At 61.8% G+C, this 60,343-nt stretch overlaps 10 protein-coding genes across 11 annotated transcripts; 6 read left to right on the top strand and 4 right to left on the bottom strand.

Moving 5' to 3' along the window:
* Window positions 1-2,560: 2,560 nt before the first annotated feature.
* On the top strand, window positions 2,561-7,666 carry CACTIN (cactin, spliceosome C complex subunit; the record flags this gene model as incomplete). Its single annotated transcript, XM_079546617.1, has 10 exons — window positions 2,561-2,676; window positions 3,706-4,186; window positions 4,698-4,793; window positions 5,174-5,319; window positions 5,401-5,563; window positions 5,661-5,778; window positions 5,956-6,148; window positions 6,236-6,358; window positions 6,475-6,743; window positions 7,108-7,666. 10 exons carry the CDS (start codon window positions 2,561-2,563, stop codon window positions 7,596-7,598), a joined length of 2,196 nt encoding a protein of 731 aa, XP_079402743.1. The 3' UTR covers window positions 7,599-7,666.
* A 4,332-nt stretch (window positions 7,667-11,998) lies between these two features.
* TBXA2R (thromboxane A2 receptor) lies at window positions 11,999-13,910 on the top strand (the record flags this gene model as incomplete). The annotated part of the gene is made up of 2 exons (XM_079546830.1): window positions 11,999-12,823; window positions 13,641-13,910. 2 exons carry the CDS (start codon window positions 11,999-12,001, stop codon window positions 13,908-13,910), a joined length of 1,095 nt encoding a protein of 364 aa, XP_079402956.1.
* Window positions 13,911-14,275: 365 nt separating this feature from the next.
* GIPC3 (GIPC PDZ domain containing family member 3) lies at window positions 14,276-16,289 on the bottom strand (the record flags this gene model as incomplete). The annotated part of the gene is made up of 6 exons (XM_079546677.1): window positions 14,276-14,427; window positions 14,495-14,576; window positions 14,667-14,782; window positions 15,442-15,622; window positions 15,770-15,955; window positions 16,032-16,289. 6 exons carry the CDS (start codon window positions 16,287-16,289, stop codon window positions 14,276-14,278), a joined length of 975 nt encoding a protein of 324 aa, XP_079402803.1.
* Window positions 16,290-16,464: 175 nt separating this feature from the next.
* HMG20B (high mobility group 20B) lies at window positions 16,465-20,572 on the bottom strand (the record flags this gene model as incomplete). Its single annotated transcript, XM_079546733.1, has 9 exons — window positions 16,465-16,567; window positions 17,451-17,583; window positions 17,886-18,101; window positions 18,176-18,251; window positions 18,503-18,555; window positions 18,653-18,773; window positions 19,023-19,226; window positions 19,427-19,532; window positions 20,535-20,572. 9 exons carry the CDS (start codon window positions 20,570-20,572, stop codon window positions 16,465-16,467), a joined length of 1,050 nt encoding a protein of 349 aa, XP_079402859.1.
* A 3,020-nt stretch (window positions 20,573-23,592) lies between these two features.
* On the top strand, window positions 23,593-29,836 carry MFSD12 (major facilitator superfamily domain containing 12; the record flags this gene model as incomplete). Its single annotated transcript, XM_079546915.1, has 11 exons — window positions 23,593-23,866; window positions 25,840-26,050; window positions 26,682-26,805; window positions 27,048-27,245; window positions 27,329-27,421; window positions 27,528-27,620; window positions 28,311-28,481; window positions 28,646-28,740; window positions 29,097-29,227; window positions 29,340-29,381; window positions 29,742-29,836. The coding sequence occupies 11 exons, from the start codon at window positions 23,593-23,595 to the stop codon at window positions 29,834-29,836; spliced, it is 1,527 nt and encodes a 508-aa protein (XP_079403041.1).
* Window positions 29,837-32,408: 2,572 nt separating this feature from the next.
* On the top strand, window positions 32,409-34,276 carry LOC306955439 (uncharacterized protein; the record flags this gene model as incomplete). The annotated part of the gene is made up of 9 exons (XM_079546734.1): window positions 32,409-32,515; window positions 32,620-32,692; window positions 32,789-32,962; window positions 33,030-33,128; window positions 33,200-33,287; window positions 33,750-33,836; window positions 33,931-34,012; window positions 34,084-34,191; window positions 34,261-34,276. The coding sequence occupies 9 exons, from the start codon at window positions 32,409-32,411 to the stop codon at window positions 34,274-34,276; spliced, it is 834 nt and encodes a 277-aa protein (XP_079402860.1).
* Window positions 34,277-34,718: 442 nt separating this feature from the next.
* Window positions 34,719-35,602, bottom strand: TEKTIP1 (tektin bundle interacting protein 1; the record flags this gene model as incomplete). The annotated part of the gene is made up of 4 exons (XM_079546735.1): window positions 34,719-34,864; window positions 34,945-35,070; window positions 35,233-35,456; window positions 35,529-35,602. The coding sequence occupies 4 exons, from the start codon at window positions 35,600-35,602 to the stop codon at window positions 34,719-34,721; spliced, it is 570 nt and encodes a 189-aa protein (XP_079402861.1).
* A 2,168-nt stretch (window positions 35,603-37,770) lies between these two features.
* On the bottom strand, window positions 37,771-45,000 carry FZR1 (fizzy and cell division cycle 20 related 1; the record flags this gene model as incomplete). 2 transcript variants are annotated; one of them, XM_079546864.1, is made up of 13 exons in its annotated part: window positions 37,771-37,812; window positions 38,451-38,543; window positions 39,184-39,288; window positions 39,383-39,616; window positions 40,462-40,646; window positions 41,180-41,282; window positions 41,735-41,800; window positions 41,970-42,153; window positions 42,544-42,626; window positions 43,064-43,191; window positions 43,602-43,665; window positions 43,882-44,007; window positions 44,932-45,000. In XM_079546864.1, the coding sequence occupies 13 exons, from the start codon at window positions 44,998-45,000 to the stop codon at window positions 37,771-37,773; spliced, it is 1,482 nt and encodes a 493-aa protein (XP_079402990.1). The 2 variants fall into 2 exon arrangements, with proteins under 2 accessions (XP_079402990.1, XP_079402991.1); XM_079546865.1 differs by lacking the exons at window positions 41,970-42,153; window positions 42,544-42,626.
* A 4,984-nt stretch (window positions 45,001-49,984) lies between these two features.
* On the top strand, window positions 49,985-52,291 carry LOC306955441 (uncharacterized protein; the record flags this gene model as incomplete). Its single annotated transcript, XM_079546736.1, has 2 exons — window positions 49,985-50,065; window positions 51,173-52,291. 2 exons carry the CDS (start codon window positions 49,985-49,987, stop codon window positions 52,289-52,291), a joined length of 1,200 nt encoding a protein of 399 aa, XP_079402862.1.
* Window positions 52,292-54,136: 1,845 nt separating this feature from the next.
* DOHH (deoxyhypusine hydroxylase) lies at window positions 54,137-56,880 on the top strand (the record flags this gene model as incomplete). The annotated part of the gene is given in 5 exon segments (XM_079546639.1): window positions 54,137-54,410; window positions 55,281-55,357; window positions 55,552-55,654; window positions 55,657-55,788; window positions 56,440-56,880. Coding segments are annotated over 5 exon segments (897 nt in total). The 3' UTR covers window positions 56,751-56,880.
* Window positions 56,881-60,343: the final 3,463 nt, after the last annotated feature.

Below are 60,343 nucleotides of genomic sequence, written 5' to 3' on the forward strand. Positions count from 1 at the left end.
TTGGTTTGGTTGGTTTGGGTTCTTTTTTTTTTTTTTTTTGGTTGTCTTCTATCTGTGCATCAGAAAGGAGCGTGAGACCTCACTGGAGGATTGGTAGGAGCACAGTGCCGGGGAGGGCAGGGAGCGGAGTGGCTTCGCTGGAGGAAGCAGCAGCGTGGCCTGGCCTGCTGATGGGGTCAGGAGGTTTAAGGCCAGGCAGACTGCTGCAGTTTTGCTGAGCGACCGAAGGCGAGTCACCCAACCACTCTGTGCCTCGGTTCCCCCGTGCTGTGGGTGTGCAGTTCCCGCTTCGTTCGAGCACTTACACCCTGGGATGAAAGGTGCTATGTACATGCGACGTATTAAAGGCCGCTGAGTAGAATTGCTCCTATGTTACAGTAGTAGCCATGCCAATTCACTTGGATCCAAACATTGCTAGTGACTCCTCTTGATCCCTAACACCGAGTGGGGGAAGCAAGCGATTCCTGGCAATGCCGACGCGCTCACCTCGGCTCTCCGGACGTCACAGTGGCTTCTGCCTTCACCTGTTGCTGTCACCTGCTGCTGTCACCTGCTGCTGTCACCATTTCTCCGTGCTCAGAGCCCACATCTTGTCGTAGTGGCCGCTGGCAGACATGGACAGATGAGGACTGGGCTCCTCCAGGGGCTGCTTCATGGAGGGACATTCCCCGCTCTGCCCAGACCCCGCATCCCACTGGAGCTGCTTGGGACCTCACGGGTGTATCTGACTGAAGTTCCATATCTGGCTGAGTTTTGGGGGTTACCAAACGTTGGGTTCACGCACCTCCTCCGTACCTCAGGGCAGCTGGGGAGGTGCGCACGTGGATGGGTGCTGGAGGCAGGAATGTGGGTAGCACTGTGTGCACAGACTGTGGGACAAGAGGCTGGGTGACTCGGCTGCTGTTGGGAATGGCTGCTTGGGGTGTCTGAGACACGGACAGTTTGCTCTTCGTGGGCTGCAGGCTTTGGCCAAGAGTTGGTGTCACTTGGCAGCGCTCGGGTTGGGCTCGTCCTTCTGCCGGCTGAGCACCTCGTGAACTCCAGCAATTTCATCCTCCTCTCAGAGAAGTGAAACCCTTTAGCCAAGAGGGAGCCAAGTCTTGTGTGCTTTGCAAGTTTCCCTTGAGAGAGGGTCAAAATCTCTTTGTTCTCATTACAACCTTCAGCTGTCCGTAGGATTTGTCATTCAGGAGAACGGGGGGGAGCCCCTCCTCCTGGGGCTCGGTCCCCTTCCATCTGTCCCCACAGCAGCACTCAGGACTGGTTCACTGAGCTCCCAGAAGGTAAGGGGCTGGTGGGAAACTGCGAATCGATGACCTGGGAAGGGATCTGTGTGAATTATGGCCCCCCCCCAAGTGTGGGACCCAAACTTCCACCCTGGGGATGCTGAATGCTGTGCGGCGTGCTGCTCTCCGAGTGCAGGCTGGGGGTCCTGCAGGCTGCTGCCCTTAGGTGTATCCACGTAGTTACCAAGTAATCCGTCAGAAGTCCTTTCAAGGCTCTCCCCTTTCCATCGCTATGTGGCATCCTTCCGTGACAGGCTGGGGAACAAACAGCTCCTGAGCCCCCCCTCTCCTTGTGCCAGCCCCGGGGGCTCAGGGGCAGAGGGCAGCAGTGCAATATCCACAGACTGACGTGCCTCTGAGCTGAGAGCGGGAGGCTTCAGAACGCCCCAAACGCAGCTTGGCCAAGCCCTCCCTGCCCTGGCATCTTGGGGTGGGCCGGGCAGGGCTTTCCAAGCTGCCGCTTACAGGTGCTGTGAGCATCGCCGTGCTGAGGTGGAGGCTCTGCTCCTTCCCTGAGCAGCCCGCTGAGCGGGCCTTGCGGGCTGGAGTCAGCGTGAGCCCGGATGTGGGGAAGCCCAGAGGATCTCGGCACGTTCGTTCCAAGCGCTGTCCTCCGTCAGGGGCTCTGTGGGACAATCCTGGTGCGCGAAACCCTCGGGCTGGGGGTGAGCTGTGCCAACATGGGGGGCAGGAGGAGCCTTCCTGGGGGATCTGCCCATCGCTCACAGCCCCGGCAGTGCTGGGGGGCGGCGTGTGACCACGGGATGCAGCCGGGGCTGTTCTCACAGCTCTTTTTTGGGGGGTGAAGACCTCATGGGGGGTTTTGTTTTGTTTTGTTTTCATTTCCTCCTTTGTTGTTTGGGTTTTTTTGTTGTTGTTCCCCCGTGGGGGGGAAGCCGTTTGGGTTCTTTTTGTTTTGTTTTGTTCTGTTTTCCGGAGAACTGTGCGTCGGTGCGATGTGTCCTCGGCTCTGTGATAAAGCATTCTCTATGTGCTGTACACACCGCGAGCTGTCCGAGCCTTCCTGCCCGGCCCGCGCCGCAACTGGGGCGAGGAAAAAAGAAAAAGGAAAAAGAAAGAAAAAAAGAAAAAGGGGGGGGGGGGGGGGGGGGAAGAAAAAAGAAAGAAAAAAAAAAGGGGGGGGAAGAGAGAAAGAAAAAAAGGGGGGAGGGAAAAAACCGAAAGCAACCGGCCGTCTTTGGCCCGCCCCCGGCCCCGCCTCCACCCGCACCCACCGGGCACCGCGCGGCCCGAGAGCCCCGGCTGGCCGCGGAATGGGGTCGGGATCGCGGAGCCGCGACCGGAGGGACCGAGAGAGGAACCGGGAGCGGTCCGACAGTGAAGGAAAGCGGAGCCGGAGCAGGGGAAGGCGGAGGGAAGGGAGCTCAGGGTGAGCGGGGCGGGCGTTGGGGGGAGCGGGCCTGGAGGTGGGAACCGGGCACGGCTGGGCCTGGGCCTGGAGGGAGGCCGGGGCCGGGGCCCGGGGTGGGAAACGGGGCCCGGGGTGAACGGAGCCCGTGCGGCCTTGCGAGGATCCGGGCTCCGTGCGGCCTTGTGTGGGACCAGGCCCAGGGGAGGAGCGGAACTCGGCCTGTCAGAACCGGGCCCGGTGCGCTGGGGAAGCTGGGCCTTGCGTTTGTGCCGGGCTGCGGCTGCCGGGCCTCGGGCAGGCGGGGAGCCGGGCCCCGTGCTCGGGACCGGGCCTACAGAGTCTGGGGGGGAAGTTGGGCCTCGGTGCGGCCTGGCCTCGTCCCGGGGATCGGGCCTGGGCGGGGGTGGGACGCTGTGGGAGGGAATAGGCCGCAGCCGGGCAGAGCCAGGCCCGGCGTGTTGGGCGCTGTGGGGGAAACTGGGCTTTAAGTTGGGAACGGGGGCGATGCGGCGCGGCTGCGCTGGGGGGAGTTGGGCCTCGTTCTGGGGCAGGCGGGGAGCTGCGCCCTGTGCTTGGGAACTTGTGCAGCTTCGGTCAGGAGCTGGAGCCACTGCATCTGAGCCTCGTGTCAGCTGGAACTGGGCCCCAAGCTGGGCTCAGCCCCACCGGTCGGCACCATGCAGTGCTGAGGGGCTGAGCTGGATTGTACAGGATGAAGGGACACGGGGAGACCCAGCAGCTCTGGGTGGCTGGGATGCTGTCACACCGCTGTCACAGCCATCACAGAGCTCCTCAGGAGGGCTCAGCTCTGTTGTGCGCACAGTAACGCGGCAGCTTGGAGCAGTGCTGTGTGTGCCACTAACGCAGCTCGTGGGAATGGGGTGTGTTGCAGGCAGCGGGTGCTGAGCTGAATGCTCTGCTGTTGGTTCTTGCTGCGGCTCAGAACAGGTCGTGCCATTCTGTGCCTGGGGAAGCACTTCTCTCCTAAAGCGCTTCTTCGATGCAGAGCCCAAAACCAGCAACAAAAATGAGAATTTCCCCCCCTAGTTCTGATTCCGACGATGAAAGACAGAAACGGAAGAAGAAGAACAAAAGCAGAGAGCAGCACCATAAAAGCCAAAGGAAGCACCGCTCGCGGTCCCGGGGTCGTTCCTCTGACTCGAGTGCAGAGCGAGACAGGAGGCGAGCGCGGAGCAGGGACAGGCGGAGGAGGAGGGCCGGCTCCAAGTCCTCCGTGTCCTCGGTCAGCTCGCCCTCCCCGCCGCGCTCCCGGGGCCAGGAGGAGTCGGGGCAGCAGCCGAGCCTTCAGGAGCGCTTGAGGATGAAGGAGGAGAAGAAGAAACAAGCTGCGCTCATGAAGGCACTGGAGACACCTGAGGAGAAACGAGCCCGCCGGCTGGCCAAGAAGGAGGCCAAGGAGAGGAAGAAGCGGGAGAAGATGGGGTGGGGAGAGGAGTACATGGGTTACACCAACACGGACAATCCCTTTGGGGACAACAACCTGCTGGGCACGTTCATCTGGAGCAAGGTGAGCGCTCCAAGGTCTGCTTGTCCTAAGAGGCAGCTCTGCGTGTCAGCTCAGAGGGCACCTGGGGCTGCTGCGGGATGGGAGCACAGAGTGGGGCGTTAGGAGGGCCCTTTTCTTCAGGTGGGAAAACTGAAGGGAGCCACGTGAAAGCAGAGCTCTTGAAGGACATCAGCCGGGTGTTCCTGTAAAGCTCTGCGGGGTTTTTCCTCTGTTCTCTTAAAGACAAACATCCACCGTTGGATTCAGGGTGGGGAGTCAGGTCTCGGTGCAGGAGGGGTTCCCAGGTGGTGCTCAGTGCTCACGTTGCCGCTTGCCTGGTGGGGTGGGCTCACGGCCTGAGCTCAGGTGTTCCTGGGAGGCTGCAGGAGGAGCGTTTGAGGGAGCTGGGGATCTCAGGCAGGCCGAGAGCTTGCTGGAGCAGCAGAAGCGGGTGGATGCAATGTTTGCTGCCCCTTGAGAGGCTGAAGGAGGTGGCTTGGTTTCATGGCTTGTCTTGGCTGCTCTGCTTCAGGCACTGGAAAAGAAGGGGATCAGCCACCTGGATGAGAAGGACCTGAAGGAGAGGAACAAGCGAATCCAGGAGGACAATCGCCTGGAGCTGCAGAAGGTGGGATCAGCGTCCCTCTGTCCCTCCTACAATCTGACACGGACAGCCCAACTCTCCCAGCTGCTCCCAGCCCAAGCTGAAAGTTCCCTTGTTCTTTCTGTAACATGTGAGTGCTTCACTGTGCTCACTTCTGTTCTGGGCTGAGACTTTCTCCTTGGGGCTGAATCCAGCTTTAGGATGTGCTGACAAGGACAAAGTTACCAAAGCACTCAGTTGTACCCTGTGTCCCCTGTCCTCCAAAGGGCTGGCAGGCTCTCTGGGGAGCCTTGGGCTGATCTCAGGGGCTGAGGGGGGTCATGGAGTGTGGTGACAGCGGTGTCCTCAGGTGGGAACCCTGCAGGAGGCCCAGCAGCCTCACTTCTCTCTCTGCCCCTGAGCAGGTGAAGCAGCTGCGCCTGGAGAGAGAGCGGGAGAAGGCGATGCGTGAGCAGGAGCTGGAGATGCTGCAGAGGGAGAAAGAGGCAGAGCACTTCAAAACCTGGGAGGAGCAGGAGGACAACTTCCACCTGCAGCAGGCCAAGCTGCGGTGGGTGAGCGGTTCTGTGGGGACAGGCTGTGGGGAGCAGGGGTGGCAGGTGCTGCTCACAGCCTCTCTGCTCTCACCCAGGTCGAAGATCCGGATTCGGGATGGGAGGGCAAAACCCATTGACCTGCTGGCTAAATACATCAGCGCGGAGGATGACGACCTGGCTGTGGAGATGCACGAGCCCTACACCTTCCTGAACGGCCTGACTGTGTCCGACATGGAGGATCTGGTGGAGGACATCCAGGTACCAGGGCTGTCTGTAGGGTGGTGACTCAGGGCTTCCCTCCTTGAGCTTTAAGCATCAGCGAGCGGCTGAAGTCCTGGCTGTCCTCTGCCTGCAGGTTTACATGGAGCTGGAGCAGGGCAAGAACGTGGATTTCTGGAGGGACATGACCATCATCACGGAGGATGAGATAGCAAAGCTCCGCAAACTGGAGGCCTCTGGGAAAGGAGGACCAGGTAAGCACGAGTGGGCTTGAAGAGAGTGCGTACAACAGGCAGAGCACGGCGCAGGCCCCGTTTGCAGGGGTTTGCACTTTGCTTCTAGGATGGACTGTGAATGTGGTGGCTGTTTGGGGCAGCTGGGTGCAGGAGCGCTCGCAGGCTGGCAGCCCTTTCCCTTTCCCTCCTGTTCAGGGGAGCGGCGGGACGGCGTCAACGCCTCTGTCAGCTCGGACGTGCAGTCTGTGTTTAAGGGGAAGACCTACAACCAGCTGCAGGTGCTGTACCAGGGCATCGAGAGCAAGATCCGGGCGGGGGGGCCCAACCTCGACATCGGGTACTGGGAGAGCCTGCTGCAGCAGCTGAAGGCCTACATGGCTCGGGCCAGGTGAGAGCGGGGGGCTGCGGAAGGGGCCGGCTGTGGCGTCCCGGCCATGGCCGTGCTGGCTGTGACCTGGCTGCTCTCCCCTCGCAGGCTGCGGGAGCGGCACCAGGACGTGCTGCGCCAGAAGCTGTACAAGTTGAAGCAGGAGCAGGGCGTGGAGAGCGAACCGCTCTTCCCCATCATCAAGAGGGAGCCGGTGTCCCCCAGCGACAGGTGGGGAGCAGGACTGTGCAGGCGTCCCCTGTGGGCACGCTCCCGTCTGTCCCCAGGCAGACGTCAGGAAGCGCAGCTGCCACCACCATCCCGGTTCTTTTCTCTCTTCCCTGCAGGCTGGATGCGGAAGAGAACATCGTGGTGCAGCCGGGGCCGTCCTTAGAGCCAGAGGCTGAGCAGGACGTGGAGGTCAAAGAAGAAGCAGAGGGGGAAGCCGTGCTGATGGAGGAGGACCTGATCCAGCAGAGCCTGGACGACTACGACGCAGGGAAGTACAGCCCCCGGCTGCTGGGCACCAACGAGCTGCCCTTCGATGCCCACGTGCTGGAGGCGGAGGAGGACACGCATCGGCTGCTGCTGCTGCGCCAGCAGCTCCAGGTCACAGGTAGGAGAACCCGGCCGGGCTCGGGGGGGGCAGACGAGCCCTGGGATGCTGGGCTGCAGGGAGCGCCGCCCTCTGGGTGAGCAGGAGGCAGGGCTGGAGCTCGCGGCGGTGGCCGAGAGCCGGGCGGTGAGCGGGACGCAGCTCAGGGTGCTGCCGTGCCCTGCACAGCTGGGGCAGCTCCTTCCCAATCCCAGCTGTCATCGCACCGCTCGAGCCACAAACGAGTGGCAGGATATTTTGGATGCATTTCCCAACCCGGCACCCAGCGCTCACAGCTCGCAGTCCGGCTCTGCTCCCCTTCCCTCCGCATCCCCCGGCACCGGGCTGACGGCGCAGGGCCGCCCCTCACCTCTCCTCCTTGCAGGCAACGCCACCGAGAGCGCCGACGACATTTTCTTCCGCAAGGCCAAGGAGGGCATGGGAGCAGACGAGGCTCAGTTCAGCGTGGAGATGCCGCTGACAGGCAAGGCTTACCTGTGGGCAGACAAATACCGGCCCCGCAAACCGCGCTTCTTCAACCGCGTGCACACGGGCTTCGAGTGGAACAAATACAACCAAACGCACTACGACTTCGACAACCCCCCGCCCAAAATCGTGCAGGGCTACAAATTCAACATCTTCTACCCCGACCTCATCGACAAACGCTCGACGCCGGAGTATTTCCTGGAGGCCTGTCAGGACAACAAGGACTTTGCCATCCTGCGCTTCCACGCCGGGCCTCCCTACGAGGACATCGCCTTCAAGATCGTCAACAGGGAGTGGGAATATTCCCACCGCCACGGCTTCCGCTGCCAGTTTGCCAACGGCATCTTCCAGCTGTGGTTCCACTTCAAGCGCTATCGCTACCGCAGGTGAGGGGGGCTCCTCATCCCCCTGCAGCCTCGTGTTGACTGTTTTCCTTTCCTCCTTCGCGTTTTATCCCGAGGGCCTCTGAGACTTTGGCACAAATAAATAGGGGCTGTTTTACGGTGCGGTGTCCTGCGTGTCCCCCCCCCGGCTGGTGTTGTGCTGAGCAGCACTGGGGGCAGCACCATCCCACCCCTCCGTGCTGACGGCCCTCCTGCGGGCGCCCATCGCCTCCTCCCGGGGCAGATCTCCATCTCCATCCACGCCGTTCCCAGCGCTGCTGCACCCTTTGCTCCGCGGTCGCAGCCCTCGCTCTGCTGGGGCGTCAGCCTCGGAGGGGGGGGGGAGAAGGAGAGGGGTGTGAGATGTGACCGCGACATCTCCTTACAGGGGAAAATCCGCTTTCTGTGGCCCTCGGTCCCTCCCCCCGGCACTGGGCTGCCCGGCTCCGGGCTGGCCGCGCTCCTCGGCGCCCGCCAGATGCTGGTACGGGGGGAGGGCTGCACGGAGCGGGGGGGCACGGCCTGGCCTTGCACCGTCCTGTGCCGAAGGATGGGGGAGGAGATGCCGGCCGAACGAGCGGCCTCCAGGAAACCTCGGCCGTGAACTGCTGCTCCGGGACGCTGCTTCAGCTTCCTCCCCCCGGAGCTCTCGGCATCCTGTCTCCCCGCTGCCCCCACACCGCTCTCCCCCCTCCGGAGCTTCTCAGCCGTGGGGCCGCCCTGCGGCTCAGCCCCTCCTGCTGCTCGGGGCTCCGCTGGCAGCGTCCGGCCCAGGGGGAAGCGGAGCTCAGGAGCCTCGCACGGCCAGGTGCCCGCGTCTGCCCCACGGATGGGGGCACCGGGGTGGGGGCGGGGGCGCGGCCGCCCCGCCCGCCCCGCCCGCCCCACACATTTCCCATCCCTCCGGACATCTCCAGCCGCGTCCCCCCGGCCGCTCCTTCCTGCGCGCTATTTAAAGCCGTGGAGCAGCTGCCGCCGGGATGGGGGGGGAGATCCTGAGGCCGGCGCAGGAAGCGCGTGGAGGCCGCGGCGGAGACGAGATGGGAGAAAAAGGGGAAAAAGAAAAAAAAAAAAGAGAAAAAAAGAAAAAACCGAGAAAACACCACAACCGTCCGTGCTTCACAGCGCACGGAGCCCCCTGCGCTCAGCCCGTGCGGGGCCGATGCTGCCCGCCGTCCCATTCCGCGTCCCCGCGGTGCCACGCGTCCCTGCGGGGCGGCGTTGGAGCATCGCTCTGCAGCCCCACCTCGGCCCCCCCCCACCCGCATCCTCTGCACCTGGGGGCCGCGGGGTCGCGCTTCGGTTCCATCCATGTGCCGCCGCCCCGAAGCGTGAGATCGGGGTGGTGGCACCGCGGTGGGCGTAAAGGACTCCTCGTGTCCTCCAGGGAGGGGGTCCAGCGCTGGCAGCGGGCGCCCGACGGGGGCACGGAGGGGTGGTCGTGGGGGCGGTCGCGTCCCCGTGTGCCGCACGGCAGCGGCTTCGGAGAGGCGCGGTGACCCCGCGTGCCGCGCCCGGCTCCGCTGCCGCGCCCCGATGCGGAGCCCCGCGGTGCCCACGGAGGGGTGCGGGGCCGAGGGGGGCCCTCGGGGTGGTGCAGCCGAGGGGTGAGGGCCAACCCCCCTCCAGACGCAGGAATCCGGCTCGGGTAAACAAGTGAGTAACCCGGATAAGAGCGGCCCCGCTAAATATAGCCGGGTACGGCGGGCACCGCGCGCCCCGTCGCCGCCCCGCTGCGCGGCTGGAGCGGGCGCAGGTGAGCCGCGTCCACGCGAGTCCCGCCCCACGCGTGTCTCCGTGCCACCCGTGGCAGCGCAGCCCCGAGCGCAGCGCTCTGCCCCAGCCCGGAGCGGGGCGGCGGGGCGGCGGGGTGCGCGGGGGGCTCCGAGCGGGGCGGGGAAAGGGGTCGGGACGGCTGGGGGGGAAGTTGGGGCCGCTCCCAGCCCGGCCCTTCCCCGGCGCCTCCCGCGGGGCAGCGCTGCGCCGATCCGCGCCGAGCGGAGCTCCGCTCTCAGCCGGACCCCCCCGCACCGCGACGGCCGAGAGGTACGGCGGGGGGACGGGGGGAGCGGCTGGGGGTCCGGAGGGGTTCGGGGGGGGGGGGGCACGGAGAGGATGGGACGGACAGAGAATCCACGGGGGTGGGACGGACGGGTGGAGGGATCGGGATGGGGGGAGGGGGGATGGACGCACCGCGGCGCTGGGAACGACGGAGAGATGGATGGAGCGTCCGCGACGGGCAGAGGGGCTGTGTGGGGCGGGGCGGGTGGGATGGGGGTGGGGGTGGGAACGGAGATGGGATGGGATGGAGATGGGAACGGGAGTGGGAATGGGAAAGGGATGGGCTGAGATGGGACTGAAATGGAGATGGGGATGGGGACGAGTTTGAGATGGGATGGGGTGGGGATGGGGCCTCGTGCCGTGGGTCACAATAGGGACAGGTGCTTTGTGTCACCGCCGGCGGCGCCCCGCACCACGGGTGTCTCCTGCCCCGATGTCCCCTGGAAGTCCCCTCTCTGGGCTCCGTGGTTTTGATGGCTGTGGGTCTGGGGAGGGATGCTGGAGCTCTGCCAGCTCTGCGTGACGTGGTCGGTGCATTTCCCGTCCCGGCCGACGGCCTTGAGCAGATCTGCACCGAGGGCCGCGGGCACGGAGCGCCCATCTGTGCCTGTTGGGTCATCGGGTGGGGGACACCACAGGGTGCATCTCAAAGCCAAGAGGAGAGCTGGGACACGAGGGACCCAAAGCGGGGACCCGCAGCTCTGCGCCCTGTGCAGCGCATCCCCAGAAAAACACCACCCCGATGCCAAAAACCCCATTAATGCCCGTTCCAGCCCACACCGGAGCTGCCAATGCATTTCAGGGCTGCAACTGAGGAGCAGAATCTGCCCACCGGCCCCTGTGCCCCCCAGTGGGGCTGAGGCACAACCTCAGGGTCTGTTCCCCACAGGAGCTGCCCCCATGCCGTAGATTGAGGACCCTCTGCCCCCACTCATCAATTCCTGCCTGCAAGCATCTCCGTGCTGCTCCGACAGCTCTCTCTGTCTCAGTTACAGCCCTGCCGGTGCTAATTGAGCTCTCGTTAATATTTTATGCCCTCTAAGTGCAGCCCTGACAGCTCGTGGGGCTGTCCATCCCCATGTCCCCTCAGTGCCCCAGGAGTGCAGGGCTGTCCCTGGCTGCGGGATGAGGTGTGGGGAATTGGGTGACCAGCAGTCCCACATGGGGAGTGGGCCCTTCTTATGGGGCCCATGGGTGCCCTATGGGGCCGCTCAGCTGCCGGGGGATCCCATGGCTGAGGGTCCCCTGGGACGCAGCGTGGCATGGGGACACAGCTCCATCCAGACAGCGACGGGACCCCACAGCCATAGGGCAGCACAGGAGTTTGGGGACGTTTGCAGTGATGGCCGCTGTGGGTCCTCCTTAATGTTGTGGTCCTGAGAGGTGGTGGGGCAGGGGAAGTGGCATCCAGCAGCTCAGGGACAGGGGGAGCGGGTGGCACTCATCCCTGCCCTGGAGAAATGGGGGAGGCATCTGCTGCTTGGGTGCCCACTCCTGGGGGTGTCCATTCTTTGGGGTGCACAGGGCCCCCGGGATGGGGTTGGGAGCAGCTCCGTTCCATCCCAGGCCGCCCCATCTGCAATGATTAGCAATGACAAACTGCTCAAGACAAAACCAGCTGTCCTTACGCTTCGCAGCCCAGTGACAAAGCCTCAGCTCCAGCCAAGGATGGGAAACGCGAGAGCCGGCCCCACATCCCCATGGCTGTGGGGCTGGAATTGCTGGGCTGGGGGGCACACAGTGATGCCGTGGGTGCCGCGTGCGCCGCGCAGCTCCGGGCGCGAACGTCCGCCTGCGGTCATCGCCACGTGGGCGCCGGCCACAGCCACAGGGATGGGGGGAGATGCTTTTAAGCTAATCCTGCCCCTGTGTGTGGGATCCGGCCGCGTCCCTCCTCCCAGTTTGGCACACGGAGCCGGGGCTGCATCCTCACTGCGCGCAGGGATGGGGGTTTGGATGCGCCCCCCCCCCCCCGGCACGGGATGGAGCCCAGCTGGCAGCACGCGCTGCTCCAAACGATGAACACGTGGGGGTTGGTGGCTGCTGCCCCGGTGGCTCTCGGCCCGGTGACGCAGAGGGGACGGTTAATCCCGGCCAGCTGGAGGGCTGGGGCCTCAGCACCCCATGGGACACCCCACATCTGTGGCCTCTGGGTGGGGGACCTGCGTTAGGGTCAGGATCGGCGTTAGGGTTACGGCCAGGGTTGGCGTTGGGGTTAGAATCGCCGTTAGGATCAGAGTGAGAGTCCTGGTCCCTAACGCTCCCCTGATCCCCACAGAGCCCAGTGGGGGCAGCACCAAGAACACGCCATGGAGCCCAGTTTGGAGGGCGCCTGAGGCCACCAGGATGGGGGGGGGGGACACGGAACCCCCCAATATGAGCCTGGCCAGCCAACCCCACACCTGCTTCGGGGTGGTGAACCTCAGCCTCAGCCTCAATGTGACGCAGCCCAAAGCCATCGCCTCGCCGTGGTTCTCCACCGCCTTCGGCCTCATCGGGCTCTGCTCCAACCTCTTTGCTCTCTATGTGCTGCTCAGCTCCTCCCGTCAGCTCAGCAGCCGCTCGCGCTCCTCCTTCCTCGTCTTCCTCTGCGGCTTGGTGGTGACAGACTTCATGGGGCTGCTGGTGACCGCCGCCGTCATCATCCCGTACCACTTCACCAAGTTCAACTGGACCCAGGTGGACCCCGGCTGCCACCTCTGCAACTTCCTCGGCTTCTCCATGGTGTTCTTCGGGCAGTGCCCGCTGCTCCTGGGTGCCACCATGGCCGGCGAGAGGTTCGTGGGCATCAACCGGCCCTTCTCACGCTCCACCTCCGTCTCCAAGCGCCGCGCATGGGCCATCGTGGCCACGGTGTGGGGCTTCTCCTGCGCCCTGGGGCTGCTGCCGGTGCTGGGCTTGGGGCGGTACACGCTGCAGTACCCCGGCTCCTGGTGCTTCCTCACCCTCCTGCCCGACGCGGGCAACGTCGTCTTCTGCCTTCTCTTCGCCCTGCTGGGCGTCTGCTCCGTGCTGCTCTCCTTCATCTTCAACACGGTCAGTGTGGTCACCTTGTGCCGCGTTTACCACGACCGCGAGTCGGTGCAGCGGCGGCGTGACAGCGAAGTGGAGATGATGGTGCAGCTGGTGGGCATCATGGTCATCGCCACCATCTGCTGGATGCCGCTGCTGGTGAGGCCTGGGGCTTGGGGTGTCCCTGCTGGTAGGGCGCCATGGTTCCTGGTGTCCTCTCCACGTCCCTCCTGGTGCCCCGGTGTCAATCCTGGGGGGTTCTTGGGTGTCCCTCATGGTGGGGCTTTGATGTCTTTTGTGCCCCTCTTGGTGGGGTCCCGTGGTTCTGGTGTCCTCCCCACGTCCCTCCTGGTGGATCCCTGGGTGTCCCTCATACCCCTCCTGGTGGGGTCCCGTGTTCTTGATGTCCTCCCTGTGTTCCCACTGGTGCCCCAGTATCCTTCCTGGTGGGTCCCTGGTTGTCCTTCCTGGTCCCTGGGTGTCCCTCTTGGTGGGGCACTGCTTGTCCCTCTTGCCCCTCCTGGTAGGGTCCTGTGGCCGTGGTGTCCTCCCCATGTCCCTCCTGGTGCCCATGACCCTTCTTGTCCCTCTTCTTGGGTGCCCCTCCTGATGGGTCTCCAGATGTTCCTTGTCTTGGTCTCGGTGTCCCCCCATGGTGATGGCACAGGTCTTGGTGTGTCCTCCTGTCCCTTTGGGTGAGGTCCTTGTTCTCGGTGTCCCCAGATGTCCCTCATGGTCTTGGTGCGTCTTCCTGTGCCCCCCTTGTCCCTCCTGGGGTGCCCCCCCAGTGCCTCTCGAGGTGAAGCCCCAAGTTCCAATGCTCCCCACTGTCCCTTATGGAGATGTGCTGGATCCTGGTGTCCCTGTGGCTGAGACTCCCAGCCCAGATGTGCCTCCACTTTCCCCCCCTCAATCCTTTGGGGCTCCCCCAAACTCGGCAGCCCCAAAAAGTGACCCCCCTCCCTTCTCCCTCCAGATCTTCATCATCCAGACCTCCCTCCAGCAGCTACGGACGGGTGACCCCCTCCACGTGCTGCCGGGACAGACGCAGCAGCTGCTGCTCATCTACATCCGTATGGTCACCTGGAATCAGATCCTGGACCCCTGGGTGTACATCCTGTTCCGCCGCGCGGTGCTGCAGCGCCTGCACCCGGGGCTGCGCACGCGGCCCTCCCTGCTCTCCCTTTACCCCGTCCTCAACCCCTCCCTGCGCCGCAAACTCACCCAGGAGGGGCGGCTGCAGTAGTGGGGACCCCCTCCTCTCCCCCCTCCCCTCCTCTATTGATTATGGAGGTTTTGTTCTGTTTTGGTTTTATTATTATTATTATTGTTGTTATTTTTCACCTTGCAGCTGCAGGAGCTGAGCGCAGTGGGAGGGACGGGGTACCCGGCGGGGCAGGCATGGAGGCGTCCCCTCCTCCCCTCTCCCCATCCTGCTCTGTGAGCTCCTAATAAAGCACAGCTTGTGCAGCACTGCGCGCCCCATGGGATGTGGGGACACACAGCGGCCCCACGCCTCCAGTCTGTGTGCGCAAAGGGCGGCAGGTGGGACCTCAGGCAGCCACCCCCAGGTGGGAAACACGGAGGGAGGGGGACCTGGCCGCCCCCCAGCTACTCCTGCCCACCCCGGGGGCTGCAGACGGCCGCCCACACCTCAGCCACGAACTCCTGGGGGAAGGCAAACTCTCCCAGCACTGAGTCGACGGCGCAGGCGAGCGCGGCGGCAGAGGGGCTGCATTTGGCCATCTCCACCATGGTCGCAGCTGCAGGATGAGCGGGGTCAGGGGGGAGGTGGGTGTAGGGTTGGGGGGGAGGGGGAGCAGCACCCACCCAGCTCGCAGTCGCGGATGCCCATGTAGCTCTCCAGCAGGTCGTCCACGCGGCGCGCGGCCTCTTCCTCCACGGCGCTGGGCTGTGGGGGGGGATGGGATGCTGAGCACGGGGTCACCCCGTGAGGCACGTCCCCCCCAGACTGGTGCGGGGGGTTCAGGGGGTGCCTTACCCCCTCCTGCAGCGTGGCTGGGCCCTGGGCACGCAGTCGCAGTGTCTCCTTCCCGCTGGACACTCGGCCTTCAGGTGGGCACTTGCTGCTGCTCCGCGTCCTCTGCCCGATCATGTCTGAGCCCCACAGGGGGGTGGGAGGGGGCCCAGGGTTGGGTGTCCAAGAAGAAAGGGCAACAGGGATGGAGGATGACCAAGGGTGTCCAAAAATGATGAATGACCATCCAATGATGGACATCCGAGGGTGACCAAAAACAACGCGGTGATGGGCAGCCAAGGTTGACCAAGAATGGGTGCGGGTGGACACCCAAGGGTGACCCACGGTGAATAACATGGACACCCAAGGGTGACCCATGGTGAATAACATGGGCATCCAAGGGTGACCCATGGCAAACAATGATGGATCCAAAGACGATCCATGATGGATAACGATGGACACCCAAGGATGAGGATGGACATCCAACAGTGGACATCCAGGGATAAGCCAGAATATCCAACTATAGATGTCCAAGGATGACCAAGAATGGACAAAGTTGGAGACCTAAGGATGACCAAGAACAGCCAAGGATGGAAGTCCAAGGCTCTCCCGAATGCTATGGGGCAGCACAAGGAAGGCACCGTGGGGGAAGGATGGGATGCATGTGTGCTTGTGGCTGCCCCAGGGTGGCCAACTAAGGGTGGCTGCAGAGGCAGCTCGGGCTGTGCAGGCACACGTGGGGCTGTCCCCCCCCACCCTGATGGGGGTCTCAAAGCAGAGCAGCCCCCACCCCACTCACCGAAAGCCTTTTTGGGCTGCACCAGGCGCAGGGTGAAGGGCTGAGCGCGGGGCAGCTCGCGCAGCATGCGGGCCACCTCGTAGTGCCGGCAGCCCACGATGGTGTGGTCGTTGATGGCCTCGATGCTGTCGCCCACGCACACCGCCTGGATGCGGTTGATGATGCTCCCCTCCTTGATTCGCTGGCGGAGGGGGGCACACGGTGACACCCCACCCCTCCACGCAGCGATTTCCTTTTCGGATTTAGGCAGGGAGACCCCAAAACGCCCCGTACAGGGAGTCACCCCCAGGTCAGGGCAGACCCCCCCCTCAGCCCCACACATGTTCACCTTGATGAAGGCGTAGCCAGCGCCGTTGTCGGTGATGGTGAGCCCCAGCGCGTCCTCGGTCTTGGTCACCTCCACCTCCTTCGTTTCACCACGGACGTGGGCAAAGATGAAATCCTCCAGCCCGATCTGCCCCCCCAGCAGCTTCTGCATGTCCACCTTGTGCGTGTTGAGCGTGCAAAAGAGGATCTGCCCCCCAACGCCCCGTCACCGCCGCTGGGGACGACCCCGGGATCGGCGTCAGCCCCGGCCCCCGACCCCTCACCTCGGTGGGGGAGATGCCGAACACCTCGGCGATCTTCCCGTAGAGCTCCTTGACGTTGGTGAAGCCCTCGATGCGCCCCGTGGGGCTGCCGTGGGCCAGCTGGGTGCGGAACACCAGGCGAGGGCGGGCGCGGGGCGGCCGTGGGGCCGAGGTGCCCTCGGCGGGGGGCGGCTCGGGGACCCCCGGCTCCTGCCCCACGCCGTTCTCCATGGGGCGTTCCTCCTGGGCCTGCCTGCCGCGCCTGCCCGCCCGCCGCATCGCGCCGCTGCTGCTGAATTATGGATGGGCAGCCCGTAAGGCGATCCCGGGGGCTGGGAACCCGATCCGATACGCGGGGCCGTCCCGGAGATCGGGTGAGCGGTGCCACGGAGAGCCGCGGCCGCGTCCTGGATGTGGGGATGGGGTGGGAACGAGGAGCTCGGGGCCGCCGCGCTCAAAGCCATGGGGCAGCAGAGGGCGCTGAGCCGAAGGCGTGAGGATAAAGGAGCGGGGACAGCAGGACCAAGGGTGAGAGGACGGCGAGATGAAGGACGGGGCTGGGAAACGAGGACAAAGGGCACCCAGAGCTGCTCTGGAGCCCAGCCGGAGCACGAAGGCACAAACTCCAAAACGTTTTGGTTTTTTTTCTCCCAAATTTATTCACTCCCGTCTCCATCCCAAGCCAAGCAGCCACGAGATGGGAACCAGGAGATTCTCTACAGAAAGAGCACCGACCTTGCAGGCGAGAGAAAAGGGTCAGAGCCCCGCCTGGGTTAAACCCAGGGAAGGAGCCACGTAGTGCTAGTAAGAAAATAAGACACTCTCTAATTACACGATCTGAGATTAGTGACAGGCAGCACCAGGGCTGGCACGGCGGGGGGAGAACGCGGCCGCCGTCACGGTGGTCCCACGAGGCCAGGGAGGAAGGGCTCAAGGCCCACAACCCCCCCGCATGAAGGGGAAGGAGCTGCCCCCACTGGTCCCATAGCACAGAGAAGAAGAGGGCAGGCAGGGAGCACAGAGCTGAAGGCACCCACAGGCAGCAGCGAGGGGAAGGGGGAAGATTAAATAAAGCAGCCACAGCCTGGAGACACCCTGGGTGAGGCTGCTGTGCTGCTCACAGGAGGGCGGGGGGATGCTCGTGTGTTGGTCCCCAGAAGCTCGAGGTCCTCAGGTGTCACCACTGCAGGGCTGGGGCCACCCCGGGGTGCAGGGGATGCGGCCAGACCCCCAGCAGGGACTGTCCCTTGCAGGAGCTCCAAGGGACAGCGCTGCGGTCCAGCCGGCCCCGAGCTCTGCAGGGACTGGTCCTCATTCACAAATGTTCACTGCAGAGAGAGGAATGCAACGCCAAGCCACAGGAGTTCCGTCCTCCTGTCCCACAGCAACACGGGGACACCCCAACCCCCCCTGCAACCACGCCAGGACACAGGGGCCCACCTGGCTATGCGGGACAGGATCTCCTTGATGCGGACCACCAGCTTCTCGTGCTGCAGCGGGTTGCTCTCGATGGCGCTGTGCAGCTTGGCCATGTAGAAATCCAGGGTGCTCAGCGTTGGGGTTTCCCCAGTGCCTGTGGGGCAGCAGCTCAGTAAGTCCCCATCCATACCGGGGTGAGACCACAACCGTGGAGTCCCACCTCGTGCAGTAGCAGAGCAGGCAGCGAGGCAGACCCAGGGACAAAGGTTTGGGTAACAGCTCCCCTGCAGAGCTGTGCATCCAGAGACAAGCTCCCAGCCCATCCTCGCCCACTGCAGGGAAGCCATCCCACCCCAGAGTGCTCCAGGGTCCTCCTCCCACCAGATGGGCACCCATCTCTGCCCCACTGATGTCCTCTTATGGTCCCTACTGGCACCGATGCCGCCCCACACTCACCAGGGATGGGGAGGGAGGCAAAGCTGGTGGTGAGCGCCTGCCGTACCGACTGCAGCTGCTGCTGCAGGGCCAGCGTCTGCCTCTCCTCCTGCGCCAGCTCCTGCTCCAGCTTCTCCTTGGCACAGTTCATGCTCTCTGTGTGCTTCTGCAGGATGGCGTTCTGCTCCTCAAACTCCGTGTTCATCTTCCGCAGGCGCCGCAGCTCGGCCTCCCGGGCTGCAGGGACAAAGCAGGATCAGAGGGGCTCAGCGATCCCCACCCCAAACTCAGCCCCTTCCCCAGCCCCACACCTTTGTTTTGGTCCAAGAACTCCTCTGTGAAGATGGGAACGTCAAAGGTGGAGAAGGCATCGCTGCACTCACCAGCCTGGGGGGCAGCAGGGCACGGGTCAGACAGCAGGACCCCGTGCCCCATCCCCGCCCTCACCCCGAGCACAAGGAGGAGGCAGGCAAGGGATGGCTGTGTGCCACCTCCTGCGGCTTCAGGCTCTGTTTCAGTGGGAATTGGAGTCCTGAAGCCCAGCCTGGGACTCCCTCAGCCCCTCCTCACCCATCCCACAGGCCAAACCCAGCAGCACCACAGGCCTCAGCTTCCCCACGCGGCCTGCAGCGCCTTACCTTCTGTGGGTGCCCGTTCAGCAGGGTGTTTGCTGCCGCAGAGCTGGCGTCCTCTGGTGAGGAAGGAAGCAGGTTACCCCCAGGAGACCCCCAGGACTCCCCCAGCAGCACCGGGCTGCATCCCAAGGAAGAGGCACCAACGCTGCACACCTTTTTTGATCTTCTTCTCCTGGATTTTCTCCGTGCACATCTTGTAGGCTTCCGACTGCTGGTATTCCCGCAGCTCCTTCATGTACTGCTGCTTCTCCCGCTCTGCTTCGTCCAGGTAGCGCTACGGACACAGCAGCGCTCAGCCTGGCTCAGCCCAGCCCAGCAGCAGCTCCCCAGGGTGATGCCGTCCCACCCCTCGAGGCCCAGCAAACATTTTGGTGCCCAGACCCTGCGTACCCAAAGACCTCAGCTTCCAAACACACCGAGACGTGCGGCACAGCCATTGCCAGCAGAGGGATGAAGCTCCAGAAGGAGCTGGAAGGTGCAGGGACCAGGGACGCGCCGCCCCAGCCCAGAGAACTCCTGGTACCTGCTTCTCTGAGAGCTGCAGCTTGCTCCACTCAGCCCCCAGCATCTTGGTGATCTCTGGGAAGGGCAGGTCGGGGTGCTGCGTGCGGATCTGCTCGCGCCGCTCGTTCAGGAATCTCACATAGCCTGTCACCGGGGCCTTGGGGCCGTTGGGAAGGATCTTCTTCCTCTTCTTGCCCTTAGGCCAACCCCTCTTCTTCACTGGCTGGTGCCACAAGGATGTAAAAGGACAATAAAATGGCAAGTGGGTGCTGATGGGAGCGCAGGTGGTTGTGCTCCGAGCTGCAGTTCTGGCCGTGGGTTTGCCCAACCCTGCAGCACAGCCCAGCCTGGCAGAGCAGAGGGACAGCCCCAGCTCCGGGTTGGAGGTTCATGCAGGAAGGGATCTCAGAGGCTGCCGCTCACCTCCTCCTCGCCGTGCGGCTTCTCGCCGCTGGCACGAGCCACCTCTCCCTTCTCCTGTTTGATGGCCACCAGGAAGTTGCCATGCTGAGCCTTGCCTGTTGCGTGCCTGCAGACAGACAGCGGCCATCAGGAAGGGCTGCGGGACCGCCGCAACATGTCCAGCATCAGCCAAGATGCCCAAAGCCCAGCTCCGCCTCCGTCGCCACGCGATCCAGCAGCCCACAGGCCTGTGCTGAGCAGCTCTGCCCACATCACAGCGTCTCCCCCAGCTCCTTCCTATGGCACCGCTGTCCCTTTGATCCCACAGCAAAATGGGACACATTGCCCAGACACAGCGACCGCAGGCTGCCTGCATCCCACAGTTACACAGCAACCACAGCACAGCTGGAAGGGAGGGAGCCGTGAAGGGCAACAGCTTTCCGTGCAAACATCATTGATTTTCACTTTCATCAGAGTCACAAGATAGATGAGATGGCACAGGGTCAGCACAAACCCCGCGAGGGAGAGGAAACCTGGATGCACGTTAAAAGCTGGATGGATCCGGGCTGGCCCCGTGGGTCGCAGCACTCATCAGTCACACCACGCACTTGGTGTGAATCCAGCTCTGCACAGAGCCCCCAAACTATCAGGCGATCCTACACAAGGTACAATTAACCACTGCTTTGGTGGGGCCCTTCCTGCTTGGCGCTGGGCTGACTGCAGCCACCAAAGCTTATGGGGCAGCGCATGAACGTCGTTTCCTGGGAAATCTGCTCCTGGGTCTCTGGGAGGCCTCAGCTCTTCGTTATCAGCCCTAACGAACCTACAGTTACACCATGGAATGTGCTGAGAGCTGCCAGGCTCAGCCTCCCCCACATTCCTGTCGTGCCGGAGGACGCTTTGGAAAGTCACTGCGTTCCAGGCAGGGTCCCGCTCATACCTCAGCCCCCTGGGCACTGCACCCAGCACAGCTCAGATGCCCTCGGGGCAGGTGACAGACAGAGCGTGGTGCTGGGCACCCAAAATGAACGGGGAGCCCACTGATCCGAACCCCACCAGCCGTGTTCTTTTATACCAGGCCCTATGGGGAGCCCCGAGGCCGGCAGCAGGGCTCAGCGGGGGCACTTACAGCATCACTGCAGGCTGCTGCTTCGCGCTGTGGGCCATGGGCTGCCAGGGTCACTCGGAGTCAGACCCTGAGAGATGAACCCGCAGACATCATTTGGGGTCCCTGGAGGCCGCTGAAGCCACAGCCCCCACTGAAGCCCCCACTTCCCTGGGCCAAGCAACCCCCAAATCCCTGCAGCCATCGCTCCCCAACCTCCACAACCCAAGGCCTCCCAGGGCACCCATTCACCCCCAGCAGTTCATCCCCAGCAGTTCCCACCACGGACCCCCATCCACTCCCAGAAATCCCCCCCTCGGGACACCCACCCACTTCCATCAGCCTCCCCTCAGGGCCTCCATTCACACCCATTAGTTCCCCCCTCACCAGAGGCCTCATTCACCTCCATGAGCCTCCCCACAGGGCCCCCATTTGGCCCCAGCGGTCCCCCCCCAGGGCCGCCACTCGCTGCCATTGGTTCCCCCACCCCCCCAGGATCGTCATTCACTCCCATCAGTTTCCCCACAGGGCCCCCATTGACCCCCATCGCTCCCCTTTAGGAACCGTTTATCCCCCCAAGATCCCCTCCCCGGAACCCCCAGCTCCCCCCGCTGCTCGCAGCCCCCCGAGCCCCTCCTCTGAGCCCCCCCAGTCCCCAACACTCCCAGCTCTCCCCCGGCCCCCACACAAGGCCCCCTCCGCCCCCCCAGCCCCGGCCCCCCGCTCCCATATCGGGGTCCCCCTCCGCCACCTCCCAGGCACCTCCAGACCCCCTCGGCCGCCCTTCCTCACCCGGCCCCGCCCCTCTATTATTATGCAAATAAGGATCCCGCTTCGGCTCTCCCGATTGGTTTCTGCGCCCGGTCGTGGAGCGCACGATTGGCTGCAGCTGTATGACGTCAACAGGAAGCGGCAGTGAGTGGGCGTGGCGAGGAGGAAGGCCTACGTTGCGTGCGTTGAGCTCGGCGCGCGCGGCCGGCCTCCCAGCCAATCAAAAAGCGGTGTGCAGACGCGGAAGTGCGGGGAGTTCAGAGCCTTAAAAAGGCAACGGCAAAGCGCTGGGCCCACCGCTAACCATTCGCCTCCAGTGCTCCCAGTCTCCACCCCGGCAAGGAGCGCGGGGCGAGGGGGTTCCTGCTGCCAGGATCCACCCCAGGGGGGTCACAGGAACTCCAGCTCCCCATCCCTAATCCTCCTAGTGATCCCAGTTCCTCCACATTGCCCCCAGTGACCCCGAGACCTCCTCAGTGGACGGGGTTCCATGACCCCAGTACATCTCACTGCTCTCAGTGACCCCCAGCAGCCACCCACAGCACTGGCGGTGACCCAACACCCCCACTCCACTCAGGGGACCCCAGCGTCCCAGAACCACCCGCACAGCGCGTGGGGTGAGCAGCACCGAGGGAACACCAGGCCCAGGGCTGAGGGTGCACGAGATGCCCAACGCCCAGGGAGTGCAGTGCCAGTGTGAGCGGCACAGAGCACAGGACTCAGCACTCAGTGTGAGGGTGCCCAAGGTTTGCCATGACCTGGGTGCATAAAGCTCAGGGTATTTGATGCCCAGGGCACACGATGGTCAAATTATCCAACGCACAGAGTGCACAAATCCCATGGCACACAGTGCCCACGGTGCCCAATGCCCGGCGTGCGTGAAGACTGAGTGCAGAATATCCAGCGTGCCTAACAGCCGTGGGTGCACAGCACCCAGAGCACCTGACCCCGAGGTGCCCAATGGTGCCCAAGGTGCCCAGTGCCCACAGGGCAGGAATCTTAGGGCACACAGTGCCCAGGGTGCTTGACACCCAGAACACGCAGCACCCTGAGCACTGCTGTCCAATGGGCTCGATTCCCACTGTGCACAAATTCTGGGGCCCAGGGTGCAGGAGTCCCAAACTCCAGGGTGCAAGAGTCATAGGGCACGCCATGCCCAGAGCACTGAGGTGCACAAATCCAAGGGTGCACAACGACCAAGGGCACGTGATGCCCGAGGTACCCAGTGCTGTTGGATTTGAACCAGCTGAGTTCCCTCAAACTGGTCCCCAGTTTGCCTGATGCCCTGAGTGCACGAAAACCAAGTGCCCGAATGCCACAGCACACGATGCCCAAGGTACAGAAATCCTGGGCGCCCAGCGTCAGGGGATGCTGGCATTTGGAGGGGGGCAGGCAGCTCACAGCTGTGGGACTGGGAGCCAGCTGGGGCCACCCCAACCTCCCGTTCAGATTTTCACTTCCTCTGTGAGTCACCACTCCGTCCTCACATGACAGCAGGGACAGAGCCGGGGGTGATGCAAGGCTCCGGCCCTGCAGCCAGAGCTGCCACAGGAATCACAAGACCTTACACCAATGAAAATTGTTTATCCGGAGCACCCTGGCCTTGGGGCTCAGCCACTCATTTGGTGCCCACACGCAGAACCTGTGGCCATATCAGGGTGTCCTTGGCACCCCCCCTCCGCAGGGTGAAGGGCGGTTACGTCCACGGTCCCCAAAATCACACGAACCCGCGGCCCCCCAGCCCGGCAGCCCCCGAGGTGCCCCCACAAAAAAACAGGGACCTCCCTGGCCCCAGCAGTGCCCACAGCTGTCAGCATCCCCCGTGATCGCAGCGTGCCCGTGGGCAGTGAGTGGAACCGGGGCTCTGCGTGTCCTGCAATCAGAGCCACCACTTGAAACGGAGCTTTGAACTGTCCCAGCGCCCAGCAATAGCTCTCCTCCATCTCACCCCTGGGCAACCAAACCCACGGTCACGCTGCCCAGTGTGGGTGAAGGGGGGAGCGGGGGTCCGTGGGCACGGGCGAGGCCGTCACACCCCACCTACCCCACTCCCGCCCCACTGCCGCGCGCAGGGGCGCCGCTCCTTCCCTACGGGACGCCCCAAAAAGCGCACGGACGAAGCCCCGAGGTTGGGCACGGGGTGGGCGGGGTTGGGGGACTCCCGGCGCCGCGGAGGCCCGGGGGCCGCGAGCAGAACGCCGCGCCTCGCTCCAGCCGCACGCAGGCCGCGTCCCGCCCCCGCCCCGCCCCGCACTGCCCGGCCCGGCGGGCGCTATAAGCGGGTCGCGGGGCGGCGGAGCGCCGGCGCGCCATGGCGGAGCCCGCGCTGGGGGCAGCGCTGCCGCTGCGGGCGCGGTTGAGTTTCGCGGCCGGGCATTTCCTGAACGATCTGTGCGCGTCGCTCTGGTTCACGTACCTGCTGCTCTACCTGCACGCCGTGCTGGGTTACAGCCACGGGCTGGCCGGCGGGCTGCTGTTGGCCGGGCAGGTGGCGGACGGGCTGTGCACGCCGCTGCTCGGCTACGAGACTGACCGCTCGGCGGGCTGCGGGCGCTACGGGCGGAGGAAGTCGTGGCACCTGGCGGGTGAGAGCGGGGAGGAGGCGTTAGGGGGTGCGCGATTGGGGTGCTGAGGTTGGGGGGCGACTGCGCGGTGCTGCTCCGCTGCCTCTGAGATCCCCCGACCCTGCGGCATCCCGGGGGAGAATAATTGGGGTGCGCTGTGTGGAAGGAGCGGCGCTCGCTGAATGGTGTTGGGATGGGGAGGGGGTGGGAGGGCACGGGGAGAGCAGCACTGCATTCCCGGGTGTGCAGTGCAGAACTACGAGCCCCTTGGGGAGGCGTCGGGGTGAGAGGAGGAGAGTGGAAAGGGAACCCGGTGCAATCTGGGCTTCCCCCTCCACGTGGGGATGTACCCGAGGCCTGCCTGTGGCTGGGAACCCTGGAGCAGCAGGGACCTCGGGGTGCAGCATCCTTCCCTCGCCAGGGTTGACCCTGTTGGGGCGCACGTGGGGTCCTTTCTGCCCCTGTCCCTGGTGAGATCAGAGCACAGCAGTCAGCTCCCCACGGGGATGGGGAGGAGGCAGTGCTGGGTCTGCTTGAGGTACTCACAGAGCTCATCCTGCATCGTTATCCTTGGGGCGAAAACGCATCCGAGGGCTTGGGCTGCTGCTGATGTGGGGCCTGGAGGAGATGGCATGGGCACAGGGCTGTGACACATGGGAGTCCACAGGGCTGAGCTGGTGATGAGGAGGAAGAAATCCTCCACTGGACAGACAGGGAGCCCGGAGCTTCCTCCTGTAATGAATGGCACAGTGCTGCTGGAACTTGCTGCTGCGTATCTGTGCAGGATGAGGGCGGTTTGCTGTGGGTGCTGTTATCTTGATGCCAAGCTTATCTCAACCGCTCTGTGCAACCCAACAGCGGGCTGATAGGGCAGCTGGCCTGCCCACGACCCGCTGGGGTTGGGATCTCAGAACTGAAGTGAGAGAAAGTGTGCAGCAGAGGCTGCCTGACTGCCTGCCGCAGCATCTGTCAGGTCTGTGCCCCAGATTTGGGGAAGTGACCAACACTGTGAGTCCTGGCAGTGTGGGCAGCTCCGCTCCATCGGGGTGCAGTGAAGGGGAAGTCCTGAATCACATCCTGTACTGGGCTGTAGCAATGTGTGGACCACGAGGGCTGGGGGCTGAGCCCTGGGGGCTCCCAGCCGGCTCCGTCGCACTGCGGTGAGGTGTTCCTGTGAGCAGCAGCCGCGCTCAGGTCAGAGGAAACGTCGTGAAACCACAGCCTTGGGGGCGAGATACCACGAGATCCTATCAGCAGCACCTCCCCTCAGCAGTGCCACCTGGGGCTGGTGATGGTGATGCTCTGCAGAAGCTGGGAGCTGCCCCGGGAGCTGCTGGCAGTCAGGGCTGGAGTGGGAGCTTGAGGGACTGTGGTGTCCTGCTGGGGGGGAGCGGGGCTCCCAGCACTGCTCTGCGGCTGTGCCACATGAGGACGAGGCTGTGCTGGAGGAGCCTGGCTCTGTAGGGACGGCTGCAGCGACAGGACTGCAGGGAGGGTGAAGCTAAGGGCACGCAGGACAAGGCGCTGCACCTGGGACTCAGTTCTTGCTGGATTTGATCAGCAGCTTTGTGGAGAAGCCAGCCTGTCCTTGCCTGCCCGTGCAGGCATCCCTTTTGCTTGCGGAGGGGACAGTGCCTGGCTCTGGTGTCACTGACTCAGCTGGGACCTTCCCAGCACAGATGCAGCGTCTGATGCTGGCGTGGGGACAGATCTGCTCCTGTTCCGTGTGCTGGAGATCCCCCCGGCCATGGCTCTGATGGCTCCAGCCTGCAGGAGGAGGGATGAGGGGACATGGAGTGGCCTTGTGCCTCCAGAGCCGAGCCGTCCTGGTGCCTTATCGCCTGGGGCAGGCGGTGGGGTGGCACGTGTCCTTGGGTGATTATCTGCATCCAGGAGGAGCTGACTTTGCTCCCCAGCAGCAGGGCAGGACCTGGCCGAGCAGCTGCATCCATCTGGTCCTAGAGAAGCTCACTGCTCCCCTCCTCTCTTCCCAGGTACCACTTGTGTCCTCATCTCCTTCCCCTTCATCTTCAACCCCTGCCTGGGCTGCAAGGAGGGCACCCCACAGTGGGCGGCCTTCATCTACTACCTCCCCTTCATCGTCATCTTTCAGTTCGGCTGGGCGGCCACGCAGATCTCCCACCTCTCTCTCATCCCTGAGCTGGTGACCAGTGACCATGAGAAGGTGGAACTCACAGCTTTCAGGTGACATGGATCTTCCTGACCTAAACCTTTTGGTGCTAAGGAGCAAGGCCGTGGTGCTGGGGATGCTGGTGACACAGCAGTCGCCGTGCCGTAGTGATGAGCCACTTTGGGACTGGAGAGTGATGCTCCCAAGGAGGGATGTGACCCCAGGTGACGCAGGGCTGAGGCACTGCCCTGTGCTGGCAGTGTGTGCAACTTGTGCTTAACTGGCAGGATCAGGCTGTGGGAAAGAGAGTTTATCAGATTTGCTTTGGTTATCTGCCCAGCAGGAGGAAGTTCCCCTTTCGTCAGGCAAGCAGGCACAGCAGCACAGCCATGCTGGAAGGCTGTGGGTAACCCTGGGGACAAGTGGTCCTGCTTGGGGATGACTGGGGCTGAGCACAACAACCCAAGGGATTTTGTTTTCCTCTTGGTCCTGCCCCCAGGCTTCCACTGGGGATGCTGGGAGGGGCACAGGTAAGGTTAACGTGCGGCCAGTGCTCGCCTGTCCCAGTGTGCTGGAATGATGCTGTGGTACCAAGCTGGCTGTAGCACGCCTGGTTTGTAGGGCAGCCTTGGATGGAAATGTCCCTGCTGTGGCTGAATCTGTGCGTGGCCTTCAGTGCCCCCCTGATGTGCCATCTCCCCCCAGGTACGCCTTCACCGTCATGGCCAACATCACTGTGTACGGCCTGGCCTGGCTGCTGCTGAACCTGCAGGTGGATCAGCCTGAGCGCACAGAGCACCTGGGCATCCAGGATGTCTCTGTGTTTCGGGTATGTGGCAAAGCTCAGTCCCTGGGGTCCTTTCTTCCCCTGGTGGGATGTAGCTAAACTGGAAGGCACCGGAGGGGTTGAAGTGGCAGAGTCCCAGAGCCTCTTCTGCTGCACTGCTCAGGGGCTGTGTCAACTCTCCTTGTGTTTTTGGGAGCCCCTCTAGTCCACGAGAGTCCTGGGGGTGGAAGATGGGCAGGCAGAAGGTGCCCTGTGCTACACTCACCCTCCTCTCCCTCCTGCAGAACCTGTCCCTCATCGTGGTGGGGCTGGGGGCTGTGTTCTCCCTCATCTTCCACCTGGGCACCAAAGAGAAGCTGCACCCGCCGGGCTCTGTGTCGCAGCCCCAGGAGAGCACACCCCTGCTGCAGAAGGAGCCCACGAGGTCCCCACGCTCACTGCTGGTCTGGAAGGACTGGCTGCTGGAGCCCTCCTTCTACCAGGTAACAGCAGACATGGCACGGCAGTGCCAGCCTTCCTCACCTGCAGCTGCACGGGCTGAGCTGCCGTCCCTGTCCCTGTGCAGGTGGCAGTGCTCTACATGGCCACTCGGCTCATCGTCAACCTGTCCCAGACTTACATTGCCATGTACCTGACCAACTCGCTGCTGCTGCCCAAGGTGGGTGTGGGGCACGTTCCTGCCTGCAACTCGAGGTTGCCTGGACACAGCGGGTCCTGTGCCGCTGGTCCGGAGCTGATCCTCTCCCTGTGTTTGTCTCTCACAGAAATATATTGCCACCATCCCTCTGGTGATGTACATCAGTGGCTTCCTCTCCTCCTTCCTCATGAAGCCTGTGAATAAGTGGATAGGTCGAAATGTGAGTCCTAGGGGCGTGGAGTGGTTTGAATCAGACCCAGGGCAGCGTGTAACAACCTGCTCCTGAGCCCAGGGGCTGGGCAGAAAAGCCAAATCCTGAAGCCACAAATGAGCAGAGCACGTGGCACGCGTGAGCCTGGCTGCAAAGCAGAGACTCCTGCTGCAGCATGGGTCCTATGGGGCAGGGAGAGGGATGGCATGGGCCTGACCTGCATACCTGAGGGTGCAGAGGTCCGGGGAAGTGATGTTGGTCCAGAGTCAGCCTGTCCTGTGCAGCCCTGGTGGGGCTGGGAGAACCTTGGCTGTTCAGGAAAGGCAAAGGGTGGGCTTGGCTGAGCCACACTTGAGGTGTGAGAGTCTACAGCATTCCCTTCTGCACTGAAGCAAATGTCCTGGAGCAAAGCCCGCTCTGCTCCTGCCAGCTGGGTGCACAGACACCCTGCCCACAGCTCCCCGTTGGCTCCCCACCGTGGCCCCAACCCTTAGGCTGTAAAGCAGGCTGGGTCACTGCAAGGCCCCTGCAGTCTGGGGACTCCTAAGCCAGCTGAGAGCGATCCAGAGCTGTTGCTGTGAGACCTGGGGAGTGCCGGCCCTGCTGTCCTCCTCATGGGGTGTCAGCCGGGGCTGGGGCACAGCCGGACACTGAGCTCTGCCTTGTCCCTGTGCCTGTCCCCTCACCGGCCCGGAGCAGCTGACGTACTTTGTGGGCATCCTGGTGATCCTGGCCTTCGCCTCCTGGGTGTCCCTGAGCAGGGAGATGGGAGCAGAGATCTACGGGGTGGCCGTGCTGCTCGGGGCTGGCTCCGCTACCATCCTGGTCACGTCCCTCTCCATGACTGCTGACCTCATTGGGACCAACACGGTACGTCTGTGCGGCAGCCCACCCCTGGTGCCCAGGATCTGGTGTTATGGGCTCTGTTGTAATTTGGGCTCTGCCCATGAGAGGGCACAAGGCTCTCGCTGTGGGCCTGCTGGGCTGTGTGCCGTGCGCTGGCTGCGTGCCTGAGGCTTCCTCTCCCCTCGCAGCACAGCAGTGCGTTTGTCTACGGGGCCATGAGCTTCACGGACAAGATGGCCAATGGCCTGGCTGTGATGCTGATCCAGAACCTGCACCCGTGCCCGTAAGTGTCCCTGTGGAGTAGGAATGCACACAGGGACAGCTGCAGCCAGACCTCCTGGTAGCAATTAACCCTGGTTTGGAGCGTGCTCTTACAGCCTTGGCAAGAGACACGGGTAGAAACCATTTCTGATTTATCTTGAAGCCTTCCTTGATTTCTCTTTTGGTTCTAAGTGGCTGCATCTCAGACACCTGAAGGGGTTCTCAAAGTCCAGAGCCTTGGGCTCTTCTCCCGTGTCCCGGTGTGAACCAATCCTGGGGGCAAGGACTTAGGGTCACTGCCAGGCAGTGGGATGGTGGCAGCAGCTCCAGGGTGCTCTGAACCCCGCCACCAAGTGCAGCCCTGTCCTTTCCCTGCAGGACTGAGCTCTGCTGCCCTGCCTGCGTCAGCTTCTATCACTGGGTGATGGTGTTGGTCACTGGGGGCATTGCCATGGCTGCCACTGTGTTTCTGTGCTGCATCATGATCTGGCCCATCCGTGTCCGCTTCCGTGAGTGGGGCTGTGGGGCTCAGGGCGCGGGGAAGGGGCAGGCATGGGGCTGGGGACACAGGGAGCCCCATGTCTGGTGCCAGCCTGGGCTAAAGCTGAAGTGTCTTTTCAGATGGCCCTGATGGCAGTGGGAAGCTGCAGGGTGACCCTCGTGGTAGGCTCAGCTCCTTGTGCTTCTGCTGCTCCTGGCCCCAGAGCTGGGGCTGTGCCTGTGGTGGCAGGATCTGCTCTTGCTCGGTCACACTGCTTTAGGAACACGTGGTTGTTGGGGAGCAGAGGGGGCTGCTGTGCTTGCTGGCAGTCAGATGCAGGGCTGGGCTCCCCTCACCAGACTGGGGGCCAGCAGCCAGGGCTCACTATCAGCTGCGGGGTGTCCAGGACTCATTCTGCTCTGAGCGGGGGGAGAGCACGGGCCTCTTGTTTAATGTTGCATTGGTGCCAGAGTCCAGAGCAGCTCAGCCTGCAGTCACCCAGCCCCGCATGGACTCCTCACCTGCCCCTCTTGTCCCTACAGACGACATTGCCCTGCAAGGACTGAACGAAGCAGGGATGCAATCCCACGACACAGAGTGCGCAGAGGACAGGAGCCCGAGCAGCTCGGTCAACTGAGCGGCGCCTTCAGCCGCAGCGCTGCCCACACTGCTGAGCCTCACCTGGAGGGACCCCACGGAGGGGACGGCAGCGGGACGGGGCCTCGGCGAGCTCTGCCTCCTCTCAGGACTCGACCCGCCGCGCTGTGGGGACGCGATGAAGGCTGTCCCCGTGTGTTTGCACAAGTGTAACACTAAGAGGGCCGGGCTGCAGGCGCGCTGCCGGACGGGGCGCCCGGCCCTCGGCTCTAACTCGCTTTGTAAGGTCAGTGTGTACACGTAGCACTTTTTTTAAAGAAAAAAAGAAGGAACAAACACAGCTCACCTCTGAACTTGAATAAATGCCAGTGTTGGCAAAGCCCTGAGCCCTCTGCTCTGGTGTGGGATGGCCAGGCCCAGGGGCTGTGCTTGCCCTGAGCTGTGCACGATCCCCAGAGCTGCGCACGACCCCCAGAAGGAGCTCGGGCCCCGGCAGCCCCCTCAGTACGACGTGAGGAAGGGTCCCTGCGCCGCCGTCCGCGCACAGCGAGGTTTGTGCGCGAGGCACCGAGTGCGGACCGCAAGATGGCCGCCCTCAACAAAAATGGCGCCTGCGGCCCGCGCCCGCAAACAAAATGGCGGCCGCGCGGGAGAGCTGGAGGGAGATGACTGGTTCCTAGGTGCCTTGTCCCGCCTCTTGCGTCCCAGCGGCCAATGGGAGCGCTTCTTACCGCACGGGGGCTGGTAGCCGCCCGGCGCTGCCAAGCCCTCAGCTGCGGAGCGGGCTCCGCCGCTTCCACGAAGGTGCGGTGCTCCCGGGACCGGGAGAAGGGCGGCAGCGGCCTGGGGGCTTTCCGGGCTCGGCTGTGCCGCGCCGCGGCCCGGGCACGCGGCCTTAGTGGAGCGCACGGCCCTCGATTGTACCCTGGGGCTGAAGGCCGCGCTGCCTCGGGCGGCTCCGAGGGGCGAGAGGCCCCCACGCACCGCTGTGGTGATCGCTGTGGGTCCCGGTCCGGGAGGCTGAGCTGCGCCCAGGCCCGGGCCCCGCCGGGCACCGAGCAGCGGGCAGAGGGGCACCCGGGAACACGGGGCGCAGCCAAAAGGGTGCGAGGGCCCTGCACGTGGTGGGCACGTGGGCACGGGGCGGGAAGGAGGGAGCACGAGGGGGCGGGGCCTGAGGAGAAGGAGGCGGGGCCCGAAAGGAATGGAGGCGGGGCCTGTGCAGCACCGGGGCTGCGGTGAGCGATGGGGGGAGCGCGCGGCGGGGTGCGTGAGCACGGGTTTGTGCACGGGCAGTGCGCGTGCAGGGACGGGATGGGACGCGGCGTTGCAGGGCTGCTGGTGATGCAGTGACGCGGTGCTGGGCTGCAGGCTGAGCACGGGGAGCTGCAGCAGCGCGGGTTCTGGCCGCTCCCTGCAGCGCGGTGCTGAGCGCAGGGCTGTGTCAGCACGGGGCAGGGAGCAAGGGTGAGCGGGGCCGGGCTGGCAGCCTTGGCACCTGTGCCAGTCACCTGCGGGCAAGGCCAAGGGACTGCCCTGCTCCCCTCGGGGCTACCTGGCAGCTTGGTTTGGGGGGGATGCGGAGGGCTCAGCCATCCCTTCCGTGGGAGGAGGGATGCTCCGAGCCCCTTCCCCCCCGTGGGCAGAGGGGGGTGGTGGCACCCAGTGGTGCCGGCACTGACACCTGGCAGACCCCGTAGAGGGCTGTAGGCACGGGGGAGGTGGGCGTCCTGCATCCCACTGGGGATCCCACGGTTGTGCCATTGTGGTGGCGATGCCCTTTACAGCCCCCCCACACCCAGGTGCTTTTTGCTCCGTCCAGCCCCACCCGACGCCTCCCTGCAAACCTGCTGCGGCCGGTCCCAGCCCCGCCTGCCTGCCCTTCCTCGCTGGGAGGAGGAGGAGGAGGAAGAGGAGGAGGAGGCTGTGGGCTGAGGCTGAAGGAACGCGTGGGAGCGCAGGGCTACGGTTCATTGGGACGGGACGGGACGGGAGGGCTCAACTCCCCACCACCAGGTACCACCTGGGCTGGGCGGCAACCTCAGCGCAGGGATTTTGCTCTCTGCCCTTCGATCCCCCATGTGTCCACCTTGGGAACCACAGGGGGACCTGGGAGCTGCCACCCGCTGCCTACGAGCGGGTGCTGGGGGTGCCACGGCCGCCCTGAGGACACAGCTGTCGTCCCCAATGGGTCCCCAGGGCTGTGGCTGATGTGTGGAGAAAACCCGGGGCACGGCACTTCCTGGAGTGGGGCCACGGTGGCTGCCACGCAGAGAGTGCCCTGTGGGGCCCCGGGGACCTCAGGGCATGGGGCAGGCAGCACCCGAGAGGCTCTGAAAGGTCGAGCTGCTCCTTGTGTGTCCCGGTGAGCCCTGGTGGCTGATCGGAGGGTGCTGAGCACCCCAATGTTGGCAGGGGACAGGCAGTGTCCCCCTCTTTGGACAACAGGGGACAGGTGGGCAAGGAGGACCCCGTGCACCATCGCCTGTGGATAACTGCAGCCAATTGTGTGAGCGTGGGGCAGGTGAAGGGCTTGGGGACGGTGTAGGCTTCCCTTTTCTCATCCCCCCTCACCTGTTTGTGTCCCCCGCAGCACAGCACCGGGCTGCTCCATGTCGAGGAGGCTGCGGAGGAGCAGGAGGGTGGTGCTGGAAAAGCAGTGGCAGAGCCTGGAGGAGAGAGGCAGCGCGCAGCCGGACCCGCACCCTGCACTCGCCAGGTGGGTGCTGCGTCCCTGACTCACAACCCCCATTTCCTGCAGTGCTGCATCCCTGAGCCACAGCCCTCAGGCCCCCACGGCTCAGTGGCTGCTGCTCCCGGCAGATCCAGAACCTACGACGCCTCCACCTGCACAGAGACCCCGGAGGCGTCAGGTCGGCCAGGATCCCTAAACCCGGTGAGTCCTGGGGGAGAGGAGGGGGGACCCCATCCCCATTTTGTGGTCGGTACTGGGGGTGCCAGGGCTCAGCCCCACTCCTCGGCTTCCCCACAGCTCAGCAAGCACTGTGCTGCCTTCCATAAAGCCTTTGAGGAGATCGCAGGGCGCGAGGCTCTGCTGGCCTGCTTCTCCTGCGCCTGGCAGCGCGAGGTGCCCTACCACGGCCGCCTCTATGTCTCCTCCGGGCACCTCTGCTTCCACGCCAGCCTGCTGCTCAGGGACATCAAGGTGTGGGCGCGGGGCGGGTGTGGGGTGGTGTGAGGGCTCCGGGTCTGACCATGCTTGCTCCCCTCAGGCTGTTGTCCCGGTGGCTTCTGTCTGTGCCTTCAAGAAGACCAACACGGCACTGCTGGTGCCCAACGCACTCAGCATCCGCACGGAGCAGGGGGACAAGGTGAGCCTGGGGAGGGGGCGGTAGGGATGGGGCCGTGGGGGGGAACTGACTGCCCATCTCTCTGCCCGCAGTTCCTCTTTGTGTCGCTGCGCCGGCGTGAGGCCACCTACCAGCTGCTGAAATCGCTGTGCAGTCACCTGCAGGTAGGCAGTGTGCTGGGTAGGGGCCGGGCTCTGTGCCCCCTGCACCCCGCTGCAGCTTTCCTTGTGCAGGACGACACATGGAGCCCCCCAGCCTCTCCCCTCAACCACAGCACTGAGCAAAGCCCTAAGAAATCCTTGGTGAGGGAACGGCCGCAACGGCGCTGCATGGCCCCAGGGGGGGCTTTTGGGGGGAAATGTGGTGCTCAGAAGCCGCAGCCCCCTGCCAGCCCCCCACCCATCCTCCAACAAATCCCTGTCCTCCCGCAGACCTCGAGCCACTCAGATTTGGAGCAGTGCACACCGGAGCCCGACGGTCTCCTGGAGCAGCAGGGTGAGCGGCCACCCCAGTGTGCCCCCCACAACCCCTACAACCCCCCATAGCCCCTGTAGGCACCCTGTAGGCTTCCCTTCTTGGGGCCGCCCCGTGCGCCCCATTGGGTCCCGAGGCACTCGACGAATGGATCCCGGTTACGTGCAGATGAGCCGAACCCGATGCTGAACAGAGCAGAGGAGGATGAGGAAAAAGAGGAGGAGATGGCAGAGGCCATTCCAGTTCTGGGCAGAGGTGAGCAGTGCCCTTGGGCCGTGCGCCCAGCACAGGGCCGGGACGACACCTCTGGGCCACGCTGCCGTCCCCCAACACCGCCTTCTCCTGGCAGGGCGACCCCGCACAGCACTGCCAGCCCAAAGCGCCGCACAGCTGCGTGCCTTCAACACCATCATCGTGCTCTACCTGCTGCTGTGAGTCCCCGGGCAGGGGACACCGCCACCCCCCGCTCTGTGTCCCTGTCCCTGACCTGTGTTGTCCCCAGGATGGTGGTTTTGCTGCTGACCTCGGGGTACATCGGGCTGCGCATCCTGGAGCTGGAGCAGCAGCTGGCAGCCATGGGGGCTTGGCCAGAGCTCAGCCTGGTGCAGCGGTGAGTGAGGGGCGGCGGCCCCTTCACCCCCAGCTCAGTGGGAACCCCTCATCCTGCCCTCCCTCCCAGGCACAAGAAGACGTGAGGCCAGCAGGGACCTGGATGGCACCGGGCCACCAGCACATGGGACCGGCTCTGGGACCCCCCAGAAGGTGGGGGGGAGGAGGGGGTCCCCCCGTACATTCCAGCACCCCCAGGGAGCCCCTGCGGGCCGTGGGGCTCCATCCCACCCCCTTCCCTCTGTGCTTCAGCCCCTGAGCTCATTGTGTGAGCACTGATCAGAGGGCAAAGCCAGAGCCAGGCCCCCACCGTGGGAGGCTGCCACCCCCAGGGCTGCGGGCACAGCGGGGCCCGGTGGGCACAGGGAGACGGAACTATTTTTATTAATAAAGAGCTGACGTGGTGCTAGCTGTGCTGCACGGGACATCGGGGGTAGAGGGTCCCCCACCACAATGCTGACTGTGCCTCTGTTCCTTGGGCTGCGCACAGAGGCTTCGCCCTCCCCTCACCCGCCCGTCGCAGCACTGTTAGCTGGGGGGGGCTGAGGGCTGGTGCTGCAGGAGGCTCCAGCTGCAGACATCCCGCGTGGTGGTTTGGGGGCTGCAGAAGGACAGCAAAGGGACGTAGCCTGAGCTGCCCCCCGGCGCCGCAGTGCCCTGGCTGCGGGTGGCCACTGCAGAACACAAGGAAAAGGGTGGGGGGGGGCTCAGGTGGGCACAGCAGGGCGCGCTGCCACCCCCCCCCAGCTCTTACCGTACTCCTTGCCCAGGACGGGGCACTCCTGCCACAGGAAAGCTCCCCAGCGCGTGCCAGGCCCCGGGTAGGCAGCAGGGACAGTGGGGTCCCAGCAGGCAACGTCCCGCAGATGCTGGTCATAGACTTGGGGGGGAAAACAGGCTGCAGAGCTGGGGGCAGAGAGCAGGACGCCCCCCAGCTCCCCCCACCTCCCTCCCCCCGAGGAACCCCGCAGTTTCCCCCTCCCCAGTTCCCGGTTAGCGCCGTGCTTTTCCCCTCCCCGTTCCCCACCACCCAGCTCCGTACCAGGGGGCAGCGGGTCCAGTTCAGGAGCGCCGTGTGAGCGCTGCCAGCGCTGCCAGGCCGTGCTACGGGTGAGGCCGTCCCCGGCGTCCTCCGCCCCGCGGCAGCTCGGCTCCGTCGCCCAGCTCTGCCCCGCCGCATCCCTGCCCATGGGGGCCATCTTCCAACGCACCGCCTGCCTCAGCACCGGCGCGCAGCGCGGCCCCCGCAGCGTCACGTACTGCTGGCTGCGGCACCAGGGGACATCAGCGCCCGCGGCACCCGCAGGGCTCGGCCCCGAGCTCCCAGCGCCGCCTCACCTGCACAGCGGCAGAGGGAAATCCGTTTCCAGGGTGCTGAGCGGCACCCAGGCTCTGTGCGTCCCCGGCTCCATGCCCGGCCCCGGGAGCCCGCAGCACTGCTGGAACCGGCGTCCCGGCAACGGCGACTGCGGCAACGGGCTGGGCGCAGCTCCGTGCCCCTCGGCGCAGGAACCGCTGCCCCGCGAGCAGCCGGCACCAAACGGCACCAAACGGCACCAAACGGCACCAAACGGCACCAAACGGCACCAAACGGCACCAAACGGCACCAAACGGCACCAAACGGCACCAAACGGCACCAAACGGCACCAAACGGCACCGGCCACGCGGAGCTCGGGGCGCCCCCCGGACGCCGAGGTGAGAAGAGCCGAGCAGTGTCAATTCACAACTAGTTTAATGCCAGTTAGAACGCTTTACATGGAAAAGTTACAACTCAGTACTTGTTTCTGTTCCTCTTTTTTTTTCTTCTTCTTTCCCCCCTCCCCACCACACGATGCTGTATATCTAACAACGCCACACGGTCACAGACTGTCACACAGACTCCGGGCTGCCCCCTGCTCACAGACAACGCAGATGAAGGCTTTCCTCTTTTCCCTGCTCCGTAGGGGCAGCAGGAAGGCACGCAGCCCCGCACGCAGCCCCACTCGCCCCCTGCCCCCCTCAGCTCCCACACAACAGCTGAGCCCCCACCCCACACCCAAGCAGCCCCCAACCTGCGCTGGCTGGGATCCGTGCCCATCAAATCCACTCAGTGCTCCACCACCACGTTTAACAGTGCCAATAAAAATAATCAAGGAAGACGCATCGGGAGGCCTTGAGAGCGAGCCCGAACCGAGTGCTGCGCTCCTGCTGCCAGAACAGGGCGGTTGTGCCAACATGGGTTTGCAGAACAACACCGCAGTGATACAGGAGGGGCTGCTGGAGGCGGCGGCTCACAGCCGTGCAGCCACAGAAGCGCTGCCCCTACGGCCTACAGAACAGGACGAGGTCTATGTACACAGCCAGGGAAAGCCCGAGGAGAGGAACAGCCAGCAGAGGCGCTGCGGGAGGGAGGGCACAGCGTTGGCACACAGACACGGGGAGACAGAACAGGCTGCTGCAAGCAGAACAGCTTCTCCTTAAATTAAAAGCAACACGTGAGCGCTTTGCAGCACAGCCCGCGGCACTCAGCACCCCGGGCGCAGACACAGACTCTTCCACACAGCTTCAACACCAAAGAAAATCAACAGGTCCCCCGGCATCGACGAGGAGATTAAAAAACAGAAAGGAAAAAAAACAAAACACAAAAGGGCACCAAACCCTGCCTGGCTTCACACAGAGAGCCCCCCTCTCACCCTGGCGCGGCGTTTCCCCCCTTCCTTCCAGCCACAAGAGGCCGGGCTCCCTCTGAAATAAACCAGACCCCACAGGAGTGGTTTTGTTTCTCAAGCTCATCGCAACTGCTTTTGTCCTCGGGAGGCCGTCCTCAGGAACCAACCCAGCACGCAGCCGGGGAGCTCCGCCCGCACACCGCTTCGCTTTGAAAGCCAGTGTTTCGTTGTTTTGTGTTTGTTTGGTTTTCTTTCCCCTCTCTGTTAAATAAAGGACTGGCCTAAAACACACCACAGCCATTTGAAGCTGCTCTGAGCGCGTGCCCTCTGAGGTGAAGCCTCTTCAAAGATGTTACGTTTGGAGGGGCTGGTAAACGGGCCAGAACCCAGCAGCCTCATGGAGCAGCACTGTGGTACCTGCTTCATTCGGAGGAAATAAGTGGTTCTCTGGTGCAACGGGGATCCCAGGCTCTAACGAGTGCCTTTAGATAGCAGAGAGGCCAAGGCTCAGCCGGGGCATTGCCCCACAGGGGCAAGGATACTCTCGTCTCTCCTAAGAGCTTACAACACAGCAGTTGGGATGGCCTTGGTCCGCTCTCAGTGGTCCATGTAAACACGTTTTCTCCAGTACAAAAGAAAAAACAAGGGTTGGAGGGCGCCGCTTTGACCTCTTCCACCCGCACCCCTTCGACAAAGGACGAATCCATGAACCTTGGGCAGTTCCCTCCCACCCCCCACCCCCCAGCCCCAGCCAAACGCTGTCCCAGCGCCGTTCACAAGCACTGTTTAATCAGTGCCTGTGGCTCCGTCCTCCAGGCCCAGCGGGGCTCCCTCCCCTCCCGGCTGCTCTCTGGGGTCCCATGCACACCAAAGCAGTGGTTCCATCCTGCTGCGTGAGGCTGGGCTCTCCTGGGCCGCAGCGTGGGGGGGTTTTACCGTATCCTGGTGAAGAGGTTCAGAACGGATACGGACTCCTACAACAAAAGGTAAAGCAGCACTGAGCACTGCAGAGCTTCAACCGCCACCACCACGCTGCCGAGGCATCTCAGGGCACCACATTCAAAGTCCAACACCATCAATATTCCCATGTGGTTTTTTTCCTTCCCCCACCCCCCAACTGATAACAAGGAGCGTGGCGGGCAAGCGTGCCATTCCCACATCGGTGTGCAGTGCTGCAATGCTGCACCACAGCCCCACACCAACAGCCCTCCTCGGGGCCTCAGCGCTGCTCTCCGCACCACATGTGGGCACAGCACGCTGCTGCTACCCCCGGTCACCACTTGCAGCAATTAAGCAAGGAGCTGAAGGATAATAAAATATGAGGACACCGTCAGCTGACCACATCCCAGCAGCAGTGATGGATGGCGGTGGGCTCAAGGTGAGCACAGTTCCAGGGCAGCTGGCAGAATGATGCCTTGTCACGCTGCCCTGCGTGTGCACAGCCAGCCTTTTATTGTGTCTCATGACTGCGAAGCCTTTTATATTGCAGCCTAGTTTAACTCTTAATTGCAACCATCCCTCAATCCGCAGGGTGAGGTTAAAGGACCCAGAGGTGAGGCTGAAGAAGAGAGCAAACAGCCGGAATTCCTGCTGCGGCTGCACGCACCCTTACCTTCGTGGAGCGAGTTTTACTGAAGACGTTCCAGAAGCGCAAGGTTTCGTCTCCAGCTCCTGTCACGATGGCCTCCCCATCTGGGGACATCGCCTGCAGCCAAGAGAGCAGCCCTGAGCCCCGATCGCATCCTTGAGGTTGAAAACAAACCTTGACTGGAGTGCATGAGATTCGACTCGCCTTCCCCGTGCCAGCTATAAACTGCGGCCATTCCTCCCCACATTACAAACGTGTGTTGAGGCAGGAAGCTGACAGAGCTGGTAAATGCCACTCATTAGTCAGCTGGGTTGGAATCCACCTCGCAAAACACTATCAGCAGTATTTATCAGCTGCCAGCACTCTGCCAAAAGCCCAATGTAAGGTAAGCAGGCAGTTAATCCACCCAGATCTCCTACCTACACCAGGTGCTTTGATATGGAATTAGGAAGGCTGAAGGCATCGTGTCATTCCCTGCTTGCAGTTACCAACAAACAGTGACCGAGCCTTATGGGAATGAGGAGAGATCCTGTGCTTCTCTCTGAAGAGCTATGGCAAGCTTTGCTGTTCATTAATAAAGCCTCACATTTCCATAGCAGTAAATCAAAGCATCCCTTGCAGGCAAGGAAAGCAGGCAGAGCTTTTCTCATCGCCTGCAGGGCAGCGCTCACACATCTCCACCACGAGCAGAGGCAGCTGACAGCGCTCATCTCAGCACACGTCCAGCAGCTGCTCTGGAAACACGGCCACTGCTTACCAGGTACAGGACTCTGTACGAGTGCCCCGTCAGCTTGGCCACTTGAGTGAGGGAGGGGTATTTCCAGACCAGGATCTGGTTCTGCGAGTAGCCGTGGGTGCTCACCTGGAAGGAGACAGGGAAAGGGAAGAGAGGGAAAGGGACGTGGCGCTTCCTACCCCGAGGCAGCTCAGCAGCGAGGGCGGCACAGAGGACTCACCAACTCGTTGGCGTGCTTCGACCAGGCCAGGTTGCACACCTGGGAGCCGGTGTCGATGCACTGCAGGGGCTGCCCTGTCAGCGTGTTCCAGAAGCGGATGCAGCGGTCGGCGGTGCCGCCGCCGGAGGCGAGGAGGCCGTGCTGGTGTGGAGACCAGGCGATGGCTTTCACTGCAGCCAGGTGCTCCGTGTATTGCTGCACGGGGCTCAGGCTGGAATGGTTCCACACAAGGAGCTGGAGGAGAGGAAAAGAGGTGTGAGCACAGCCGCACCACAGTCGCGTGTCCGCAACGCCCACAGAGCACGAGAGCTGCTCTGGGATTGATGAGGACAGCTGGGAAACGTGATGGCTTCCCACAGCCCTGCCCAAGCACAGCCAGCCCGGCTCTCTCAGCCCTGACCCCCGCCTCACTCGGGCACTGAGCCCAGCCGAGGAGCCACCGGCCCACAGAAGCCCTCAGGTGAAGCTCATGAAGCCAAAGATCCGGCATCTCTGAACAACACCTCAAAACCTTTCGTCTGTGGGGCCGCACTGCTCCAACACACAGCTAAAAACACAGCTCAAATTCGTCTGCAGACACCCTGACAAGGAGCTCGGTACAACCATGCTGTCGCACTGGCTGCAGTCACTACCTAGCAACCCGCTCCAAAGGGCTCTGAATGCTGCTGCTTTGGAACAGATGCTTCCTCCATATGGCACTCAGTGAGACACAGCTCTGTGCTGTAGGTATCAGAGCTTACACTGCTCCTAAGCTCTGTTTCCTTCTGCATGCATGAACATTGTTCACTGTACGCTACCTAAACCAAGTCAGGAAGCACAGCTTAGCCTTACTGAACTCAAAACCGAGTCAAGCTATGGATTTAATTAGCCAAACACAGGAGCAAAATTAAATTTGCCTCTTTAATATTATTAGAGAGAGAGGACTGAGGAGAAGCTTAGCGTGATTTACAGCTGGACGCAGCTCAGCAATTGAAATAAGAGCCCCTCCACACCGCAGCTGAAAGAAAGGGGGGGGCTGACAGCTCTCGGTGAGGATGTAGAGATGCTGAGCCTCACGTGAGCAGCACTGAGCGCCGTACCTTGTTGTCATTCCCCCCAGATGCCAGGAGCTGGTGGTCTGTGGACCATTTGAGCCCGCACACCTCCTGCCTGTGGCCCTGGAGCCGCCGCTCCGACTGCAGGGGGGGGGTCCTGATGTCCCTCTGGAGGATCATTCGGTCTCTGCTCCCAGAAGACAGCTGGTCTGCGTTCCATGCCAGGGCACCTGCGAGAGAGGGAGGCAAGAGGTGTGAGAGGGCGTTTTGGGGGCCCTGCAGGCAGAGCACAGCTACCAGAGCTACCAGAGACCAATCCCATCTCACGAGGCAGTAAAGCACAAAGGCTGAACTCAGCAGGGATCTCACAGCCCCAAATCGTTCAGCATTCAGATTCGACGCCTCTGATAAAAACAACAACAACAAAACAGTCCCTGAAATGCACAGAACTGGAAATCTCAGTGTGAAGCTGCTGCCTGCAGGGCTGAAAGCGGAAGCAGGTGGCAACGAAAAGCAGTGTTGTAACCAAACTGAAATGCCTCAGACATGGAGGAAACACCTGCTGCAAGAAGCACTCAAACACCACCACACTCAAGATCAGAACACCACAATTACTAGGTGGCAACATTTTCAAGGCAGCTCAGCACACAGCAGGACATAAATATCAGTTGTGGGGCTGTTTGAAGATCCCTGGTAGGAGAAGAGTAAAAAAAATAAATCCAGGAGCTAAACATGCAGGATCTTCCACCTCCCACCTCCTTACCAACTCTGGCCGTGTGTCCCTCCAGCATGGAGAGCTTTTTTCCTGCAGCTGCATCCCAGATCTGTACAAAGCCCTTGTGAGTGCCAACAGCTACCAGAGTCCCCTGGACAAACAGAAAACCACCATCAGTAAAGCTATAGGCATAGACAGATGTAACACAAAAAGCTATATGCTCAGGAAAAGCCTCAGGATAAATCCCATGAGACAGAAAGCATCCAGAGCTCTTCTATCTTCCATCTTCTCCCTGCTGGAGAGAGCCACGTAGCCAGGATGGAACATATTTGTTGTAGCACTTCATTGTGGAGAGCTAGAAAAGTGACCTGGCTCTTTCTCCCTCCCATCTCTCTTATTGAATACCTCAAAAGCCACAAAATCCAAGAGGTTTCTCTCTTTACCCCCTCATTTAGCAGAGACAGATTTAACTTACAGCACACAGGGAATTCAGGGCAATACAGAAAAATAAACCAAAGCAGCTAAAACTGGTGAGGAAGGGCCACCCAGCTCCAGCGATGGCATTTAACTTTCAGTTGATGTCACAGATCGTGCCATACTGACCCGTTCCGACCAGCCCACGGATGTCACAGAGTCTCCTTCCACAGAGAGATCACACAGCCGGGTCACCTGGCAAAATAAGGCACCATTAGTTTGAAGACACACCATCAGGTGCTGCTCTGATGAGGGAGTGGCTTGGGACAGAGCACTGCAGACACCGGGCTGCTCACACAGTGCATTTCCACAGCTCTGTGCCTGGATGACACCTGCAGCAATGGGTTTCCTGCTCTGCCTTTACCTGGCTGGTGCAAGCACTCCATAGGTAAACACACGTCCCGAGGCCAACGCTGAGCACGTTCAGAGAGGACCAGTCCACCAGGTTCAGGTAGAAATCATCCTGCAGTTCTGGGGCATCCAACACTTTGAAAGGAATCTTGGAGATCTTCCGAGTTGGTTTTCGAGGCGACCTGAGCAGCTTCTGACTATTTACAGACAGAAAAACAACTACAGGATGCTGCACACCACAGCAGGCTGCACAGATGGACGCAGCTGCTCTCCAAAGCAAGTCTACATTTCTACAGAAAGAGGCAGTAAAACTCCTTCCAGCAGACAAGAGTAGAGGGAATTGGGTTCTGCCTCTGCAAAGGAGCTCGATAGCAAAAGGTGAGCTGGCTGTGGTTGCTCAGACAACACATCCTGCAGATGTAAGCAGGCTGGACACCTGCACAGATCCCTAGAGAACTTGCCTGTCCATATTTATTGCCTTTCTCAGACTTCCAAATCCAATCCAAGTGGCAATTTCAATTGCCTTAGAAAAAAAAAACCAACCCTAGAGAACCCAACCCTTCCCTTCTTTGTGCAGTCAGTAATACCTTTTGTTGCTGACAGGAGACAAGGAATACGGTGAGACCTCATTGCCATCGTCTGGACTGGAACGTTTGGTGCTGAGGGAATACTGCATGAAGAAAGCACAGCTCAGCACACCAGGAGTCAGAGGATCCCTCACAGAACAGGCACGAGTGCCTGGTGATCTGCAACACCCACTGTCAGTTTTTCAGTCTCCTCAGTTCCCCCCTGTTCTCCGTGTTCCAGATGTACACACACACACAAAGTTAACCTCCACCGAAGTCTGAGGCCTTGATTTGGTCACTTACAGTTTTGGAGCGGGTAAAAAACCTTCAGTCCCACTCAGTTTCCTTGGCAGTAGAGCAATAGGAAGCACACAGCTCACTGCAGGTGCTCGTACTGCCTTTACAAGCAAACAAATTTTGTTCTCAGCATCTGACATAAGTCACAGTACTAACTTGCTTTCATCAGCAGCTTCACAGAGCTGAGCGCCTCGCTCCCCTCACAGACTTACAGCCTCCCTTCGTCTGAATGCAACCAACTTACGGTGAAGAGAGATTTCTTCTCCGGAGTGGAAGGCTGCAACCTCCTGTCCTCTGTCTGTGGGTCCTGCACTTTCTCAATCCCTGCTCCCAGGAGCTCGTTCTTCAGCAGGGCAGAATAAGCAAGGCCATCTGTGAACCCAAACAGGAGGTGAGGCAGGGCGTTCCGGAGCCACAGAAGCTCAGCAGAGACCAACAGGCCCACAGCCTGTACTCTCACAGGGCTCCTTAATAAGCCTGGGATTCCCAGTTATTAATTCCCAGGAATTACAGCTAGTAGTGAACTCCTTCCTCTCCCTCAGAAAAGTGCTTTGTGACAATAAATCACAGAACACAAACGTGCCCTTGCTTCCCAGATGCCCATCAGTGGCCTGCTGAGCTGACCTGCCATTCACTCCCATTTCAAGATGTATTTTTTAGGACACCAGCATGGCTTCTGGCACGAGCACCTGAGTGCCAGCATTCACCTGGCTCCTGAGCTTGGCACCAAATGGAAATAAAAGCTGCAGCTGTGGCTGCCGGCGATAGAAAGAAGGTCTCACCTTTACCATTGTCTGACGTAGCATCCTTTGCTTTTCTGTTCTGACTTGGTGATTTTTCATTTTCCTGAAAGGGGAAAGCATGCAATCACCCTACAGAAACCTCTGGGCGTAGAATAGCCAGCAGACAGCAGGCTGCCACTGTGGGGTAGAAGATGCACATTCAGAGCAACTCTTCAAAAGAAGGTATGAGGCCGTGCTGCAAATGATCCACACAGCAGCTCTGGACAAAACGAGGCCCACCTTCCTTATTCAAAGGTTTTGAGAGGGGAGCAGAGCTTACATTTATTCTGTGGAAGTTGATGCTCCAGTTGGCCCCTGCTCTCGAGGGAATGAATCTGTCTCCGTGTTTACTGGGAGATGACATTGGAGAATTGGAAGGCGTCAGGGTCCTTCTCATCTCTGCTACCTGAATTAAAGAACGAGAGAGATGAAGGAACGCAAGCACTGATCTCAGCAAAGGGTCTGAAAGACATCACAGAGGTCACATCCAAGCTAAATATGCCTAACTAGAAGGGTGAGGCACCTGCTTATCCCCAAAACGGAGCTGCTGGAGAGGCCGCAGCAGGGCAAGGCGCCTGCTGTGTGAGCTGCAGGTACCTCACCTGTGGGCACAGCTTTGCTACAATAACTGATGTTGGAGAGGTCCCCCAGCTCACTCCTCCAGCCTGTCAAGCTCCCTCTGCCTGCAGCTCCGTCCCAGGTACGTCAGCACCTTCCCCACAGACCTGGGGAGGCTGCACCACCTCCGTCCCAGACCGCCCACCCTTCATTTCTGCTACGGCAGAGGTGAGGGAGACTACCAGCAGCCTTGCTGAACTCAGCATAAGTGACTTTTACTCCCCCCTCTCCTCCAGCAAGTGAAACTGTGCTGTTACAGAAGGCTCCCAGGAAGGTCAGGCATCATTTGCCCTTGTTAAGTTGGCGCTGCTCCCCTCGTGTCTGGAAATGTCTCCAGAAGGATTTGCTCAGGGACTGAGAAGCGCTGATGCTGCCTTCCCCTGCTCTCTAGTGCCCTCTTGGGCTACTTTGGCCACCAGTCCTAAGGCTGTTCTGTCTGTTAGCCCCCGACATTCACACTGCATGCAACTGAGACCATTTGTGAAAGGCATCATCACGCTACATCAGCACACCTTAATCCATTTCTGCAACCCAAACTGAGCTCGTCTGTGTCAAAGCACTGTTACTGGGCTCCTCCTAATCAGGAACTCACACCTGCTGACAGCCCAACAACAGATGGGTCCCCACGTCTCCCAAAGCTCCACAGGAAGGAAACACAGAGCAGAGCTTCACACCCAGGCAGAGGCCAGTGGGCGCAGACACTGGTACTCACACAGGGCATGGTGTTCTCATTCTGTATGTTGATTTGGCGCAGGAGCCGTCTCTCATAATCCTGGTCCATGCTGGAAGGAACAGGGCTGGGGAGTGCAGCAGTCTCAGGGCTCTCTGCTCATGAAGTCCAATCAGTAATTAGTCTGCTGCAACAGACAGGGAAGAAAACGCCCCCCAAATATTACGACTCCTCACTCAGAAGCTGAGGACTGAGCCCCCAGCCTCTGCTTTGTCACTTCCCACGTTTCTCCCATACGTTCTTTTCAGAGGCAGCCACCAGGCTGAGCAGTGATCAGCTTCCACCAAACAAAGCCAGCCACCAGGGATGGCATCACAGCCAAAAACCCCTCGCAAGCCTTTGGCATTTTCCAACGATGGAGTCAGAAATATACAGTATTAAAACCCCTCATCACATCCCACGTCCCTCCTCGTTTTCAGCTCGTTTCTCACTACATATCTTCCACATCCATCTTTCAAGCCAGCAAGACCTCTCAAACCAGGGCTTTCCAACCAAATGCATTTTTTACACCATGAACAAGAGAACAGCAGTGTGCAGAGCCCACACGAGGTGCACGATCCGTCAGGAGGTGCCACACACGGGAAGTTTCTTCTCCAAATGGCTCAGCTCTGTGATGCAGATACAGACACGATCCCACCACACAGCAATGTGCTGCTCTGAGCTCTGGAAACCCAGGCGTGGGCTCAGAGAGCTTCAACACTGCAGCTCCAAGCTGTACAAACATGGATTCTAACCCCAAACCTCACCCTCAAAGGCGGCAGGGAAATTCAACAGCACACCAAGAACATGAGGTCTGTCCTAGGAGAAAGCCACGCTATTCCTGCCTCCCCAGAGCCTGTGTAAGTCCTGCAGACAGCCCCAGCCTGCTGTGTGCTCGCTGCCACCAGCTCCAGGGTGCCCACGTTCCAGAAATGCCCACTTCTAGCTGGATTTGAAAAGCAAAGCGCTGCAAGGTGTAGCTACAATATTTTTGCCACCTGCCTGCATTCAGCCTTCGGGTTCATTGCAGAGCCAAAGCTGGAGGCGCTGCAGATCCACACCAAGCTGTGTGCTATCTGTACTTTTTTACACCACCCCCTCCTGGCAGAGCAGAGCCCGGCCTGCAGTTCAGTCCTGAGGTGACAAACATTTGATGCTGTGCAACACACTGCACACCCATCAGTGCTCTGAGACCTCACAGAGCCCCACATCAGCTCCCTGCACCCACCTGAAGGCTCTGTGTCTGCTTTTGGCCCTAAAGACGTGGCAGAGGGGCTCTGACCAGCACAGCACAGCAGTGCTCACCTGAAGCACTCGGGGCAGAGCCCTGGATGAAGCGTGAGGAGCAAAGAGCCTCACAGCACAGCATGGAGCTGCAGGTGCCAGGAAACGTCTGCAGGAAACCAAGGGACAGCAGCACCTCTGAAGGAGCCTTTGTGAACAACAAACAGCACACCAGCAGGCTCCTCGGCGTGCTTTTACAACCCCAAGGACTTTCACCCCACCAAATTCTCTTCGATGCATGACTTCCTTTGAGAAGTGCTGTTCTCACTGCCTCTTTCACGTGAGCAATGCTCAGGTATCACCACCACTGGTAGGACAGATGTTCTCCCAAACCCTCCTTCTTTCCACACCTGGAAGGAAAGGAGGGAAGCCAGCATCTGCCACGCTGTGCTCCCAAGATGAGCACTTCCAGCTGCTCACCTCCTGAATCGTGCAGCTCACCAAAGCTGAATTGCAGAGCTCAGCCTGAGAGAAGAGCAAACCCTCCTCACTGCTGCACGCAGAGCCAGATCCCCAGCCGAGGGGCTCCCAGGTTTCCTTCCCAGCTTTTATTCACTGAGGAGAACTGCAGGTTCGCTCCTCGCCCTTCCCAGATCACGTTTTTCATTCCACACACATCTCACTGCAGATGACAGCAGCGGGGTTGATGCGAGCAGCCACGACAATCACACACACAGCAGGGAACCTCTCAAAAAGAAAAAACAACAACCAGCATCACCATTAAACCCCTTTTTATCGCCTGCAGGCAGCAGTTCTGTCTTCCTTTCACCTTTTCACCCCAACGCTTCATAAAGACGAGAGCCACGCCTGCTCCCAGGGAAGCCAAAAACAGTACAAAGTCTGCAGCAGCACAGGAAGCCACGGGCTGGGAAACACAGAGGGCGTAGGGATGCAATGAGCTGCGGGGTCAGCGCTGTGTCAGCCCTCGCCTGTGGGTCAAGTTCTGCACCTCATTAGCAGGAAGGCTCCTAACAGGTTCACCTCTGACGAAGGCAAAACAAACAACAGAGGCCACAGGAAAAACAACACCACCACCATCACCACGCTCTCTGGTTTTAGAGATGCAATAATTAACAAAGGTGTGTTGAGAGCGTTTGTGCAGCTCTTCCTTTCCCGGCTCGATGAAGCGCCGAGGGCTGCAGTATGGATCAGGTTTGGCCCAGCACCCACCAGGTTCTGTCACCTCCCTCTGCTGCTGCACATGCAAGGAAGCAGCTCCTGCCCTGTGCACAGGCAGAGGGGAAGGAAACATCCCCTGTGTGGTGCTGCGTGCTGTACAGGAGCTGGCTCTGCTGGTCGCACAAGGACACGCATCAACGCTGCAGGGCTCTGCCTTCAGATGCCCCCTCTCCCAAAATGCCAACGGCCTGGAGGCCATCGCCCGATCCGTGACCAAAACTCACACGGCTCCTCTGTGCCACCACAGCCCTGCATTCACCTCCCAGCCGAGCTGCTGGCAGCGCCTCCGAGGATTTGGGGATCAAGTGCTGCACTGAGGATGGAGTTCATCCACGCCAAGCGTCCGAGACAACAGAACTGGAGGAAGCAAGACAGCAAGCTCCCCGCGTTCATTCGCAGCACTTCACAGAACCCTTCAGGGCTTTTTTAAAGCAGTTTGTGTGCTCTGCCCTGCTGTCACACCCTGGGAACGGAGGGAAAGCACTGTGCCTCCTCAAGGCCCCGTAACCTCCCATGTGCGGCACTTATAACCCACAGGCAGCCTGCAGCTTGTTTTCCCCCACAGCTCCTAACTCCGGTCATTCGGTTTCATTTCTAAATGAAAACAAAACCTTGCGAAGCGCATTCACCTGCTTATCTCCCCTTATGCCTCACAACAAAGTTATAAACAGCTGTTAAGAGCACCCAGCTCCAGATAAAAGCTCTGCTTTACCGAAAGCCTTATTGTGAGTCACTGCTCTAAAAGCCAAGATTAAAAATTTACCAGCAACTCTGTCCATGAGCCCCACTGAAGACACGCAATTCAAAGTGCTTCTAAGCTACTGGAAATGCAGCACTGCCCCCTGGTTAATTCACTAAAACAGGACCAAAGGATTCAGAAAATGCAGTGACTTCAGTCGACAGCCCCAGAATATTCTGCTTCTGCATGAAATAATGGTAATAAAAAAGATCAGTCTTTATTATGAAGTGTTGTTGCCAGCAGGGGAACAGAAAACCTTGGGCACAGAACACCAGGCACCACCATTAAACACCCTAACTCAATAAGAGTGAGCACTTCACAAGAAAATGAGCACTATGCCTTCAGGAGAGCTATAAATCACAGGAAATCCATCTGAGCAATAAAGCCCATGGCATCTCTGATGGATGACTCTGCTCTGACAGCTGCCTCCCCCTCTTCCCACACACAGGAGATGCTTTTAAGACCTCAACCCTGTAATTCACCCAACGTATAAACTATTTCCCTTTCGGAAAGCATCAAGTCATTAAAAAATAATAACAGAGGGCACAAAGCATTGCTCAGTTCCTTCAGACCACTAAAAGCTGTCAGAGGACCAGCAGCACAGCCCCAGCTTTTGCTGCACGTACACACGCAGCTCCTGACCACAGTTTCTGTCCCTGCTTCCTCGCTCTCTCACCAGAGCGCACACCACAAGCTCAGCTACCATTCACCACCGTGATACAATTGAGGAAGCTGCCTCACAGCAGCAGAGCTGCTTTCCAGGACTGGCCAAGCCTTCCCAACAAGGCAGCAGAGGGCAGCTACACGAGGGATGCACCTTGGGCAGCTCAGACAGATGCTGACAGCACACCAGGGGACAGATGCGCTGCCCGTTACCCGATGAGCACGGTGAGGAGAGAGCAGAGTTCTGCAGGCAGAGGCTCAAACCGCCAACGGTCTGCAGCCCCACGCAGCTCTGTGGCAGCAGAGGAGCCACAAGATGATTTCTCAGCTCTCCCACTGAAGCTCGGCCTCATCCCGCCACGTTTGGGCCACAGAGGAAGGGCACAGCTTGTTACAAGGCCCGAGGGCCCTCAGAGCGCGGGGCACGACGCGGGGCACGACGCGGGGCAGCCCCGCCCGGCCCGACTCCGCCCCGCCAGGCCCGGCCCCTCCACAGCCCGCCCCGCCAGGGCCCACATCTCCGGGGAAACGGCCAGCCGGTCAGCCTTGGGGTCCCACCCGCTTGGACCCAGCTCCCCAGAACCGCGAAGGCAGCCCCAGGCCCGGCCGGCAGTCCCCACCCGCCTACCTGCCCACCAGGTCCGGTCCCGCTCCGCCTCCGCCCGTCACCAGTGCCGGCCCCAGCGCTCCCGCAATATGGCGGCCGCTGCCGGCCGGAAGTCCCGCCCCTCCGCGCGGGGCACGACGGGAGGCCCGTCCGCCTATTCGAATAAATACAGGAAGTACCAGCGGGCGTTGTTATGACAACGGCGCGGCCTGCTCCGATCCGCGGGGCCTCGGCGGGGAGCGCGCCCGCCCCGTCCCGTTACTCATTGTTCTTTCGCCGGGCTGCGTTTACAACGAGCACTAATAAACGGAAGCTAAAGACAGCCTCGATCATTCCCTTAAAATAAAACCAAATGACACGGAGCGAGTGAGGGAAGCCCCATCGTCCCCCCCCTCTGCCGGCCCGCAGCCCGACCTGCGCCGTACCCGCTCTCCTCCAGGCCGGGCCGAGGCGGCGCCGCCCCGCCGTGACCTTGCGGCCGAATCACTTCCAGGGCGGCCCAGGCTCTTGATTTGAAAATGCGGGAGCGGCTGCTGGTGCTGCTGTGTGCTTTGGCGAGGCGGGCGGGAGGGCGGAGGAGGGCCATGGCCGGGCGTTGGGATGGGCCGCAGCGGCGGGCGTGGATCCGGCATTATTACAGCCAGCGGCAGAAACGGCTGATGACGGTGAGGGGCGGAAATGGGGACGGGGAGGTGGGGAGGGGTGGAGGTCACAGGGACACAAAGGACGGGGGTTGGGGAATGGGGCTGTAAGGATGAGCACGAAGGGCTGGGGATGTAGAGGTGTGGGGACACGGAGGTGATGGAAAATGGGGCATGGAGAGACAGTGGGAGGTGAGGGGGCACAGACGAAGCGTGGGGATGTGAAGGACGCAGAGGTCACAGGGACACAAAGGACAGATGGTGAAATGGGGAATGTGAGGCTGGGCATGAAGGGATGCAGAGGACACAAAAAATGGGATACAGTCAATGAGGGGCAGGGGGTACAGTGATGTAAAGGAGGGGGCATGGGGGGCATAAAGGGTGAGTGATCAGAAGGATAAGGGACAGAAGGTAAATGGGTCACAGGGACACAAATAGTGGGGATGGGGACACAAATGATGGGGGGGATGCAGAAGAGGGGGGTTTTGAGCATGAGGGGCAGCGGTTGCAGAGGGGATACAAAGGACATGGGGGCACAAAAAATGGGATGTGACTGATGGAGGACCTGAGGACATAGGGAGATATAAGATGGGGTGTGGGGGACACAAATAATGGACACAAAGAACGGGGGACAGGAAGGACACAGAGGGGACACAGGGACACCAAGGGTAGGGACCAGGGGGACAAAAAAGGACCGGGAACCTGAAGGACATGCGAATGAGAGCCTGGACACAAAAGGCAGGGCACAAAGTACAGAGGAAGCAGAGGATGTAGGAATGTGAGGGAGAGGGGTTGTAAAAGATGCAGAGATCACAGAAATGTGGGGGACAGGGACGCAGTGGGATAAAGGGTGAAAGACTGGGAACAGAAAGGATGGAGAACAGGAAAGATACGGGACAGAGGAACTCAAGGGATGGGGACAGGAGGGGCACAAAGGACAGGTTCCTGGGGCTTCACAGGAATGCAAAGGTTTGATCCCCCTGCAGCAGCTCCTGGAGCCCAGGGCCATTGGGCATCCCTTCATCCTGTGGTGCTTGAGCTTGCTTTGTCCTCAGAGGGCAAAATAATGTGGGCTGAAGGGGAATTAGGGTTATGGAGCAGCTGTCTCACAGCCCCATGGTCTCCCCGCAGCTCCTGATCGCTCGCCGGAGGAGAACCAGCTGCTACTTCTATCCCCGCGCCTGGCCCAGCCTGCGGGGCGCAGACTGGTGGGAACGGGTGGTCCTGAAGGAATTCGGCCCCCAGGACTGGCTGGAGAAGTTCCGCATGTCCCGGGAGACTTTCTTCTACATCTGCAACCGCCTGCGGCCGGGGCTGGCCCCGCACAGCTCCCACTTCCACCCCACGCTGCCCCTGGAGAAGCGGGTGGCTGTGGCCCTGTGGCACTTGGCCACCAATGTGGAGTACCAGACTCTCAGCCCGCTCTTCGGCGTCGGGCCTTCCACCGTGCAGACGTGCGTGCGGGAGGTGAGCTACGCCGTGGTCCTGCTGCTGAAACCCCTCTACCTCCGTCTGCCCGATGAGAAGGAGCTGGAGAACATGGTGCGCATCTTCCGCACCCGCTGGGGCTTCCCGCACTGCATCGGAGCCCTGGACAGCCTGCACATCCCCATCAACCCCCCGCTGCGCCTGAGCGCCGATTACTGCAACGGGCAGGGCTGGCACTCCATCCTCACCCAGGCCACCGTGGATGGGCTGGGCCAGTTCTGGGACGTCTCCACCGCTTTTCCCGGCAGCATGGAGAACAGCGCGGTGCTGGAGAGCTCCAGCCTCTGGGTGCTGGCCAAGGAGGGCCGGCTCTGCCCCAACCCGCCCAAGGACTTCATGGGCAAGGCACAGAAGTACGTGCTGCTGGGTGACGCCACTTACCCCTTGCAGGACTGGATCCTCAAGCCCTACCAGGAGGATGAGAGCCTCACCCAGCGCCAGCTGCAGTTCAATTATCGCCTCAAGCGGGCGCACAGCGTGATCGAGAACGCCTTCCTGCGCCTGAAGGCCCGCTGGCAGATCCTCCTCAAGTGTGATGACTGCAGCCTGGAGCTGCTGCCCACCCTCGTCCTGGCCTGCTGCATTCTGCACAACGTCTGCGAGGCGCATGACAACCCATTCAACGAGGAGTGGCTGGAGGGCACCGAGCCCACCGAGCTGCCCAAGCCTTGCCAGCCTGCACCCGCTGCCATGGAGGACGGCCGGGCTGAGCAAGTGCGTGAACTGATGTGCCAGTACTTTGAGAACTGTGGGGAGGGCTGACGGCTGCAGGGGGAACACGCCGTGCTCCTCCTCGGGCCCTGTGGGTCGGTGTCAGCCCTTCGGTTCATGTTGGTTTTTGCCTCTCGGCTGCAGGCAGAGGGATGTATCTCACACCTGGGCTCTCTCTGCTGGGATTTGACCAATGTAGTGATGTGCTCTGTACTGTGTGAATAAAGCAGGGTCATGGTTTGGCCGGGGAGAGGGTTGTCAGGTCATCCCGTCGCAAGGGTATGGCTGCAGCCCTGGTGTTGGCAGGACTCAGAAGGGCTGGAAGTGAGGAGGCAGAGCGCCAAAGCACAACAGCCGTTGCGCAAACGCGTGCAGACGTGGGAGGGGAGGAGGAAGCAGAGCAGTGACTTGCTGTGGGCTGGCACCAGCTGGGAATGGAACTGCACCTGCAAACCCAGCTCTGCAGGACTAAAATGTTGTGCTGGGGGTCTGAGCCCTATCCCACTGTGCCACCGTGCAGGGAAGCACGCAGCTCTGCTGCTATCGGCTGAGAAATCACGCAGTGGTGGCTGAGCCCCGTGGCATACTGCTTCACTGTGCCAAGGCAGGGCTGGGCACAGACACCTTCCTCAGCACTTTGTTCCAGGCGGTGGGCGGGGGAGCAGCTCAGGCATGCCTGGCTGCGCCAGCCTTCCCACGGGGATGGATCCGGGCTCGGGGGGCAGTGGGGTGGCTGCCACATCCCCGAGTTGGCTGCAGCCCCAAATCTTCTCCCTCCTGGCACCCGCCATGCTGAGATCTGCTCGCCGGCTGTCAGCATTGGATGGGGTCTGTTTGCAGCCTGTCCCGTTTTCACACATCGGTGCATTTCGCAGCCAAAATGTGATGGTGCGTAGCCAGGAGGTGGGACCTTCAAGCTGGGAGCGTGGGAGAAGAGCTGCAAAGCTCCCTGCAAGGGGCTCAGCACCGCCAGCCTCGGGCCATCTCACACCAGTGATGGAAGATCAGCATGCCTAGGAGAGGGGTGGGTGGGAAAGCACAACCGAGAGCACTTTCACATCCGTTAGCAGCAGCAGGTTGGGAAACACCCACATGTGCGGAGCGCAGTATGATTCCTTTCATACCCAGGAATGCACGTACTGCTGGGTGCCTGTGGGGCTGAGGCCTGGGTGGGCTCAGAAATGCCCTTGGCTGAGCGCACAGTCCAGGCACGGGAGGGAAAACGGTGACTTGTAATTCTGTGTTTGGGCTGCGGGGCACAACTGGGGTGAGGGAACCGCCAACGAGGGCAGTGGGAGGCTATGGGGATGTCATAGGGAATCATTGCAAGAGGGGGCGTGGGGCAGCCTAGAAGCCATGGGGAGGCTCACGGGGCAGCCCTGGGGATCCACAGCATCTATGGGGGGGCGCGGGGCACCCAGAGCCCGCGGAGCAGCGCTGCAGAGCACCGGGCCTCCCACCGCCCCGCGCCTGCCCCAATGCCACTGCGCATGCGCAGCTCTGGCCTCGTTCCCCCTCCGCTCCCACTTCCGCTGGCGGCCGTCCCATCTCTCAACCGGAAGAGCGGTTGAAGGAACTTCCGGGGTGGTCACGTGGGGACCATCATGGCTGCGCGTGGTGAGTACGGGTCCGGGCGGTTCCGGGTCCGGCGCGGTTTAAGGCCCGGCTCGTTACGGGCCTCTTCGCCCCGGTTCCGGCCCGGTTAAGGTCCCGGTCCCTCTCGGGGATCTCACCCGGCCGGCTCCGCTTCCACCCCCGCCCCGTGGGTCCGAGCCCCACGGTCACGCGGCCGGGCCTACTCTCCAGGCCCATCGCCGTGCGGGCCTCACTCGGACGCCTCGGATCCTTTTTTTACACAGGAACGTGAGCAGAGAGCCGTGACCCCGAGCTCCCGACATGGTGACCGAGGAGGAGGTGGCCGCCATCGGCCGCACGCTGCTGGATGCTGCCCAGCCGCTTCCCGCCCGCTTCCGCGCCCTCTTCACCCTCCGCAACCTGGGCGGCCCCGCGGCCATCGACTGCATCGTGCGGGGCTTTGCCGACAGCTCGGCGCTGCTGAAACACGAGCTGGCTTTCTGCCTGGGCCAGATGCGTGACCGTGCCGCCATCCCCGCGCTGCTCGGCGTGCTGCAGGACAGCCGGCAGGAGCCCATGGTCCGGCATGAGGCAGGTATGGCCCTGCAGGACACCACGTGTTGGTGCGCCGTGCACCGAGAGCAGGTTGCCACATCCCCTGGCCCAACCGGTTGGCCAGGCCTCGTCTCCCCACTGGCCGTTGCCATGGTGGTGGTTTTTGGGGAGGAGAACATGGCAGTGTGCCCGAGTGGCCAAGAAGGCCGATGGCATCTTGGTTGTGTCAGCAATAATGTGGCCAGAGGGAGCAGGAGGTGATCGTCCCGCTGTACTCAGCTCTGTGAGGCTCAGTGCTGCGCTCAGCGTTGTGTTCCTCACTACAAGAAAGACGTTGAGCCACTGGAGTGTGTCCAGAGAAGGGCAATGGGGCCGTGAGGGGTCTGGTGCTGAGGGAATGGGGTGGGTCAGTGTGGAGAAGGGGAGGCTCAAGGGGCCTCGTGGCTCTCTCCAACTCTGTGAAGGGAGGTTGTGGTGAAGGAGGCTCAGCCTCTGCTCCTGGGTAATCCTATCCCAGTGGTAGGATGAGAGGCCTTGACCAGGGGATGTTAGTTAGTGGACATGGTGGGGGTGGGATGTCAGGTGGAGTTCATGACCTTAGAGGTCTTTTCCAACCTTGTGATTTTGCCTAGGGAGGCTGTGGATGCCCCATCCCTGCAGACATTCAAGGCCAGGCTGGATGTGGCTCTGGGCAGCCTGGGCTGCTGGTTGGGACCCTGCACACAGCAGGGGGTTGGAACTGATGATCACTGTGGGCCTTTTCAAGCCAGGCCATTCTAGGATTCTATGATTTTGGGGTGTTGGGGCACAGCTGCATCCCTGAGGCTCTCCTGGGTTTCTCACACCGGTCAATGTGAGGGAGGGCGGACAGCCTGAAACACCCCCACCTGCTGACATCTCCTTTCCTCAGGTGAGGCCCTGGGTGCCATTGGGGATCCTGAGGTGCTGGACATCCTGAAGCACTACTCGGAGGATCCCGTGGTGGAGGTGAGGCTGTGAGGATGGCAGTGCCATGGGGTCAGCACTGTTGGCATGGGAGGGTGACACTGGGGACTACAGGGTGACACAAGGGACTGGAGCCGCCGTTGCTGTCACAGCCACGCAGCCCTGCTGCTCAGAGGAGCTCTGTGCTTGCTCCCAGCCCTGCGCAGTGCCTCCACACTGTGTCCCCGTTCCCACAGGTGGCAGAGACATGTCAGCTGGCCGTCAGGAGGCTGGAGTGGCTGCAGGAGCACGGGGAGGAGCCGGGCAGCAGCCCCTACCACTCGGTGGATCCTGCTCCCCCGCTGAGGAGACAGATGTGGCCGCACTGCACGCAGCGCTCCTGGACGAGTCGCGCCCGCTGTTCGACCGCTACCGGGCCATGTTTGCCCTGCGGAACCTGGGGGGCCGTGATGCTGTGCTGGCGCTGGCTGATGGTAAGGGCTGGCCTGGGGCTGTCTGCTCGCTGTAGATCTGCGCATGTTAATCCACAATTGGATTTCCCAAATCCAGAGCTGCGTGGCTGCTTGCACTGCTGCTTCTAGAGCTGCCTGTCGCTCTGCTCGCGGAGCGCCCGGTGCTCTCTGCTGTCTCACAGCCCCCCTCTCCTCACTGTCTCTGGGGTTTGCCAGGTTGTGCTGGTGTTTCCTGGGACTGGGGAACTGCTTCCCCATCCTGGAGGGGTTGAGGACATCCAGCCTCACTCTGAGCTTTGGGAGTCATTCTGGAGGAGGGCGTGCATGTGCCCTGGAAGAGAAAGGGGCAGAGCAGAGTCCATGACCCTGCTGGTTACCTTCTGCAGCCCCAGGGAAGCCGACGGTGCACTCCAGCATCAGTGTGAGCCAAGGGTTTGGAAACTCTGCCGTGGCTTCCCTGTCCCACAGCAGCACAGGAGGGCTGTGAGGCAGTTAGCAGTGGGGCACGTGGGGGCAGGAGGTGGCACGAGGCTGCATCCCCTTCCCCCAAAGCCCCACGCATCTGGGGAAAGTCAGCGCCCACTGTCTGCCTTCTGGCTTCCTCTGCCCCACAGCGTTTGGAGCTGGGGCTCAGCTCACGTCTGGGGGACTCACTCTCACCTCCTCCCTCAGGGCTCCGCGCTGGCAGCGCTCTCTTCCGCCATGAGATCGGCTACGTGCTGGGCCAGATGCAGGATGAAGCCTGCGTCCCACAGCTGACAGCTGCGCTGTGCAGCCGTACTGAGAACCCCATGGTGAGGCATGAGTGCGCCGAGGCGCTGGGCTCCATCGCACGGCCCTCCTGCCTGGAGACCCTGCGTGCCTTCGCCCAGGACGAGGAGCGGGTGGTGCGGGAGAGCTGCGAGGTGGCTCTGGACATGTACGAGTACGAGAACGGCCCCCAGTTCCAGTATGCTGATGGGCTCTGCAGGCTGCAGGCCTGAGCCCAGCTGGGCCTCCTGCCCTCCTTCCCCCGGGCGCGCTTTCCCTGCTCGCCTCCGTCAGCGCGGATCTGTGGCAGAGGTGGAACTGGGTTTGCTCCCTGGCACAATTACAGCCGCCTTCTGCATCAAACCCAGGCTGAGCTGCTACTTGCTCCCCGTTTCCTGGATCTGCGCCGTTCCCCGCCCGCAGCCTGGCTCAGGGCTTGGAGTGGGTGGCTGGTGCTGCGTGTCGGAGCCCATCGCCGCACCTCGGAGCGAGCTTCCCCCACCTCAACTCTGCTGGAGGGGTCGGGGGGGCTGCAGGCAGCGGCTCCGGTGGGTTGGAGCTGTGCGATGCCTCGAAATCGCCCACGGTGCTGGTGCAGAGCCGGCTTCCTCTTCATCTCTGCAGCTGCTGGAGGATCTCTGTGGGTTTGGCCTCTCCTGTTGGGGCAGGCTGGCTCTGTCTCACGGCAGCCTTTGCCCTGGGATGGGGTTGGCTTCGTGGCACGGCTCGGGAGATTTGGCTGCGGTTTTTCTTTCTGCGGGGAATGGAGCTGTGATGAAGGCTCGCAGGGTGAGGCAGAGCCTGCCTGGACTTCCCCTGTGTTTAACCAGAGCTGGATGGCTGCCTCTGCCAGCTGCCGCCAGCTCCAGCACCCAGATCCGTGGGGCACGTGTGGGGCTGGGAGGAAATAAAGCGGCAGCTGCGTGGCTGGGGGGGTCCGGCCGTGGCTGGGGTTCCCTCGGTCTGCATCCACAGGGAGGGAGACGCGGTGTGGGCAGGGAGCAACCCCGCAGCCCGCGGCTGAGCCGTCCCTGCAGTGCCGCAGTGCATCCTGCTGACGGTGCTTTCCCCTTGACCAAAGTCTCTGTGAGTCACTCCGCTCGATCCTCTTAGCCCGTAAAGCTGCTGTTCCACTCTGTATTGTCCCTGGGGGGAGAGAGGGGGTGGGAGAGGGCAGTGGGGACCCCCAGCGTTTCCCACTCTGCTCCAACCAACCCAGAACCCCATGGGGGTGCTTTGTGGGGACGTAACTTTGGGTCACCCAACGTGTGCCATTGCGCAGCTTCCCACCTTGCCAGCTTCACCCCACACTGCACTGCTGGGCTCTGGGTACCACTGCACCCCACGATGCAGGGGACGGGGCAGAGATGTGGGACGTGGGACGCAGATGCGCTGCCTCCCCGTTGCGAGGCAATGGGCTCCTTATCAGCACAAAGATAGGAGTGCTGAGCAGCGATTGCTGCCGTGTTTGCCCCCGGTTATCGCACAGCTCCAACCCTTGCTCTCTGCTTCCAACCCTCCCATTTTTGCATCGTGCTGACCGAGCAGGAGAGGTGCCAAATTTTTTGCCTCTCCTCCTCATTCCTCCTGCGAAAAAAAAAAAAAAAAAAAAAAAAAATCAACAAAAAAACCCCAACCCTCAGCTCCTTCAAACGCTTTTTAAGTCCGAGTTGGAACCAATCTGGCATTTTTGTGGCTGGGATCTGGCGTGGGCGCAGCAGAGCCGGGATGTTGAGGAGGCGCTGAGCCTCGCACCTCCGGCCCTGCGGAGGGGGGGGGGAAGGTTTTGGGTTGTTCCAGAGGTTCTGCGGCTGCTTCTTGCCCCCCTCCCCCCGACCCGCAGCCCTGTTTTGAGCGGCTCTGAGCACTGCAGCGTGTTTCACACCATCTGCTCCAAGCGTTCGGGGCCAGAATGCGGGGATTTAGGCAGCGGCGGGGGGAGCGAGCCCGCCCTGCCCCACTCCTCCTTTACGGGGATTCCCTGCGGCCCGTTCCCCCTCGTGCAGGGACGCCCATCCCCTGCAGCACTGCCCCAGGTGTGGATTTTGGGCATCCCGGGGCATCTCCATCTGCCCCTCCGTGCTCAGCCCCCCCCCCGCGGTGCCCGGATTACCACGCTAAGCTCCTTCCCACGGGCGCTCTGCCCTCGGTGCCATCCATCTCCCAGTGCAGGGACAGTGGGGACACGAGGACCCCGATGCCGCTTGTCCCCTGCGTCCCCCCACGCAGCGGCAGCCAGCGATGGCCCACCCTGGGGTCCCTGTGCCACGACACCTGCTGCAGTCCCCCCTGAGGAGGACGGGGTGCTGTATGTGGAGTACAAACCCCCGGCCCTGGACAGCATCCGCCTGCCCCGCTACGCGCTCTACCTGCTGATGGCCATCTCCCTGGTGCTGGTGGTGGCGTACGCCATCGTGGGGCACCTCATCAAGGACCTGGTGCACGACTTTGCCGGTGAGCAACGGGAGGGGGATGCAGGTGGGGGTCTCCGAACCCGTCTGGGAAGTGGGGCAGCGGGAATAGGGTGGCCAAAGGGGCTGCTCTGTGCCCCCAGATGGGTGCAGGATGAGCGTCTCTGCGCGCAGCACTCTGTACTGGGCACCCACCTGCACGGCATGGGGTGGCGATGGGGGCGCACACATTGGTGACCGAGCTCTATCCCCACAGATTGGGCATTCGGACCCAAAGCGGAGGAGAAGGCAGTGATGGGTGAGGGGAGCACGCCCGAGGCGGAGGATGGGGCTCAGGGTGAAGGTGTTGGGGCGCTGCCGGGCATGGAGGCCCCATCGCCGCTGCTCTGCGCCGCCCCACGCAGCTCCATCTCCTTCGTGGATCCCCACAAGAAGTGGTTTTTCTAGCGGCACAGGGGCTGCACCCACTGCTGGCCCTCCGTCCCCATCCCCACCGTCTCTGTGTGTGCATCTCAGGGCTGCTATCGCGCCGCACCCCAATAAATCCACGCTGTGCCCTTGGGGACCCCGACCTTCGCACGGGAACGCACCTGGGAATGGGGCAGACACGAGGACATGAGGCAGACACGTGGACTCGGATGGGGGCTCAGATACTTGGACCCAGGTGTGGGTGTCGATGGGGCGGTGCTCCGTGGGTGCCCCCAAGACGGGTTTGGTGGGGACAAAGCGCCCCCGAGCCCCACTGTGCTGCAGGAGGGGGCACAGACCCCCCTCACACTGGACAGGGCGCCCATCCCCAGGCTCCACGCGCACCCCATGGGCGCTTCTCACTGGAGGAGCCCCTGCACAGCCCGTGCGTCACCCAGGGGGGCCACCAACCCCCTGGACCTGAATAGCCTCCAAGGGAAGGAGGGGGCAAAGCGGAGCTGCCTGTGATAAGGCTTTGCTGATAAGAGCACTGACAGCACATGGGTGTGGTGCAGGCACTGCTTGGATGTGTGATGGGCAGAGGGAGAGAGGTGGCACTGGGCTGCCTGGGCCCTACACCCGTCCATCCGTCTGTCCATCCACCCACCCATCTTCCTATCTGTCTGTCTGTCTATCCACTGCTCTTCCATGTTTTCACCTATTCATCCATCCATCCCACCTTCACCTCTCCATCCTTCCTTCCTTCCTTCCTTCCTTCCTTCCTTCCTTCCTTCCTTCCTTCCTTCCTTCCTTCCTTCCTTCCTTCTTCCTTCCTTCCTTCCTTCCTTCCTTCCTTCCTTCCTTCCTTCCTTCCTTCCTTCCTTCCTTCCTTCCTTCCTTCCTTCCTTCCTTCCTTCCTTCCTTCCTTCCTTCCTTCCTTCCTTCCTTCCTTCCTTCCTTCCTTCCTTCCTTCCTTCCTTCCTTCCTTCCTTCCTTCCTTCCTTCTT

Source organism: Tetrao urogallus (assembly GCF_951394365.1).
Source record: "Tetrao urogallus genome assembly, chromosome: 25".
Taxonomy (NCBI): domain Eukaryota; kingdom Metazoa; phylum Chordata; class Aves; order Galliformes; family Phasianidae; genus Tetrao; species Tetrao urogallus.